The sequence below is a fragment of the Thermobia domestica genome, chromosome 7 (genome assembly GCF_964235325.1).
Source record: "Thermobia domestica chromosome 7, izTheDome1.hap1.1, whole genome shotgun sequence".
NCBI classification, from domain to species: Eukaryota; Metazoa; Arthropoda; class Insecta; order Zygentoma; family Lepismatidae; genus Thermobia; species Thermobia domestica.
Genome location: NC_137460.1, coordinates 199,653,042 through 199,725,130, shown reverse-complemented (window position 1 = coordinate 199,725,130; position 72,089 = coordinate 199,653,042). Strand labels below are relative to the sequence as shown.

General features: G+C 34.9%; 1 protein-coding gene across 3 annotated transcripts; it reads left to right on the top strand.

Annotated features, from left to right (window-relative positions):
• The first annotated feature begins 18,511 nt into the window (after nt 1–18,511).
• Nucleotides 18,512–68,060, top strand: LOC145690639 (uncharacterized). Of its 3 annotated transcripts, XM_081765724.1 has the most exons (4): nt 18,522–18,663; nt 24,996–25,127; nt 47,499–48,066; nt 63,499–68,060. In XM_081765724.1, exons 3-4 carry the CDS (start codon nt 47,522–47,524, stop codon nt 64,721–64,723), a joined length of 1,770 nt encoding a protein of 589 aa, XP_081621850.1. In that variant the 5' UTR covers nt 18,522–18,663; nt 24,996–25,127; nt 47,499–47,521; the 3' UTR covers nt 64,724–68,060. The 3 variants fall into 3 exon arrangements, with proteins under 3 accessions (XP_081621849.1, XP_081621850.1, XP_081621851.1); XM_081765723.1 differs by lacking the exon at nt 24,996–25,127 and having other exon boundaries at nt 18,512–18,663; XM_081765725.1 differs by lacking the exon at nt 24,996–25,127 and having other exon boundaries at nt 18,574–18,722.
• Nucleotides 68,061–72,089: the final 4,029 nt, after the last annotated feature.

The following is a 72,089-nucleotide window of genomic DNA, read 5'->3' as shown; positions in this document are numbered from 1 at the left end:
ATACCCACGGCAAGTCACAACATACTTATTTTTCTAATAATTATTCAAGGAGGATTGTACACGATTTCTATGAACACTTATGTTGCATTTTTCCCACGTAAGAATTCTGTGAAAGAATAACATTTCTTTAAAAACTAAAAACAATAAATGTAACAGAATCTGTAAGATAATCGTCGCTTCCTTGTAGACGATTAGGACTATTTGGCTTTGTTCCAGACATTCTCTTCTTCCATCTTTCTCCAAGTCACCTGCATCCAAAATTTTATGTCAAAATTTTGACATAAGATTTTTTAAATTCTTTCAAAAGGATAACCAATATCTAGTTATGACTCATCACGCCTTATATACTTGTTGCTACGACTTCTTAACCTTATTAGATAGTAAACTATATTTGACTCATCAGGCCTTATATAAATGTTAATACGACCTGTTAACCTTAACACTTGATATTACTATGACTCATCAAGCCTGGTATAAATTTTTGTCATAAATTTGAACATGTAATTGAAGCACGTGTGTGTATTGAGAAAGGTCCTCCTTGATAACCTATCATTTCCTGAGTATTATATGTGAGTCCTGAGTCTTATTGCATTTGAATCATCAAAGTTAATATGCATTCCTACTGCATTATCTGCCATCATATGATGTCATTAGAAGCCAATCAAATTTCACCAAGTATCCAAATGTTGCACTGAACTCGAAAAGTAATTCTACCCCCAGCAGTTTTCAATTCCTTTAAAACCTCGAGTTTTTGATCTCTCGAGGGCCTTCGTGATGCAGTAGGACGTCGTTCACGTCCGAATGCCTCTGCACTCTTGAAGCTGGACTTTGATTTTTTCACACTCTCTCTCTTCGAAGTGTTGTTAGACTTAATTTTTTTCGCCCCCTACGACGTATCAATCTTTACTTTTCTTGTGGACGTAAGTGCATTGTGGTTGAATTGTTTGTTCTGGACACTACGTTATAGAAGTAATTTATTTTGTGAGATAGATCCGCTCAACCTTTCGTGGTTGTATGATTAGTGTGAAAGTGCACCAACAGTTTCCACGTCAATTCTTGTCTAGCTTAAGTTCTCGTTGTTCTGTAAGGACTACTCTACTACACTGCCCACTCTGCCAAACTCAGTGGATCTGTCGCCCACCCTATCGATTGACTTATATGAGCATAGGTGGAGTTAGGAATTGTCTGCTGGGGTGGCATGGTGAATATAAATGAGAAAGGATCTTATAAGTGGCATTTTTATTTTTTGTCAAAAAGTTGGGGGGCAATGCTCCCCCATAACTCCGCCCATGTACGTAAGTCACTCTTTTTCATTCTAACTCTGCATTGTCTTCAATTTTCATATAACCTTCGGTTGATCATCATTGAATTCCTACAGATGCATCTCCCATATCTCAATTATTTCCTTGGACCTAAAGTTGAGTAGACCTGTCGCTAGAACTGGTCAACAATAGCCCAGCAGTTGGTCTAATTAAACTGGTACTCTAACCACTTTCTTGTCAGTGGGTGCAGGTGTGGTCGGACAAGTCATTAGGAGGGGAAAGATTTATTACCCTGACCGTTAGGTCGTCAGACGGGTTACTGGAAAAGGTTGACTGTTAGGAGGGATGGTGTAGTTTCTAGAATAGGTTGAGTGACTTGTATCACGTGATTTTTATAGGGCTCGTTTCTATAGGAATCTCAAAGGAATTCCGGAAATTAAGAACGGATAAAACAGCTACGCTGTGATCAAATTAATTATTTTATTTAATTACATAATATTTTATTTCATTCGATTGTATGTTATACATACTTTATAGAACAGCTATGCTGTGATCATATTAATTATTTTATTTGGTTCGTATTATTTTATTGTACTGCATCATTTGCATAGCAATTTCAGAACAATCTCTAAGTGTGATCATATTAAAAATGGTGGAAAGAATACTTTATTCATGCGGGACTTTCTAATTCGAGGGATCGTATACTTAATCCTTCATAATGATTACTCAAATACCGTGTGATCGTACTAAAAAGCTCATGTACGGAATACGTATGCTCCGGCACGATACACTATGCTGGTACATATACATAGCGTTGTTCTCGTACGTCTTTCGCTGGTAAACTGAAGACAAGAACTGAACTTTTCGCGCGCTTTTTGGAAACAGGTTGAGCGAGAGTGAAAGATATCGTTGCTGGGCAATGACTTTACAGGTACGTGTTAAGACGAAGACAAATACAAAAGAAAAGTGATGCCATGTCGGGTAGACAACACAGAGTGCCGACAGTAATAAAAACAAGTTTGGTGCCGCAGTAGGTGAACACAAAACATTGTCGTTGAATACAAAAGATGAAGGTTGCGGTAGATAAACATCACAGAATGCCGACAGAGTAATAAAAACAAGTTTGACGGCATGGATGAAAATAAGAGAATGTCAGCGGAGAATACAAAAGAAGTTTGGCACTACGAATAGTGGAATATGACGTGACACAGTACGCGAATACAAAAGAATTTGATCGTGTTGAAACATGAAGCGGTACTGAATGCGAATCCAAAAGATTGGTAGTATGAAGGGTATTGATAATAGAATATTAGCTGTAATCCTTTTATTTTCCGAAGACGATACATGATTGCTTGGTAGATGTGTTTACGCGAATAACAACAATAATGAATAACGTAGATTTTTCTTTTAAAAACGTAAACTATTTATTTGCTCATGGACCATGTGAATCTTTTCTTTGTACGTAGATGATAGGTGATTGATTAGTACGCGATATGAATAACATTATTGAAGGAATACCGTTGTAAGATGTGAATGATCGTGGCACAATGTAAATAATAATCATGTTATTTCAAAAGAATGTTTTGATAAAATGAATGATATATGAAAAAAATGAAATGTAAGTACATGTTTTCTACGCCCCTATACCTATGAAAATTGTATGGAGAAGTGAGAAAGTACAGTGAAACTATTTTAATTGATGTAGGGGGTGTTTGAAAATTGTTTTATAATACCACGTGATATGACGTCGTAGATAGTTTTCCTTATATATGGAATAAGAAGAGAAGACTGGCATAGTATCATGGAGTCGTTTGACAGTCAAGTACATCGAGAAATAGAGCTCTGCAACGAAGTAGACAGAATCTTCGTTTGTTGAATCTCCCAAGAAAAGTTTAAATCCATAAGAGAATTTCCGGACTTGTTTATTGAGGAGGAAACTTGCTATTTTTCTACGGCTTCTCGAGATGTTAAGGATGAAGAAATTATTGATTTCAGAGATGACCCGATAATATTTCCCAATTCACCTGTTGGGCCAAGAACAGCTTCACCAGTACCAGGACCGCGTTCAGCATTTGTAGCAGCACCAGCAGCAGGGACATCGGAACAAAGGATTCAAGTTCCGAGAAACTGAACCCTTGTTAAAGATGAAAGACCCACTTCTCTTGATGTATTTAATGTAGAAGAGGAGGAAGAAATTTGAAAAATATTCGATGAGATAGATGAATGTAAACTAGACACCATCCCAAGTGCTTCACCATTGAATTTTCCAATTTCACCCCAAAAGGTTCCACTGGATTTGCGTGTCCAAACGAAACAGTGCCAGTGTTGTAATGACTTTGCGAGTGAAATTTCTGTTAAAGACAATATTCTTAAGTGGGAACTGAAGAGTATTACTTTGTGAGACGTGTATCCTAAATTATTTTAATCAGTTTGGCCATAGGTGTCTCCACAAACATACATTAGAGGCAGAAGCCTGGAAAAATATGGCCAGCAAAAATGTCAGACGAGCTGTATGCTAATTATGTGAGATCACATTTTAATAGTAAAACAAACGAACAGTGGTTTGATGAAAAATATGACCACTTATTAAGAAATCCAAAATATATTGAAATATTAGTGAACATTTTATTAGAAAAGGACACAAATAATACAATGTGATTTCTTTTTGTATATATTTGTATATATTATTTTACTATAGTTGTGTATGTGTCTATATATTATTGTTTGTATATATATGTATATATTGCTTTTCTATAGTTATGCGACAGTTATATGTATTATGTTTGTAGGCTTGTATATATATCTGTTCAAATCAATATATACAAATATCATTCTTCATTTTTATTTAATAAAAACTTTTCCTAAATAAAAGGTATCATTCTTGATTTACAAGGTCATACCTATCTATGTATTCTATCGTTTCCTTTTGGAAACTCGTTTAAAATTGGTATTTGATGAGTTTTATTTTTCTTGAATTTTTTAGTATCTTAACTATTTAAAAGTTTGATGGGTATTTTTTACTTTCCTGAAAATTTTACATTAAATTATTTACAAATTCTCAAATGAAATTTGCTTTCACAAGTTTCATAAATGAAAACGAATTTTTGCAAGTTCACACTAAGTGTTTTGATGAGTTTCCAACAGAAACCTACGAACTAAAATTAACAACGAATAAAATAACCACACAAGTGTTCTTATGACCTTCCAGAAGAATTTTCTTTCACAAATTAAATTTGCTCTTAGAATTTTACGTAGTAATTATTTAACAGTAGACAACATGTTGCTGTAAGAGTATTACTGTAAATAATACGAAATAACAAAATAAGAGGATTATTTTTAGGTTGACAATTGAAGATAGTTCATCGAGTAAATTTTTACGGGAATAAAATCTTCACAGTCAAGAACTTAACATCGACCTTCCATTGTTGAAACGAATTTTTTGTTCACACTAAGTGTCCTTAGCACTTCACGTAGTAATTATTTAACAGTACAGAATGACGTTACTGTAAGTGTATTACTGTAAATAATACGAAGTATTAAAATAAGCACACCAATAAAATTGAACCTGATCTAATAATTAATTTTAAAAAACTAATGTTATAGTGTGATTTTGTATACTTACAAAATGCAAAAATTTTTACATGTATGCAATATAAATGCTGGAAGTTTTTTCATATAAAATGAAAAAATGATTTTACGTGCGCGAATCATAAAACGCAGAAATTTTCTCACTTTTAAAAAATGCACAAACTATTTTACATACATGCATCATAACATGCAGAAAGTTTTTCACATACATGTAATACAAAATGCAGAAAAGTTTTTACATACGCGAATCATAACATGCAAAGAGTTTTCACATGCACGCATTGTAAGGTGCAGAAACTTTTTATATACACGCAACATAACATTCGAAATTTTTTTCACAAACATGTAATATAAAATGCACAAACTGATTTTACGTACGCGAATCACATGCAGAAAGTTTTTCATATGCACATGCTAAATTTTTTAATTGCAAGAAAAATATTTTCACAGAATCTTTTAAGTACAATAATGTAAAACGTGTTTACACATAAGAAAATTTTTAAAAAACATATTTGTAAGGAAATAATAAAAACAACTAATATACAGTGATAAAAATTTTATTTACAAATTTCAATATATATTTTACATACAAATACGTTTGTGATTTTAATATGTTAACATTCCTTGAAATATTGTTTAATAAAATCAATATTTTTATTAGTATGTGTACAATTACACGTTGGCCAATTTATTGTTCAAAGACTTATCATTTATTTTTGTTTATTTATACACTTCGTTTTTATTATTTAGTAATTGATTTACAGAAAAGTTTTTATTTTCCATTATTACTATTTTACAGGATTAATATTGCATATTACATTGTAAATCTTTTTGTAAGAATAACTAATTAACTGCATATTGTCTTTGTTTAAAAATATATAATGCATATCTAAATGTCCAATCATCAATTTCAATATCACTATGCACTGGTACAAATTCTTCATATAAGTCATCCAAAGTTTGCCCATTAACTTTAGCACGCCATGCATTATACCATATCATATCATATAGTCTAAAGTAATACATTCATGTTCATCTAAAATTCTGCGATTTTCAAAACAGCCGTAACACAAAAGTATATGCTGTGGTTTCCATCGTGCAATACACAGTAACACACATTGTTTATTCACAGAAAAGGAGAAACACTGATATTCGCAATGGTCGTACACATTTAGGGAAACACTGATACACTGATGATTGTTGAAACATGATTATCGTTTTCAAGATATGCTTCTCTTTAAATCAGAAATGTGATAATCATTAAATATAATCTGATATGTATAGTTAAATTTATTTATAAGATGTGGAATAATGCATGCATCTATATATTTCACATCAATTTTAGATACTGTTTTAACATTTCTTCACGTGTTGATTTCTTAATTAGAAAATTCCACACAATAGTATTTAATTCTTCACCATTTTCACTTACATATTTATGCACAGTTTTTCTCACTACGAATTGCACAACTTTCACAGAGTAATGGTTCAGAAAGTATATTTTTCTAGTAACTTTTGCACAAACTTCACTTACTTCGTTAGGAGTACAAACACAATTCACATCATTGAATATCAGAATGTCATTAGAAATTGTATTTTATCTACTAGTACTTCCTTTTCATAGGGTATTTCATTTGGATATCTGAAATCTCGTCTGTACACAGCATCACGTATTATATCTTGTATGGGAAAAATAATCTTATATGCTTCAGCTTCTTCAGGAACGTCAGGATCATTTGGGTGTAAAAATAATTTTCTTTTCTTTTTCAAGTTCAAATCGTTTTTCACGTGGTGAAATATATTTAGACTACGTGTTTACTTTACGATAAGAAAATATTGGTTTCAATTTCACCTTTCCTTTTCTTATTTTGAAAAGAATATGTTCTTACTTGTTTAACATTATGCAAGTCTATTTTTCGCTTTGCAACCGCTGAAACAGCTATCTTTTGATTGTACATCTTAATACCGTATCACACACTTTATTTGTGCTAGTACAAGGACACGGATGCGCCGCATTTATAGTGCAAGTATAGGGGTGCGCTAAACAAATGAGCAGAAAATAAGTATGAATATATTAAAAGTTTTTTCATTGCAATACTTGTTGACAGATTGAATTACATTCCATGTATTTAAAATAAAAATATTTATTTCGATATGTCAGAATTTTTTATTTTATATTCTGATTGAATATAATAATTTAAGGATCACATTAATTATATACATGATCATTTGAAAATATACTGTGAGAAAACATCAATTTTCATTTATACGAATGTAATTGCGTGACATTTTAGTATTTGTATGTTACAGCACTATATTCATGAGTAATGTTTCATAACACAATACATATACACAAAGTAAAGAAATATACATGTAACAGTAGGCATGTGCGTGTTATGTTGTGGATGAAAGTATTATTAACAAGTGAAGACATTGTGATACCATCACTAACACTGTATGCTAAAGCTTTCCGAGAACAAACGATATATTAAATAATTTGAGTTATCACACAAAACGAAAATGTCAAAGGTGGTAATTTGAACTCGTATGTTCTGAGGTTAGTCATTTGAATAGTATTTTCCATGACTACATGAATTCTTTTCAAATGAAGAAAGAATCTTTAGAATTTTCTGCGCGGTGCAAAAGTAAAGAAAACAGAAAAATACATAGCAATTATGCCCATGAAGGCGTACAAATAATATAGGATTACATTAGGACGAAATAACCCATACATGAAACATACAGCAAGAAACATTCTACAATTTAGTGTAGTGAAAATGGAAACAACGATCAGACTTACTGCAGACAAAAATTTTGACTTACTGTTAACGCAATACAACATGCAAACAGCAGTCCACCTTTGTTGATGAAAATTTTATTGTCACATACATGGACATCAAAAAGAAATAATTCTTTACAGTGTGGAAGGAATTGGTAGACATTGGTAATGCTAATGGTTTATAACGTATTGGCAACAGGGAACTTAATGCAATATTACGCGCGCAATATTATATTTCTGCAAAGTTTAAACTTACAATTGTGTTTTTACTTAGGAGAACTAACTAAGGTTAAGTTTAAGTTTGGTGATATGATATCGTTTCATCACAAAAACATAATTTCGTTATTACAATTGTCATGAATGGAATTGGTCAAACAAGCTGATGAGCTTATTGATTTGCTTTATCTATTTGGTTGATGCTCCAGAGGTGGTATATTATACCTGGAAACACCTGGTGTATACTTATCATTCCAAGGGGATACGTTTACCTAACGAAAAATATCAACCTTTGTTGATCGAGCTATAGAGATATTTTAAAGATGGACAGGATATTATTTTAGCAGAATGTAAATTACTATTTGATATCACTGATCTTTATTGTGGTATTAGTAAACTTGTAAAAAAGAAAACGTTGAATCCATTGATATTGCTAGGTAAAACCTATGAACTTAGCAAGATCAGGACACATCAAATACAATGTATGGAACCATAATTTAAAGTAGTCAGGACAACATTTTGTAATTATACGTACAGTGTGCTAAAGGAAAAAGAAATAAGTATTAAGTGTACAAGTGAAAATGATATAAAAAATTGAATCCTATATCCAGACACTATTTGATTTTTGTAATACGATATTCGTTCAAAAACATTGCTAAGAATACTGTTGTAAGAATAACAATTGAGAGCTTAACTTCATAGCTGAACAACCCTCTATATGTTTCATGGAAGCGTAAAAAGGAATTGAATCTCGATATATTGTTCAATATCATCGAAAATATCTTAAATGCTGATGAACATTTTTCCTTTTGGGAAGAAGGTGGAATTAAGATCCACATTGCTTATCCACGTAAGGAAAGTGGACGAACCCATGCATCGGTCAAGTATTTGGATTATATCACTCTTGGAAAAGTGTACCATCCCAATGGAAATAAATAGCTATTGTATTCCCAAGGCTATCATTATCGGTAAGGCTAGGAACGATCAAAATTATAGACAAGTATACAACTTGAAAAAATCACCCTGATCGATTGTTGAAGCAGGCCAAGGATTTATGAGAAAAAATGAGTCGGGAGTATAATATATCCAGGAATTAAAGCTGGTAAACAAAATTTACATCTTGTATGAGGACAGCTATTATCAATTGACAACTAGTGTCTGTAAACTTTTGGGAACCGATGGTTTTTGTGATCATTGTTGTGTAGGCGAACAATAAATCTGAAATTTATTATTATTATTAGCGAACATCTTAGTATCACTTATTTAGTAAGTGTTCATTCATTCTTACATTATGAAACTTTCAAGAGACGCTAACATCTCAAGACTTATAATAACATATTTGCTATAATAATAATTGTATCAAAGGAGTATCTTTCAATATTTTAAATTGGCTTGTACGTAGTTTTAATTTTGTAATGGTGTAAATCAGTTCTGCAACATTACCCGTTCCTTTGCCTTATTATCAAGATATGTTTAAAATTTTTGCACTGCACTGCACCACACTAACTATTTTTCAACTTTTTCAGAGAATTACAACAGGGAGATTCATTTGTTATAAGTTTTACGCCCACAGAAAAATCAAGTTATATCATTCCTTTTTTACACCTTGTATGTGTAATACAGCGACAAGATCATTCAATGAAAAACAGTTCTATCAATCACGAACACAATTCAAGTATTTTTCTATTCCCAAACAATGTTCTTAACTTAAAATCTTTTTGCAAGAATATTTCTATCAATTGTTTAAGAAATGTATTTGTTTCATGAAATTGGAATTTATTTTTACGGATAAAGTGTGGTATATCTCTTATTTATGTTTTCTCAAACATATGTTCTACATTCAAAGAAGAAGTACTTTTTCAAATTGCTTTACATGTAATAGGACACACATCTCTAATGTGGTTTCTGATTTGATCCTAAACACTCGTCTTCCGTCATTTTTTTCATCCACTTGTCTTAAGAGGAGTTCTTTATACTTGTTAGAAACAAATATTTCAGTTCAAGTATACTTTCTGACTTTAGGTTCTTGAGACCATTTATCTTGTTGATATTTAGTAGCTTTATCTGTATGATGTACAATGTAAATCAGGTTTAACTTTTGAAGTGCTTACTTATCACTTATTTAGTGTTCAAAACAGAAAAGATAGTCAAAATTTGGAATTGATGCTAATAGTTTTCAGAAAAATCGTTGAGAAATCTATAAACAGGTTAGCCATAGCTCCAATTGAATCTCAAGACCAGCATGTTGGGAAGAAATAAATGGTGTGAACTATCAAAATGTAGAGAAAGATGAGAATATATTTCGCAAAAACCATGGAGTTTACTGAATTTAAACTTTTTGTAATCTGCAATAGCTCAGTGGTAAAGTGTACAGCTCATGTGCATTTTGTTTTTTTCAATGGCATTCATTGTCAGCATTATCCATCTCTCTCAGCTTAGAAGAACATAAGCAGTAGATCGTTAAACTGAAACGAGCAATGTAAGTTAAATGGTAAAGCAGTCAGGATAATTCCAAACACTATCAGGGTTTGCCCATAGCTTTTGCGCACAGCGCAACTGCTTTTTAGCATGACAAACCTAGTCCAGTTCCTGGTAAAAGCTTAGATTTCACTTGAGGTCTACGTCTCATATAACTTCATTATTAAAGTAATAATAATAGTTTCTTTGTTCGCTCTTTAATGTCAAACTTGCCTATGGGACGAGACGACATGAAACAAAAGTTGTTATGATTAAGCGGCTAGCGCACAGGTTTTTGGCATTTAATTTTCATTTGTATAATACATTTTGCATTGACACTTTCCAATGTTCACAGTCATTGAGGGTTCGATTCCCAGTCGAAGCTTTTTTAAAAAACTTCAAAATCTATCAGTTTACTGACTAAGGACTACAAAAATAGCCTTGATGGTAAACTGGACGCTAAACTCCCAACAAATCCATCAATACCAATAACTATCTTACATGGTTTTCCTTAATCATACCACGCAAATGCAATGTCAAATACATATCTAGTATCTTAAATAAAATAGATCGTTTTCACCTTACGTGCAAGTGGTCACAAATTCAAAACGAAGCGTGATTTTCACCAATTAAATCTTAGAATGAGACTTAACATACAACTTACAGCGTACTTTTCTCCTCCGTTTTCGCGAATACATATTTCAAAGTAGTTGTTTAGCAACACTTCACCTTAGATGGTTGCGATCCCAGGTTCGATCCTTGATAAGATTATGGTTAACAATATCGGTTCGTAACTTTTCTTGGGGATTCTCCCACTTCCCCCTTCCAATTTCTTCATTTTACCATTTCCTTTAGCCTAACCGACATAATTGTGAAATTTCAGATTTCATTTGATTTTAATAAATAGTCAAGGGAAATCATTTCAATACATAGCCAGAGGAGATCGCTAATTATTTATTTAACTAATGAAGAATCTGACTTCAAATTTCAATATAGGGCAGCAGAGGTTCACTGGTAAAGTTTTCCCCGATGCTAGGGGTTCCACCAGTTAGACGTTGTGGTAAACAGCCTTGTGTCCGTGGACTTTCTTGGAGTTTCCTTCAACTTTTCATTTCATTCATTTCTCATAATCACTGTCTCCTTTAGCCTAACCACGTTTAAACTTTGATTAGTTTTCTACAAGGCAAAGAGAAATATTACAGCTGAAAAAATCAATTAAGCATTTAGCATTAAGAAAATACTACTTCAATTCTCATTTTTTCAATTGTTTTGAAAACATCAAAATTTGTACACTTAAGTGTGAGAGAATACATGGAATAGCCTTCGATTTTTAAAAATCATAGTTTGTTTTCTACTGCTGAGTCGTGTAAGACATGTAAAACAAGCAAAATAAAAAAAAAGGTTCTTTCATGGCTAAGTGGTTAGTGCTCATACCTTTGGCTAAGGTTAGTGCCCCAACCTTTGTCATCGGGAGACCGGGGGTTGAATTCCCGGTGAAAGGTCATGTGGCTCGGATTCCACATTAATCATTTAGGAGCATGTCTCATAGACTTCTTACTGAAAAAAGGGCAATAATCTCAAAATTCAACCAATCATCAAAAATAGAACTTGAAATAATTTCAAGTATATATAAAAGAAAAAACCTTATGTGTTTTGCACAGAATCAATTTTCATTACACAATATTTACTGATACTATTATCAAAATACCTCAGCATTGTTAAGAAAGTTAGGAAGGTTTTAAAAATTCAGAAGAAAAATCTTTTTCCCCAGTGCCCACAGAACAATATATTTACAGATATTTTATTTTTTTTAAAAAAAATTCTTTTAATTTTTTCACCCTCTCTAGTCTTTCGAACTTTTCCTCCACCCTTACTATAACCCAATCTTCCCCATTGTTCAAATATATGTCAAGTTCATTATTACTCCGCTCCGCCACAATTTCAACTGCAGGTTCAACATGCACTGGTCGCACTTCTTCCACAGGGTACAATTCCTGTTTTTGTTCATCCATTGGTACTGGCTCTGCTAGTTTTCCCACTGGTATCCGTTTTCGTACTTCTACATTTAATGGTGAGTACCTTTTCTTATTTTTCTTCTCTCTTCTCCCTCTCTTTCCTTCGGCTGCATTTAATAATGCAACCATTTTTATAAACCAATCCAGGGTATTGTTAGGCGTTGAGGTAGAAGGTTGCTGTTGGGACTCCATTTTTCTTCTGGAAAATAAAAAATAAAAATGTTATTTTCACCAAAATAGTACAAATTATAATTATTGTTTTTAATATACACAGTATATACTTGATAGAAATAGAAATAGAAATAAAACTTGTTATTCTAACCACGTACGAGAATCACTTTCTTAAGCGTACAAAACATATAAAAATATCTTTAGTTTGTAAAACCTATGCAGGATTCTGGATAGTACTTGATACATTATCGGATCATCAATAAATCCGCACAAACAAACTATCCGTGCTGTATGAGACTCGAGCCTAATTTTCAATAAAATTTCATATAACTCGATTTACCGATTACAAAGAATATTTTTCTGAAAATCTGCAAGAAATATTCCAGCTAAGCAAAACGTTAAACTCAACAGTAACTCTAGTGCTCCCGCATAGCGTAGTCGCTAACGCTCTCGCCTTTAGTGCGACCGGTCCCGGGTCCCATTTCCGGTAGGGGCAGCGGTGCAACCAGTCGCGGTTCGATTCCCTACACGAGGCTGCGGTGCTAACGGTTCCGGATTCGATTCCCGGTAGAGGAGTCGGTCAAAAAAAGTACTTTAGGATATCCTGAATGATGTTTTTCTTATTCACACCGGTCAAATGCCTTGCGTGATACTTATAGATTACAGATCGCTTCCCTTCCCCCATGATAGTGTGCTCGCCGATGGACGTCATCCCTCAGAACGTGATGGGTTCAATCTGAGAGCCCAGAAATATAAACTCAATCAATCTTTCACAGATATATAAAATGATAAATCTGATTCGCTCACAAAAAATCCTATATTTTAATCTTAGTGAAAACTCTTATCGTTTCCACCAACAAACAAAATTTTGGTGCTATAAAACAGAGTTCATACAAGTTATTTATTTAAAAACGGTAAAGTGTTCACTTCATATGTCTGGGGATCTGTAGTTCAATCCCGAGTCATGCCAACTGAACAAACACTATGTCTATGGTTTCCTTATACATTTATATTATTACTACCTATATCTTTCAAGCAAATTTTCAGGTACATCACACTAGCAATAGTAATTTAATACTATTTTAATGGAGCTAGCAGTGACACCTAGCGGCAGAATTCTAAGTTAGAGGTTAGTTGAGCGATGAATCTTCGGTAGTGCATACGCTTGTGTAACACTGTTTCGTATATTTCTATACATATATTTTAAGGTGAGTATAGTGTATTTGTATTACATATGTTTCAATTGTGTAATAAAGCCCTAGCACATATTCACTATTTCAATCTTAATGTCATACACTAGTTAATACTAACAGAAGCAAAACATGTCTTCCATGCGTTAAGTTTTCTCTCTCATCCATAAGATTCAAACATTTTCAATATTACCATACATATGCGTGTATGCTTTTGTGATATTAATACTCTGTAAAAGTATTGGTGCAGTACCGGTATGAGTAAACTTAACATTAGGTTAAACTATTGGGTTGAATAAGGGGACATAAAGAACAGTCTTTCAGTAATGCAATGAGTATTTAGTTAGGGGGACCCTATCCACTTCATTTACGGGGTATATCTTCCTCTACCAGAATTGATGTAAGCGTTCACTTTGAAATCCTAATACCAAAAAAAATGGATTGAATGGTCTTCGGTGAAGCAAAAGTCTAGGGGTACTACCTAACAAGAAATACGGGTAAAGTCCTACTCTCTGAGTGCAAACAAGAAGTTTTCGCTTTGGGGAGAACCATCTAGCAAAAACAAATAGCGTTCACTGATGGAAAAGTCTAGGGGAGAATCAGTCTTAACACAGGGGTAAAGTCCCCTCTCTCACAACAGTGCATGGATGCTCTTCTTACGGTTTCTTTCATATTCTAAAACCAAGCCTAACAAGATTTCACTTGCCTTATGCAGAGTTAATTTAAAGTCTTATTAACATCATACTACCGGTTGACTAACGGATGGTTATCAAAATTGTATTAATCTAATTCGATGTGACTAATTAATCTAGAGCAGAGGCTAATGTTATACCCATGGTTTAGCGTGCGACATAACATTTTGTTTTTCTTTTACAGAGTACGCATGCGATCATCTACTTTTCTGTAGTTCCGATATTTAAATTTTCTCACCCGATGCATCGGGGTTAATCATACTCAAATCATCTCTTTACTTGTACTCTAGTAGACTCCAAGCACCAAACAGCGCACCTTTCTTACTAAAGAGCTAGTATGTAACAAGTATGTGACTAAGCCGCGTTTAACATATTCTCTCTCAATATCTTCCCATATGTATAAAATACGCAAGTCCATATTTCTTACATTTTCAGAGGGTTTCTCGCCAATAGCTTATCCAAAGACAAACAATCCATAAAACAATATCTATCATCAATTTTTCTCACTAAATTACAAACCAATATTGCAGGCGTTATGGAACAGCTCAACGTATATTACCTTTCGCAAGATTTGCGATGGGTTACTATTTTAACGGAAATCCACAGGAGCCTACCGCAACGACCCACTCGGGAGAGTAATACTCCCGGAAGTACGTTTTTCGCGCGCTACTCTAGCCAGCTGTTTTACGCGCTATCCTAGTCAGTTGTTTTTTAGTTGGTCACAAAATCTATATCATTTAGTATAAGGGGAAGAAAACGAGCCTTATATTATGGAGTACAAGGGCAACAAAACGAGCCCTGCAGGGCTTCTAGCCCGTTCCTACTAGATCAATCACATTTTTGAGTATTATTTTCGTATTATTTTAATTTAGAAAGTGTTATAAAAATGTAAAAAAAAAAACTTTCCTCGGGCCGGGTTTGAACCCACGCGAAAAGAGACTTTTGTTACTAGTATATAGCGCTAGCCCACTCGGCCACGAACACCGACAACAACAATCGTCTGAATTCTGCTATTTGAAGCAACGCGGCAAGCCATAGATTACGCCAACCAATCAGAACTGTGTTTTTCGTTCCCACTTCCGGGAGCATTACTCTCCTGAGCTAGTCCTCTACCGCACACTTCTATGACCAAAAATAAACGCATGTGTTTCTTTCTTTCGAGTCTAACTGTGGGATAGTGCCACACATCTACAGGAAAGTCTACACATCTACGTATAAAATTTCAAACGCAAAAGCAATATTTAGAATAGTCAAATTTATCTCGGGAAACTGGCCCACTGTAACTGAAACCTCTTTATGTCTACATTTAAACACTATTTTAGTAAATCACAAATTAACAATTCCTCATTGAGTAAATACCAAAAAAAGTGAACCAAATAATTATCACCCAGAATAACAATGTTACCAAAATCCATTAAAAATTAAAAAAGTAAAATGTTAGACAGTACGCAATTCTGTTTAATCTCGCTTTCACTTATAAAAACTCAGACAAATTCTACACTTTGTTTCAGCTGTAAACTATAAACAGTACTAAATGAATAATCTGTGGCGGCTCTTAAGTCACATCACCAAGCATTTTCTAAAAAGACTAACGTCTTTTTGCAAGTAAAATGGATATTTCCATAAGTAATTTAATCTTCATTTGCTTCTGCAGTAAACTATAAACTATAAACAGTACTAAGTGAACCCCTTATCTGTGGCGGCACTTAGGTCACATCGCCAAGCATTTTTAAGAAGACCGGTAGTCCTTTTATTCAACCACTTATCTCTCACCGTGCGCGGTGTAAATTGTAATTGTTGCTTTTCGTTTATTTTTACCGTTTGATAATCGGTGAACAACGTCAATATCGTCTTCCGCTCATTTTATTCTGAATTTCTGAGCCATGTCGATTACAACTTCGTTTACATTTTCATCAGTACGCTCCTGAATATAATGTATTTCAATATTTTTATTATGTCCATACTGATAACATTTTTAGGTTTCGTAATTTTAATTGCTTTTTTAATTCTGTTTTCTGGTTTTAACTTGGCTATATCCTTATTCCGTTGAATATTACCCTTAATCTCTAGTTCAAGTTTCTTCAACATGTCATCTGTTGATTAGACATAAAGTGCACACTAGCCGTTAACTAAGCTATCTTACCACAGAGATTTTCAACCTTCGTTCCTATATTAAAATGATTCAAAGATTTGTCATCCAGTTTTAAGGACGTACTTTTGTTAATTAGTATCAGTTGCGTTCGGTAGTAGTTTTTGTAATTACTAAATAAAATATTCCCTTTGGCACCACTTACTGTACGTTATAACACGAGGCAGGGTCATTTTCAGTTGGTATAGAATTAAGTTCACAAAAAGTCTATTTATACAGTTATTACATCCATAACAGAAGGAAATATACAAGAAAGAAATATATTTATTTATTCCACACAGTACACTTTTAAATTGAAATAAAAAAAAGAATAGTGGAAATTCCCATTGTAACAAACTGTAGGAACTACTTATGCTGATTAACACTTTCAATACGGCTGTCAATAATGTATTGACAGGGTAATAACACTGGCGATACGATTGTCATGAACGCCTTGACACAAGTTGTCCGTTAAAATTTAAGTGTCCTGGCAAGAGCCATCCGTCAATCGTATGTACCAGATGATCGACGAAGGTCCAAGGATCAATAGAAAAAATTGGTAGTTGGAAACACTAGACAGTAGCTGCGTAATAACATAATGAAAACAACCAACTGCATTGAGTTGTATGCACGTGTTATATTATCGTCTTGTATTTTTGTTTCTCCTCCTCACTCTTATCACGTATAGAACTGCGTGTGTTTTATACAAACTCGAGTCAGTAAAAATGGAAGTGTTCGACGAAGACAAAATACGAAGTTTTCTGTGCCAAGACTCCGGGTCTGAATCTGACTCAGAAGATACAGATTTTGGAGAACTTCGCGCCGAAGCACAAAAACATATAACATGTATTATTGCTCTGCCATTTAATGAAACGCGAAGAGAGCGAACTGTGCATAGTAAATACTACAAAAACAAAATATTACAATAAAAAAAGAAATATGCTTCTATCGTTGATACTTGATTTTAACTTAGATCAGGAGTAGCATAAAAACGCCCGTTTTCTGGGGAACTCTCCAGATAAAAGTCCCGTAGTGAAAGTGTTAACGTATATCTTTCAAAGTACACTTTTCTACACTTTCCAAGATTCTGTGTTTGGGCATTTATTCCGAAGTTGGACGTCCGCTTTCACCACGTTTTTTCGCTGTCATCTCCTTTCCACATTTTCTGCAATTTGTTATTAGTTTTATTAATCCGTGCTCTTCACAAACTTTTAAAAGATTTTGCTCGTTATCAACGTATTGCTTCACAAATGTTAAAACTGTTAGTTCACATCCCTTGTACAACCGCCATGCTGATAACATATATGTTCGTTACTTTCCCACAATAAAACTGTTCCGTTACCTTGCGTCAAGTAGTTCCCTCCGCTCGCCGTATAGTCCCATGTTTACAACTGCTTGTATATAACAAATAAACACATTTTTCAAGATACTTATATATTATCAAGCACACAAACGATCAAATTATCCATATATTCCCTGTAAATTTATAAAATTTAGCTGGAAACGGACGTCCAACTTTAAAACTTAACCCTGGATTCGAGGCACCACAGGCTTTCCGTGGTATGTTAACAGAGGGCTTTCTAGTTTTATTCATTCCATTCTTACTATAATCACCTGTGGACAATTTCACAAGTGAATACAAAGATAAACTAACAAAACCATTTGCGTAAAATGAACAGAAACAGTTTGATAAAATTATAAAACATTGATTTCCAATTTATTTTTTAAATACATATTATATATGTTATTCACATATTACTACTGTTATAATCAGTGGCGTGTTTAGGGGGTTGCTATCAGGCTCAAGCCCCCCTCAAAATAAATTAGTAAATGCAAAACTTCATTAAAATTTGTCGGCACACAAAAGGAAAAATACAAGTGCTTATTCACGTAGTGTACATAACCCCCGCCGAAACGTCACTGGTTATAATGTAAATTACTAAGGGTATATTTAATTTATTTGCCATAAGTGTTGTATTACAACTGCTCATAAGTGTGAAGCAAATTTGGAGCAAATGGGATATCCAATTATAAGAAAGAACAGAAGAAGACGCGTTCGCGCTGATTATTTGTAAACAATTGTACGGTATTGATGAGCCTTGCACATTGTATAGAAAATCATACTGAGAAGTTTATAGAGTTAGGCCAGTTACTCTATTGGAAACGTAAGTTAAATTACGTGAAAGATAGGGATAGGGACACCAGTTAAAATAATGTTTAAAAGGTTATAATTCTTATACTAATATTGTACTCAAGTAGAGACGCAAAAAAGCCGGCTTTTTTGAATCGATGTTTTTTTTTCACATAAAAAGCCGGTTTTTTTAAAAAAAAAATCGAAAATTTTTGAAATTTTAGCGGGGTATGTTTAGTACAAGGGGTCCAGAAGCACGTAAAAAACAAAATTTACAGGAGAAATGAGTGATGCAAGTACTTAGACGTAACATAGCGTAACCAAATCTAAACTAACGTAATATTATTAGAAATAAGCGAAATTTTATCATTTTTTGGAAAATTATGCGGGACTCCTACACTAATAAAACTAAACTAATCTAACGTAACATAAACTAGCCTAACCTATCTTAAACTAACCAACCCTATCATAAACTAACCGAAAGTGAACAGAAATGACCAAAATTGTAACATTTTTTAGAGAAAAAAGCTGGACCCTTTCTGATAAACATAGGCCTTTTGGCGTTTTTCTATATATCCATCAAAGCGTACGTTTTTCAATATATCCGTCAAACCGTACTTCACATTTCTGTTATACTGTGGCTGTGCAATGATTTAGCAATAATTTTCCGGATACAATCTTGAATACCAATTTATACAAATAATCAGTAGCGGATTTAGAAAAGTACTTGGGGGGGTTTCTTTGATTGTTTCGTTTTGTAAAAAGTCCTAATTTTATTTGGGAGGTGCTTGAAGTTTATGAAATGAAATCTTTGAGTTTTACATCCCACGGTTATGCCGGTTAGGCTAAAGGAGACGGCGATGATGAGAAGTGAATGAAATGGTGGAATGAAGAAAGTGGGAGGAAACGGGAGAACCCCGAGAAAACCCACGCACACGGTGTTTGTCCACCACAAAGTTAACTTGGTGGGGGCTGGGATCGAACCCGGGACCCCAAGCACCACAGGTGAACGCTCTACCACTTAGCCACCGCGGCCCCCTTTGAAGTTTATGAGTACAGGCATAATATTTGGTTTCGTTTATATATTTAGCAATAATCTTCCGGATACAACCTTGAAGATCATTTTATACTGAGAATCAGTGGCGGATTTTGAGAAGTATTTTGGGAGGGGTTTTTCTTACTAATGTTTGGTTTTTGTAAACATTCGTAATTTTTATTTGACGGGAGCTTAAAATTTATGAGTAAAAGCATAACTAATAGATATTTCGTTTGTTTTAGACATTCCGTAACTTTGGGGAACAGGCCTCAGTCCAAAAGACTGCCCCCCTAACCTTCGCAAAACCGTCACTGCAGGTAATTAGTAATAATAATGATTTAAAAACAATAAGAAAGGAAGTCGGTCAACTCACAGTACACACACTATTTCTACATTCACAGATGGGATGAAGAAAAGCTTTTTCATAATGGTCGAATGCTGGGTTGAATCCCGGACTTCCTGATAGAAGCGCAAAAGCTAACCACTCAGTCATGTTTGTTGTGCAGTTGTATTTAGCTTAAATATATTCCGTAGTCCTTTTTTTTTATAGAGGGGGAGTTCCGTAATGATATGTTGAATCTCTCTTGTTAAAAATTCAGAAAACTTGAGAATTGGGTAAACCGTGATGGTGGTTATATAAAACTTAACTGTAGAATTTCAACAATATACAGAACCAAAAGCTCTGGATGTGCAGCCTTTAAGTATCATATAAATCTAAGTATTTCTCTTATGTTTTAATTTTATTTTGTTTCAAAAAGAGGGTATGGAATATTTTGAAGTATAAATACTACATACAATTTTGCTAGTTATTTGTGTATTTTTTTAAAAGAAGTATTTACGTTTAGGGTTGGCTGGTTTACACTAGTTTTTTTTATTTTCAATAACTGGTTTAAACTAAAAAATTAAAAAGAACGAAAAATGCGAATCGTATGAACTTCATGGTGACGTTTCCACATATCAAACCATCTGCATTAGTTTTATTTCCTTTTCACCTTTTAATCAAGGTGTCCCGTGTTCAATTTTCGGTCGAAACACAACCCTTCTTTCATGCGTAAACCAAGTAGCGGTTCGGATGTCACTTTAACCGAAAGTCTTCTTGATAACCTCGGTATTATGTAAGGATGTTAAGCCTAAACATACGAAACGAAACCAAATTGTATATTTCTGTATGCCTGAATGCCTGATGTTTTATAAAGAAGCCAAGGTTGCTTAAATATATTGATAGAAATTGGCAAATTTATCGATTGCCTACGTAGCTTTCAACATTAGCTTGGATTGGACTTTCAATGATATCTACATTCTAAATTTGTAATTTAATACCTCAGTTTTAGCTTACTGATTATGATACGTTGACCGTTAAATTTTCTATGCAAAGCAGTAACAGGATTTTCCCGTTATTGTTTTACATTTAAAGTAATGACGGGATTTTCCCGGTGGCTAGGGCGGGAGTTTCTCAACTTAAGAAATTTACTGACCGGACTTCTTTAAGCTTATGTCACCTCTTCCAGCATAACCCCGTTGTTGCATAATAACACCAAGGCGAAAAAAAAAACTTATTTCCGTGAATATGTAAAATAAATACATAAAGCAAAATATCTAAATCAAAAAAACCTGGTTTAAACAAAAAAAAAAAAAAAAAAAAAAAAAACCTGCTTTAAATTTCCTCCAAAAGCGAGTTTTTGACATTTTCAAACCCTGCTTATTTTGTATATAGGAGGTTAAAAAATTCTTATTATATACATTGGTTAATCTTTTGGAATTCATAACGTAAATATATTGAAGAGAAATGGTTTGAAATAGCTTTCCGAAATTCATGGTCTATTTTCAAGGTTTTATATTATTATCGGCATCAACCACTAATTAAATGACTTTTTGTGTTATAGAGAAGCGAAACAAAGTCTGCTTTTTCAATTTAAAGCAAAATTTTGAAAAAAAGCCCAAAATTTTCCAAGCAAAAAAGCGAAGCAGAAAAAACCGTTTTTTTTTTTTTGTTTTTTTGCGAGCCCTTGCATCTCTATACTCAAGAGATTTTCACTTTGCGACGTGACCCCATTTACCACAGATGAGGTTCATCGGGGCCACTAGAAATAATTGTTAAAATATTAGAATCATTTCATGATTTGCGTGTACTTTCGAACCAGTGTTTGTCCACATGACATCAAAACCACAGTGCAAAAAACATAACCCAACCTGTGCTAGGTGGCTTTAATTGTTACACATGTTAGCTAACCGAATCGAAGCACGGTGAGGTTTATGGGGATTGTGAGCTTGACGTGCCTTTAGGGACTGTGAGCCGGACGTTACACCATCAACTCAAGCTGGAAAAAGTCATGAAAGCTCGCGGCCATCTTTTCACGGATGCCCACCAAAATGAACGAAAGTATAACGCCCGGAAGCTGTACGAACGGCATCTGGCAAAAGAAAGGTGGATGTACGTCGTAACGCTCGATGAAGCATGGATTTACCTTTCCGACTGCGGCAAACCGAGAGCCATCATGTACCAAGAGAAAGACACCAAGAACTTCAGAAGGTGGGTTCGTGTTTGTAAAGAATCCTTCCCAAAAGGGTTCATGGTCGTTACTGGCTACTGTTACCGAGGTAAACTGAAGATTCGTAGGGTGGCGAAGAGCTGCAAAATAAATTCGCAGTATTTTCAGGAGCAGATCATGCGGACCCTACGGTTGCCTCTATTCGCAGAACAAGTGAGAAGTGAATAACATATTTCACTTTATGTAGTATTTATAAGAGTATCTTTACTTAAATAACATAAAATTGTGTGTAATCCAATTTTATGTATAGCCAAACGGCAAAGCAGAATAAAAAGATTTTCGGTTTATATTAAACCCCAATCCCAACTGAGGTGTTATCATATCAAATTGATTATAATAATCTAGCAAGGAGGAGTGGGAAGGAATCCGAATTTTTGCAAGTATCTCACCAGCCGCTCAACTTAGAAAGCTGAAATTCGGTATTTTTTAAAAATAAGCAGGCAGCCTAACAATTTTAGCGTTTTTGATGATTCCCTTCAGATTCTAGACCCTTCTGACATTCAGTTTTCTTACACACACTCCTGGATAGAAAAGGTATCCAATCCTATCAATTAGTATCATTTGCTTATTGCATAAATAGGTTTGCTGATTTATTTGTTTCCTTTCAAAATACGAAGTAAACACTACCACCTGGTTTTGTAAAAAAAAAAAAAAAAAAAAAAAAAAAAAAAAAAAAAAAAAAAAAAACGTGGTTTCATTGTTTCGATCAAGTCAATTAACCAAATAGACGCTTAATCCTTCTCTTCTAGGCGCCGCAATCCCTTCCGAGAAATAATTGCAGCGTGTATTTTTTATTTTATTTAGCAAATTGATACGTATAAATGAAGGTTGAGAGGGAGAAGTCCATTAAACCAGTTATTATCAATAATAGTTGAGTTACGGAATATTTCTTCGTCAATACACCCTTTTACTTTGAACATTCCCTTAAGTAAAAGTTCCTGGTGTACGCATTGATTCCGTTTATAGTGGGAGGGCGCACTCTTAGTATATGACGAGTTGGTAGTGGGTTGATATGTAAAAATAATCGAATACGATTAATATTAGTGTCGAATCCACAGTTTGGGGGTAACTGAGATGAATAGTAACTCCCCAAAGGTGTTCAAGTCTAAGCTTAGCTCCCATCCACATGGTGCGGATAAAAAATCTCCAAACTCACTAAGATTAGTGTAGAATTCGTAGTTTTCGGGGACGCTAGATGAATAGTGACAATCTCCAATCTGTCCAAATAATGTTGCTCACGGGACGAGAAATAAGGTTTTCTCGTCTTGTCTCGATTATGGAATTTATTTCTCGTCTCGATTATCGAAGGATTAGTTCTTGTCTCATCTCGGTTCGAAGGATTAGTTCTTGTCTCTTGTATTTACTCGGATTGTTTTGTAAATTTATTTATGCCCTGATTTTTCTTAATTTCATCTACAATTTATGAGATTCCCTCCTCATTACGAAAGGCGTAGTGTAACAAAAATTTAAACTATGTTAATTTTTGTAGCAATAGTGTGGCCAGGGAGAATCCGGGGCTATACACTCTCCCAAAGATTTTTTAAAAATTCCTTCATTATTATTTTTGTCAAAGTTATACCTAGCCAATCTTAAAGATGTCAAAGTTAATAGCCTATGTTATTCTTATTTTCAGTACACTGTATTTTTTGATGGATTTTATTATTATTTATGATGTTGAAACTGTTTAAATGCGCTTGCCCTTTCTCTATTGAAAGTCTTTAGGCAAAACAAAATTTGCTTGAATAAGTCATTGAAGCGGTGGAGGAATATAAAGGTTAAAATTTGTAAAAAATGAAGCCTAAAACTACGTTTACGGGGGAGAGTTCCCGGACCACTCACTATACCCTGTGTGGTATTCCATACTACTGGTGCGAAAAGAAATAACGGTTTTTCGTTTTTTTTAAAAGGACCGACAGAGATTTTTTTAAAATTAAAACAGGAAGATTATAAAAGAGTTCCGATTTTTAGAGAAAATTGTTCCGAATTTAAGAACTTGCATTTGTAACTGAAGCCGATTTTTAATAGAAATCCGAACCGTTTTTTAGTAGAAAAACGAGCCTGTTTAAAATCAAAAACGGTTTTGATGAATTCGTTTAGAGACAAAATTTAAAATGTTTTTGAAGATTGTGGTAAAAACAAATTAAACTTTGGAGTTGAGTAATGCGGCAGTTTATAATTGTTCGTGTATCCAGCGTAGCTGATACGTTCATCTAGCATATTAATATAAGTACCTGCGACCATCACTGTAGCCGATGACAAAAGGGAAAGCATTACACAAGTAACATTGTCAGATTTACTCTCACTCAAATATTAGTGTATCGAAAAACTTTTGTAGCTATTTTTGCAGTAGATACACAAAGAAAGTAAGATTGACTGTTACAATTACAATAAAGGTATGCAAACTCATTCTTTATCAGTTAAACTTCTTACGATAAGGTAAGTTTGGCAACATGAGCTTAGTTGTTGCCACGTGGGCGGAAGCGGGATGACAGTTTTGATTCATTGGGATCTATGATAGTTCAGTGAATTTTGTTGTGCGCGTTTCTTCTGTTTTGTTTTTTTTTTTGTTATTTTCTTGTTATAGTTATTCCGTGCGTTATTTGTGTGTTATTATCAGTGTTGTTGTTAGTTAATTTTGCGTTTAACTGCTATAGTGATATTTTTTAAGACAGTGGCTGAAAATTTCCACATTGTTATAAGAAGCAAGGAAAGAAAGGGAAATCTCTTTCTACTGGTGAAAAAGCCATATTATTGAACGTTTATTCATATTTTCGAAACCAGGCAATGAAGCAGGAGAGAGGGTTTGCCCTTACATGTCACCGTATCTCTGGAAAGGAGGGAGAGTAATAGTGATTCATACCATGACAATGGGTTAATTCCTGGAGCTGACCTCGTTTTCGCCGCACAAAACAGGTGATTATCACGGAGAATTAGGCAAAATATGAACTAATAAAGAATTGTAGTGGTTAAAAAATAAAGGTTCTGAATGTGATTCAAGCTGGAACAAATTTGAAGTAATAGAAATGTTAAATAAAGTTGTTTCTAACATAGAAGTCTTCTACAGAATAGACCGCATTGCAAAGGAAGGCGGACATTAAGTTCTTCGTCTCCCTTTTATCATTGCAAACTTTCTCCCACAGAACTAGTGTGAAGTAAAGATTTGGGTATTTCTTGTCTCCAGGAATAGACTACGTATGGTAAGTAATTACACTTCCTCTTCTTCTATTATTATTATTATTATTATTATTATTATTATTATTATTATTATTATTATTATTGTTGTTATTATTGAGTCACTTACCGCTGCGCTGTTTGATTTATGTTCTTTCTTTTTTTATTTTTTCAAATCGGCCGCTGCATACTCATAATAAGTGGCAACGTCGCGCTCTAAGACGTCTCGTTGAACGTCATTTTCGTTTTATAATCTTCCTAGGGTGGAACAGAGAGTAGTAGCACGACGTACATAGTGTGTTTCCAGTATCTGACTTTCCACTATTTTCATGGGCATATTCACCATCTCTGATGCGCCTGCTCCCTGTGGACACACCCCACTGGGTCCATCAGTTTTGCAGTGTTCTGACTTGGTTAGATCGGATTTGTGCACCTTCGTAACAGCTAGCTCAAGTTGGTTTGAGGTTTAAGCACAAATATTTTGGAAGGCAATAAGAAGGAAATTGTTGGAAGAATTATAAGTTTTCAAGAATTACTTCGAATGGTGTATCAAAATATGACTTCCCTTTCTAAATTTCTGTTAATGTAAGTTCTATTTAAGATCACATTGGTTAGGTATAATTTTATATATCTCTTTCTTACAGAAGTTAAAAATACACGAATATGTTTTATATAAAAGGGTCTTTTTTGGAAAGCAAATTGTATTTTCACACATGGTGCTATACATCTTTATGTAGGCTACTTCTCCAACGTTTGCTTTTCCAAAATTTAAATAAATTCTCACTTACGAGAGAGACTACCTAGAGTTTCGTAACTTGACTTTGATTTTAAAATTGTTTCAAAGCTGTTCATCAGTAAACTTAAGTTGGATTATTGGGGCGAGGCTCATGTTTACTCGACTTAGGCTTTCGTATGTCCAGGTGCTCTTGTAAGATGCCTTAACCGTTTTTAACCAAATTGGCGTGGTGATTCCAGAGCGCGAGCTGAGTGTCGTAAGGAGTCGCATACCCCCTTTGGACATATCGTGGAGGAATAATCACTGAAAAACGGGATATCCATAGACTTAACCTTGGAAAAGCATTTGAGTCACGAATTCTCATTGTAAACAACGGAAACTAGAATTTTCAGTATTAGGAATAGGGCGAATCCATTTTTGCTTTGTACTGCAAACACACTTTTTCAAAGCCATTAGCTTTTCCCATCGTATGACAAATTCAACTATTTGCATGTCATATTCGTTTACGAAAACAATTGATGCGCTAGAAAATTCTATGAATAATTAATGAAGATCGATCATTTCACCCTCAATTTGCAATTATTGCATACCTAGTTCTTACTTTTATTTTGTAAAAACAATGTTTGTTAATTTGTTTAGTTACTTGGATTTCCTTTGTTTGCCTCGAGAATAGGAAATAATTTAGTAGCTTGTTGTCGTGTGGTAGAGTGCGTCACGTTTTTCATCTCACCGTTTCGATGCGGATTGCGAATAGGTTTAAAGTTTACGTATATAGTTGTTCCGTATTCTCATTCGGCGATTCAATAATCATTCACTTTTATTGACCATCCGTCTTCCTTAGCCTAAAGTTCATGTCGGACGTTAAATATTTCAGTTTCACTTTTGATGGTTTAAAGTTTATTGTTCCTTTCAGCAACGAGGCTGTGTGAGATGTGGATCTACAGCGTAATGTGTGATCAAAACCACATGAGTTCTCCCTGGGAATCGAAGCGCGTACGCTAAGCTCTTTGCCACAAGAGATCTCAGTAAAGAAGTAGTTTTCACTATATACACACGTACTGACTTTAACTATTGCGTTCTTTGGTGCAATTTTACCGTAGGTTGGCAGAATAAATCACTGTATTCTGAGCAGAATTTGAGCCAAACCGATTAAGAAACCGGCATCAGTATTTCACTGGGATGTTTGCAGGAGGGGATATCCCAGGACCTAGCGAGAAATGTAAGATAATGAGGAGTGACAACAAGGGAAGGCAGGCAACTAACACAAGGTTTAAGGTTGAGAGGTCATTGAGGCCATAGCAGGGACAGTTAATTTTATTTAAAATACAGTAGTTCTTTTAACTTACATTGTTTTCCCGATACTGGCACAGTATCGTTCCTTAGAGACACCTCATGTGCTGTATTTCACACAAAATCATCAGTTTCTTCTTTATTCATTTAGTGCCATATTTTGATTATATTTGTCACATTTCACGCGATCCTGTGACTTATTCAAACTTTGGAAACTTAAAATTAAAAAATAATGTTGACCATAAAGAGCTAAAAGTTTTATCCTTGATTCCTCACAAAATTTTTCTTGTAGGGAATTTCATAGTACATAATGTGCATTTCTGAAGTCTGATTCCCTTACTAACCTTGGTGATATGTCGCTGATATGAATCATACTTAGACAAAAAGTTTCCCTTCCAATATCATTTTTTCACCTGTAAATTTTGCATATATTAACGAAATTATTCGTCGTTACTGCTGTTTCCTTGGAGTCACGAAAATGTGTTACAGAACAGAATACAGACCTTAGTATAGATTAAGTGAATTCTTGTATACTTACTTGAGTAGCTGTTATTACAAGAACAAATCTAACAGGATAACATGATTCAACAAATTTTGATAGAAGGTGTGTAAAATTCTTTAATTTTACGACTTTTACATTCATTTGAGCATGATATGACAAAGTTAGATTGCTTTATTTTGCAAAATTGTTCTTGTATGTACACACTGTTCCATAAAGGGTGACGGCATTCTTTATTGCTGTTTAGACGTAAACATTTTCAAAGTCCAGCTTCGCGTATCTTCGGAAAATAGTAAACCGAAACTCCAAGCCAACGTTAGGAATCAGGAAAGCTTGTGCAGATGTATTGATTTCTTCTTTTAAGTATAAGACTTGTTGGAATGGTATTAAGTGTAGAAAAAAATAACATTGTTGAAATACTTAATAATAGAATATTCCAAAAGTATGTATTTACATATTCGTTTTGCCATGTTCATTTTCATATGTAAAAGAACATCACAATATGTAAAAGAAGAATAAAAGGAACGAAAATAAATCGAACGGAATTCTCGCTTGCGTAGTAAAATAAAAGACAATGGAGAAAAAAAAAAGGTTTGCAATGGATATGAATGTCATTGTCTTGAAAAGCAAGTTATATTTCATTAGATAGAGCTAGCCTAGTGGCAAACTGTTGAAGTTCAAATCGTACGGTCGTGAGTTCGATTCCATTTTAAGTCTTTTTTTTTTTTTTGTATGAAATTCTACGAAGGTAACCAAGATAGTTCTGTCACTTTTTGTGGACGTCTATGCTCTTTTCACGCTCACACCATGAGGTGAATGCGAATGGAGATAAGGCGAAGGTCAGTTGTTGGTGTGGGTATATCCAATATACTACCTGTGGTTGTGGCAGTTCAGTTACACCGTGAACTTGCGTAACGACAGAGTGAACATGTGAACATACGGCCTCCATACAGCGTCATAAGGGCGTGCATGCTATATTATTTCAAACTGGAGTAAAACGCCGCTGCAGCGGTTCGAAAAATATGCCATGCCTTTGGTGAGGGTGTCGTGTCTACGCGGGCAGGGCAGCGGTGGTTTAAGATGATTAAGGGCGATGACGAAACACTCGAAGACGCACCACGTGCCGGAAGACCAACACATGTACAAAATATAGATCTTCAGCCAGCAATTGAGCCAGACATGTGAGAAAGTGGGACTACAGTTCAGAGTGAGTGGAGGAACCATTCGGCAGCATCTCCAACTTGGGAAGCACTACAAACGGGTCGATAGGTCCCACATGATTTGACTCCGGACCAGAAGGGGACGCAAAAAGACACCTGTGTTTCTTTGCCGTCTCGTCTGAGGAAGGAGCCATTTCTGGACGGGGTATTGACATGTGATGAGAAGTGGATCCTGTATGAAGCTCCACGGTACCATCATCATTTGTTAGCATGCCATGAACCAGTCCCAAAACAGCCGAAACCAGCACTGCACCAGAATAAGATCCTTCTGTGTGTTTGGTGGACTGCTCGAGGAGCCGTGTTGAAGAAGAACTCTGGAGCCAGCACTTCTGATTAGTGTCGAATTTATAATTTGGGTTCGTCAAGCTATTTGGTTACAAACGCAATATTGTTCCTAATGGTCGTTTTCCAGTTACAATTTTGAAAAATTTCCTATTTTCATTAATTCTGGCTACCTGACCAGCCAACCTTAGCCTCCTACACTTGATCACCTTAATAATGTTTGGTAAACGGTATAAATTATGCAGATCTTCAGTATGTAATTTTTTCCATTCCTTATTCTCGTTCCTCTAGTGTCCGAATATTCGCCTCAGGATTTTATTCTCAAATACTTTCAGTCTACGTTTTTTCTTCAAAGTAAGCGATCGTATTTCGCAACCATACAGCACAACAGGCATGATTATCGTTTTATATATTTTAAAAATCAGCCAAAGCCTCAATAAATCTTGCTGCACGTAAGAAAAGTTATTTTTCTTTGTTTTAGATTGGTCTCTTAAAATTATATATATATATATATATATATATATATATATATATATATATATATATATATGTGTGTGTGTGTGTGTTTTCTTTTCAGGAAAACAAATAAATAATTTCTGCGATTTATTTTCTGTAAGTCCGTCAGCAAGTTATTCTGTAATTAGTATTCAAAATAAGCATACAAACGATGAGTAGATCATGTAGAAGTTATGAATTTTTATAAATAATGTAATGATTTATTTCTTACATCTATGTCTGGTGCATGGAGTCCGTGGACATTGTGGTGGACAAACACCATAAGCGCTGGTGTTCTCCCCGTCCTCAGAAAGTACTATTTTAAGCTAAATTTCATGGTAATTCTTCGTTTTGCCAGGAAGATAAATTAAATTATTTCAAATGCAAGAATAATGCTGATGTTTCATTATGCGAATTCTTGAGGGGACACAGTAGCTCTGTGGTAGAACGTTTACCTCTGGTGTGTGTAGTCTATGGTTTGATCTCAGCTAGCGTTAAGTCGGCTTTGTGGTGGACAAACACCGTGTTCTGGGTTTTCTCGAGATTCTTCCGTTTCCTCCTGCTTTATTCGTTCCACAATTACATTCATATATCATCATCACCGGCCCCTTCACGTAGCCGGCATATTCGTGGGACGTAAAACTGAAATATTTTGTTTCATTTTCATTTCATGTGAACCCTTAAGCATTTTATATTATAGAAACCGACGACTGAAAGAGAGAGAAGATTCTTATAACAGTATTCTATATTAGAAGTTCAGTAGCTTATATTTATGTATATTTACGTCACTTCGCACTTAGTAACATTCCCACTTGCGCCAAAGAAAACAAATAAGGAATTTTGCTGTTTGCTTCTCGTTTTTTTTTTTTTTTTTTCTGAGGTAGATCAATATTAAAATCCATAGTCGCTTTCGTGTTTAACAACAACCTTTATCTAGTATCTAATTATCTACATCATATTTTATTTATATTGCTATTTAATCCAATACATATCCCTGTACGAATCAAAAAAATAACTTTCAAACCTGGAATCATCCAAACTTAACATTTTAACATTCTTTCATAAATGTTTTAACATTCTTTTTCTTCCATGAAATTATTTTATACACGTTGGTGCAGTATTGTAATAACAATATCATAACATGAAGTTTCGCATGCATATATATATATATATATATATATATATATATATATATATATATATAATATATATATATATATATATGAGTAAATCTTCGAAAATGGCTTTTAAAAAACGCGAAATGGATACTTCTCTTCCGTCGTTCGGCATGAATTAGCAAGAAAATTAAAACGCTCAGTATAAAATAGTCGAATGGTAAGCTGCGTGGAAAATATAAAAGAGACAAAACCCAAACCCAAGATCAGTGGTTCGAACCCTTCCTAAGACTTGTGGAAGGTTTTTGAGGAAGTTATGGTAAAGGAAGAGGGTATTAACGGTTGATGGTGTCAGAAAAAATAACAACATTTCATAAGGCTGTAATGTACACCAAGAAACACCTAGTTCATGCCAAAAGAATTGTCTACATCAGAAACTAACAAACTTGACTACTTTCTGGATTTGATTCCTCTAATTTGTAATGAGTGAAGAGATTTCAAGGTGTTGTAGATAGAATTGTTGTTAACTGGCGAATAAAGAAACAAGCTAAATCACAAAGAATGTCTGAAAAAAAAGATGGAAATTTTTTTTTGACTACTTTCTATTGTTAAACCTTGTATTGTTTAACAAGATTACAAACAATACAAGGTTTAACACTTACCTACTGAACTTACATAAAAAAAAAAGATATTTTATTTGTCTGAAAATGTATTATATAAAACTTACAAGTGGAAAACGTATTTAAATAAAATAATAATGTTTTTCAAAAAGAATAAAGGTGAAAATAAGCTCTTGAATGATTGAGATGTATTTGAGTTTAACCGTTTAAATTTTTGATTTATTTGATTTATTGACATATAACACAACAGGCACAGGCCTAATTACAGTGTTACATAGTATATATGTTATATAGATTATATAGGTTAATAAAACTTGTTGATAATTACATTTGTCTTACAGAATTAATAGACTTCTTAAAACTACTTACATCCATTGCCAGTACATTAAAATTGAAATTTTCTTTAACTAACCTGTTGTAGGTTGCACTAATTCTCCATATAGGAGATCTGCTTATCATGTTTGTTTTCGCTGTCATACAAAAAAAAAAAAAAAAAAAGTATTTTTCTAAGCAGTGCGCAATTTAGTGGATGGTACTTGGATACATATTTGTTCGTTCAGATCAGGACAGTGTATTTTGTCATCAAAGAGTTTGTATAAAAATAATAAATCAATATTTCTTCTCCTGAGTTCTAATGTTTCAAATTTAAAATTTGCAACAAGGTTAATGTAGCTTTCAAATTTTGGGTAGAATTTTGTTTTCTTAAGTGTAAGAAACCTTAAAAACTTATTTTGAGTACGCTCAATCAAGAATGAGTATTTCTGTATATTAGGGTTCCATATATTACTACAATATTCTAATTTCGACCTGACGTATGCATAATACAGCACAATTAAAGTTTGGTCATTTTGGAAATCTTTACTGACTCGATAAATATATCCAATATTTTTGTAGGCTTCTTTGCAAATAGTTTCAATATGTTGAATACAGGATAATATTGAGCAAAAATAACTCCCAAATCCCGTATAAAATCAAGCTTTTTCAGTTTTTACCGTAATATTGAATAATTATATTGAATATATTTTTCTTTTCTAGTGAATGTTAAATATCTGCATTTACGAACATTTAACTTAAATTTATTGTTTTTACACCAAATTTCAAGATTTTGTAAGTCAGCCTGAAGTTCTAAACAGTCCTGAATGGTTTTAATTCTGTTGAATATTTTAAGGTCATCAACGAAGAGTAGATTTCTAGAAAATTCAAAGCACTCAGGAAGATCATTTACCGCTAAAATGGAAAGTAGAGGTCTCAGATTCGAGCCTTGAGGGACTCCAGATGTTGCATGAAAAATTTGAGATTTATGATTACGATACAGTACAGTTTGTTTACGATTTTGAAGGTAGGAAGGAAATTATTGCAGAGTTGATTTCGAGAAGTTAATGATGCCAGTTTGTTTAAGAGAATGGCCAATGACGTCAAATGCTTTAGAAAAATCAGTATATATGACATCTACTTGTTCTTGCTTGTCAAGTTCCTTCGAAATTTAGTCTGCTATTAGTGCTAGATTTGATACAGTAGATTTGCCCTTCAGAAATCCATGTTGACTGACAGATAATGCAGGTTTAACATGATCCATTATTCGCTTATGCAGTATATATTCATACACCTAGACAAACGCAGATAAGATAGAAATTGGTCGGAACTGTTCAATGTTACTAGCTGAGTTCGTTTTGGATATTGGACACACAACTGACTCCTTCCATTTTTCAGGAAAGATACATGTTTTTATAGACAAATTAAATATAATATTCAGAGGTTGTAAGAATATATCTGAACAGCCTTTCATAATGTGCGGTGGGCAACTTGCTGTTTTCGATTTCAACTTCCTTATTGCTTCTTTTATCTCTTTTTCGGATATGAGAGGCAGTGAAAATATATCAAGAAGAGCACTAGAACGATCATTTAGAGACATGCTCGATACGTCATAGTCCGCTCTTAAGGAGCCATAGACTGAACTAAAATGTTGCCCGAATACTTTAGCTATGGCCTTATCATCAGTAAGGTCGTGACCATTGTACTGTATGCGATCAGAAAACAAGTGACGCGATTTATTTTTAATGAAGGACCATAATAATTTCGGATCATTCTTTAATGTATCTTCTGTGCTGCTTAAAAACTCTTTATAAACAGCAGTTATTTCTGCTTTAATTTCCCTACGCAGTTGACGGAATTGCTCTTCATGTACTTAGTGTTGCCTACACTGAGACGACTTTTCTTTACGATGATATGTTTTACGTTTTATTTTATTAATAATATTCGGGGTAAACCATGTAGGGTAGATTTTATTAGTTGCTCTTTTACGGGGAATGCAATCATCAAATATTTGATACAATACTTCATAAAATAGATCCACAGCTTGATTGACATCCTTAATATTCTGCAGCATCCCCCAATCCACAGCTAATAGGTTTCGGTAAAGTTTTTCAAAATCTGCTTTCCAAATTTTTCAAAATCTGCTTTCCAAAAATTATAACTTACTGTGTTAGGCACTGTTTTAAGTTTGGTTGAATACAATACTGTAAACTGAATAAGAAGGGGAGGATGATGTTTATCTTCTATTACCAGTGGATCGCATTCTCTTTGAACTGTTACTTTTGAGAGATTTGTCACAACAAGATCTAAAGTTCGGCCATTGCTATTAGGCATATTATTAATTGAAATCAAATTAAAGAGGGACATAAAATTGTCAAGACTCTTACATTTAGCTGATGACGTCATTAAACCGAAATTTGAACTAGTTATTTGTCGTAGATTCAGATCCCCTGTACAAAGAATTGTGCAACCCACAGGACATTTTGATTTTACAAATTCAAAAAACGACTCATATATATGAAGTGGTGAATCAGCCTCTATGTAAACAGTACAAATATATACGGTAATTGAGTTCAAAACCAGTTTGACAATTACACTTTCGAAGTTAGTTTCCCAGCTGTTTACTTTTTGAATATTATACTTTTTAAGCGCAGCAAACAATACGCCCCCACCCTTTGTCTTTTTTTGTAGTTCAATATTTCTATCTTGCCTCCAGACTACATGCCTATCATCAAAGAATTCTGAGTCAGAATAATTTGTCGTTAAAGAAGTTTCTGCCAAATAAAGTCATAAGAGTTAGATAAAACAGCATTATGAAAATAACTGGCTTTAGTACGCATGCCATTGACATTTTGAAAGCACAAAGAAAATGTTTGGTTTTGATGTTTTGCTTTTGATGGGTGACTGATTCTACCAAAAGAATAGTTACTTACTGGAAATGTTGGCTTCTGTTGTCTCTGATGGCAGTTTTCCCGGTTATGTATTTTGGCGCTTGAGCTGCATCCCTAGTGCGAGGGTCCTGTTGTTTCCCTGCCCCGCCTTACACTGCCTTCCTTTTGTACCCGAGGTGCCATCCACCTTCCGTGTTTTCCGCCTTTGGATTTCTCTTGAAAGCTGTTTTCAGTGTTGCTAACCCCACGCACTTTTTCTCTATCCACACTCTCACCTTTATCTTCGTTACTGGTACACACCACAGAATTATTACAAGCACTAGCACTAGCACTAAATTCACTTCTCTTATTATTTTCATCACTGCTACGACTTTCGCGGAAAATTTTAAACACTTTGTTACTTGTTGTGTCAGCACGATAGATATCCCCTTCAATCTTCAGTTTATTAAACACTAACACAGCGTACCTTCCTTTCTTCCTTGCCTCTTGTAGTTTTTCAGACAATAATCGTCTTTCAGCAAGCACTTTTTCTGAAAACTGTTCATGGATATACACATGGGATCCCAGCAACTTGGATTTCGCCTCCAAATTTCTGCTTTCTTTTTGTACCGCAGAAATTTCACGACTATATCCGACTGCTTACGCCCCCTACCTAAGAAATGTGCACGTTCTATGTCATCATGTTCTATGTTAATCCCCAACTTTTTTTTTATAATATATTTCACAGACGCCTCACAGTCTTTCCATGATGGTCGCAGGCCTTCACTTTTGACCTGCACATTTCGGAAGATAAGATTTTGATTTTCGTTATAGTCACACTTCATTTCAAGTTTATCAATTTTCTGTCGCAAATCACTGTTCTCGTCCTGCAAATGAGCCACTTTTGCTTCTAGATCTTTCACTTCCTTTGAAAGGTCATCAAACTTCGACTGTAATTTGTCTATTTTTGCATCAATTAATCCAATCTTGTTCACGTTCAGTTCCATGCTATTTAACTTTTGAAGGATGTCTTCTATTTTTTGTTCAAGAGCTTTGTTCACTGGCCCTGGATTTGTTTCAATGTTACCTATCAACAGCGCTATCAGCACAATTGCTAGGCAGATCGCCTTCCCACTTCTATATTTCTCCGTTGTTACAAGTTCTCCCTTCGAAACTTTCATTTCGAATGCTGCACTGAACCTGCCTATAGCAGCGCGCCACTGTTGAGTTGTAATGCCCATTGGGATGGAAACACTGATCACTCAGAGCTAATCCAAGACACGTCTGTTCTCTTCGACGACTCCACTTCTGATTTCAAACCTTTGATTTACGGTTATTTGTAGTTTCACGTTTAACAAAGACAAATATTTTAAAGTATGTGTACTTTAAATAAACCTTTTCCAAAAATCAATGCAAATGAACTGTGCTGCCATCTTTGGAGTTCTTTTAGACTATATGTTTGTGGCCAATCCTTTCGACAATGAGATCTCGGAAACTACAGGCTCTAGAAAGATGACGTTTTCACTGAACGATTGCAAATTTTATGTAGATTGTCCAGTTCTAATTGAATATTTAAAAAACATGGCCATTATTTCTTTATTACATTTTTACGCGTACACTGGAAGTGTTCAAATTAAAAGAGAAAAAAACTAAAGCATCATATCCTACACACTATACGTTCCAACACCACATAATTGTATATAGGGGTTGCATACCTCTCAGGTGTTTGTTTCATGGCCAAATGATAATGAAAAACGAAGGATATCCATGTTAAATATTTAACCAACTACAGTGGTATCATCTTCAAAGTAATACACGTGTGTCTGCACGCCCTCAATCCATCGGCATTTCTATTGTTAGTAACATCTCTGGAACTCACGGAACAATATCGGGGTGAATAAGGAGGTTGTTGTAGCACTGCAATGGAATATTCAATGTTGAAAACTGCCCAACAGATAATGCAGTATGAGATGGTGCATTATTGTGATGCAGGATCCAGTTATCGGTAATGTCTGGATGAACCTGTTTTCAAGGTCTTTTCCTTTTTTGGTAGTAATGTCGGTTTACTGTCTGGCCTTAAGGTAACCACTTTTTGTGCACAATACCAATGGAGTTGAACAAGCACACACGCATACATTTCACATTTGTTTCGACATGCACGCTTACTTTGGTCTTGGCGCTACATTACAAATTTTGGCGTTTCGTATCGGGATCGTACCGAAAAAACTAACATTCATTACCAGTGATATCTCGGTTCAGTAATTCTCTGTTCAGTTCCATTTGTTCCAACAGATCAGCAGTTACAGTTCTCCGTTGATCTTTTTTAGCTGTGTGAGATTTTTGGGAACTATTTTGGCACGAACTTATCCCTTTCCCAGATTTTCAGTCAATATCAGGGGAACAGTTTCCCGATTAATGTTCAGTTCATTCGCAATCATTTTCACGATTAATCTTCAATCAGCTCTCACAAGTTCACTCACCCTGATTGTGTTGCCGTCTGTTCGTGCTGTTGATTGCCCACTGCGATATTTATTTTCAACATTTTGTGCCAACGAAACACTTTCGCTCTTGATAATACGTTCGTTTCCAGAAGCCTTCTGAGGTTTCCCGTGCAATACCACGGCATTCTCACCTAGTTTAATACAGAAAGCGCTTCGCAGTATTTCGTGATTTCATTGTTGTGACGAGGAATAAACACACAACTTCACTCTTGAAGCTGCTACTTCTGATGGAAACATTGTAGGTGCCCGTCATTTGCGATTGTGGTGAGGAAAGACCAAGGATATACACTGCCTGCGGTAGCAGGCTGCAGGATTTCTACCTTAGGCAGGAAAAAACTAGTCTCATTACTGTATTGTCGAACCTCGTATACTGTATTTCATATCTTCAACTTAAACAAACCTACATATTGAACACTTTCCAAAAAAAAAAAAAAAAAAAAAAAAAAAAATCTTGTATAATCGACTTAAGTTTTCCCTTTAGGATCGTAATTTTCCAAAACTCTCAAACGTATGTTCTCGGTTTTATATAAGAGTTTGTAAACCGAGTTTTTCATCACTAACTTAAGCAACTCCCCACATTCGGCACCTTCTAAATAAGTAAAGGGAAACTTCAGTATCATAGAAGTTGGTCCTCCCCTCTCAGGAGTAAAATTTTCGAAAACACTGAAACACGTATTCCCTTATTCTTATTTAAGAATTTATAAACCGAATTTCGTTTTTCAAACTTAAAGCTATTCCCCATATTCAGCATACTAGGTGAATAAATAAAGAGAAATTTCAATATAAAAGAAATTATCCACTTTTCCCAATCTAGAAACGAAATTTTCAAAAATGCTGAATCACATGTTCTCTTATTTTTACTTAAGAGTTCATATACCGAATTTCACATCTTCAGTTTAAGTGAATCCTCATATTGGACACTTCCTGAATAACAAATGAAATGAAATCTTTGAGTTTTACGTCCCACGGTTATGCCGGTTAAGCTAAAGAAGACGGTGATGATGAGTAATGAATGAAATGGTGGAATGTAGAAAGTGGGAAGAAACGGGAGAACCTCGAGAAAACCCACGCACACGGTGTTCGTCCACCACAAAGTTCACTTGGCGAGGGCTGGGATCGAACCCAGGACCCCAAACACCAGAGGCGAACGCTCTACCACTGAGCCACCGTGGCCCCCTTCCTGAATAAAGAACAGTTACTTGGGATGTTATAGAAATGACACAGCTTTTCGAAAACGCTGAAACATGTATTCCCTTATTTTTAATGAAGGTTTTATATGTCGAGTTCCATATCTCTAACGCCAGTGATTTGTGAGACGCACTATTCTTGGGGGTATTTTGAACCTCTCTTTACCCCCTTTGGATGGCTCCCCTCCCCGGTTGGCCAGTGAACACTAGTTACTATTCATATCAAAATATTTACCATCATCTTAGGTATTGACAAACATCAATATCAACTCTCTATGACTTACCGTTTCCGAGATATTGACCAAAAAAGTTCCGATTTCGGGAGATTTAAAGTAGCCATAACTCGTTAACCGTAAGTCATAGAGAAATTATATTTTGCTAATTTTTCAGTTTTGAGCCCTCCATTATGACCATGTGTTTTCGTAAAACAAAACAATATGGTCGTAGAACGTTTTAACAGAACTCTTAAACAAAAATGTGGAAAAAATTTAGTACTCAAGGAAATTATAAATTAATATATATTTTATAAGGATTGTTTAATGGAGGTATAATAATAAAGTACATAGAACATTTAGAATAAAACCTGTAAAAGTTAATGAAAAAATTTAATTCTTTTTAAGTTCGTTCTGGCAATGCACTTGAAGCATTTTCAACTAGTTTAATTTTACTCTTTATTAATTGTCAAGTGCTTGTGCAAAGGTGTTAAGTCACAGAATTCCATATTTAAATATCACTGGAAAGAGAAAAAAAATCTCTGCAAGTGTATATAGGGGTTAAGTTCAGTGCTGTAGTCTTAAAATTTTCACGCTGTTTTGTAAAGATCTTTGATAGGCATAAAATTTATATATGACAAGAGAATAGGCATTAAAAAGTATTAGTAATTCCGTTAAAAGACAAATGCTACGATACTGTTTTGTAGCCTAAAAGTATTTATGCTGTGTTTTTGTTGATGCCGCTTAGATAAATTACTATTAATAACATAAATAGGGGAGACCGGGGTAATAAGAGACACGGCCAAAAAATACCCTAAATATCAAATCAAAATTATAAAAAAAAGTAAGTAATGGCAACGTCAATACCTTTACTTTCCTATCCCAATAGCACTTAGAAACTAATATGAGTTTTTATATTGTTGTCACGCTATGGAAAAATACCTTCACTTTGAAGTTACCACAGAAGTTTGTAACTGTTTTAAAATAAAATTTTATTGTGAAAAGTGAGCTACAAATGTGGAAATGATTACTTTGTAACTTTGTGACTAAGATTATGAAGACTGATGTGAAATTTTGAAAAATGCTGAAACATTGCATTTCAGGTCAATTGAGGGCATGTCTCTTGTTACCCCTTTTAGAAATTTTGAAGGGGTATAGCTTCATGAATACCCGGGCATCGACCCCATCCCCCCCTTGAATATTTTCGATTTCTTTTCTCAGTTTTCAAACTAGATAGTGATGGAAATTAATCGATGCCTCAGAATTTAGCGCATTCTGCGAAGGGGAGCTATCGGTGAAGTTTGGCAATAGGAATCACCGATCCAAAATTCAGTTTATTTAATTTTTTTTTTATTTTGGCAAAGTATCATTAGGGATATCTTAGCTATTACTTTACTCTAGTTTCTATACTGTCCTTGAACCTTCTTAGTTCTTCTGAGGGGGTCGAATATTTTTTTTTTACTTACTTAGAGATTTCAAAATTGGGGACGCAGTTACCTGGTCCCTTCCCCCTTTCCTTTTATCCTGCTGGTTTGGGCCGGATATAGGGCTCAGATTTCAATCTTACAAGCAAATTCTTGTGGGATTGGGATCTGATGGACACAGACTTGCATCCTTGGCAGCAGGGCGCCCCCTAGGTTACGTAATTGAGTAAGCCGAACCCCTTTTGGCATAAAAGAGAATATTTGGTTATAATATGTTGTATACGCAAATTCGACCACTTATCTTTCGTAGTTGTAGTGTTCTGTCTTCTCTCTCTTTACCTATTCTTCTTCTACTTCTCCTCTAGAGTTATTTTTTAATTTTTCAACCTCCCCCCCCGGTTTCTGAAACTCATGAAAACATACAATATTCATATAACTTATTTCGATCGTATGTACTAACTGAGACATCGAGGGATGCAATTCGTGGAGGTATTGCAGCACAACTCAGACCATTTTCGCGATATTCAATCCACCACGGGAGAAACTGACGAGAAGGTACACTATGCTTTCAGATTCTTAGAAACTTACTTGTTATTCATTGATCGTACAAATTATACCCATTGACGACTGATTTCTGGTTTTCTTTCTATTGATTGGTCATATAGTGTGTATGTATTAGTAGTTTGGGCCCACTAGTTTCAAATAACCTTGATTTTTTTTGTTCTCTGTATATACATCTATATATATGTACTTACATAGTTTGAAAAGTTACGTGCCTGCTCTATTTGTTGTATTTCCACCTCTTATGTCAAATTATTAAATAACACCAACTATTTTTTTATACGCGGATCTTTAGTAAATTGAGAATGATTATTGATTATCGGGTTTACATATAAAGTACAATGTTGCAACCTTATGAGAAAGAAAAAGATAATTTTGTATAGTCAGGGTTTTTGTTTTGTCGTTGAGCCAATAAAATATGAATACTTATTGAATATAAACGGTTATGTAGAATTTAAATGTCGACGAAATACTACGATGGATATTAAAGTGAAATTTATTATATTGAGTAATATGAATATATATATATATGCGAGTATGTATGTAAAGGGCTCGGTATTTACCCTGGTTGTTTTAGGTTGCCATAGATTTTTGACACCCGATATTAACCAACTATTTGTGATATATAGTATTACCGCGTAAATTGTAATAAATTACATTTTGTTGAGTTGTTATTGATGTTTGTGACTATTAAAGTTGAATATCATGTTAAATACTGCATGTAAATAAAACAAGTAGCAGGTCGTAAGAAAAGTAAAAATAACCCTAATCCTTATCCAAATTTATTTTGCGAGATCATAGTGAAATTAGTAAGCTACGAAACAGTGTGCCTCACCAACGAATCTTTTATCAGTAAACTATGAAACAAATCCTTCCCCTACGATCGGAAACCTAACTATTCAGTGACTAGAATCTTTGACTACACGATCTATACTAGGACAAAAAAAAAAAAAAAAAAAAAAAAAAATTAGTGATATTCAATGAACTGAAATTTGGTTGATAATTTAATGTGAATACAGGAATATGGAAATATGTTCCCAATGTCTGTGACTGGATTCGATAATTTTCCTTTAAACTGAATAAACTTTGAATATGCATACCAAGTGCGTCAAGTGACGAAATGAGAAATTTATATATATATATATAATATGAAGCAACTATTTGTCTATAGTTAAAACAAAAACAATTAAATACTCTCATGGACACAAATCATAGTGAAAAAAGAGAGTTGAAAAAGGAGTTATTATCGACGTGAGAACAAAGACTCATAAAATTGTCGAAATGTCTCCTCTTGGAACAGAGACTTAATAAAATGCTACTAAAGTGTTTTTTTTTTAAAGAATGATTAACCAATTATATTTTTTCTTTCTTTTTTTCCGCAATGATATGTATTCATTGCACTGAATCTTAAATATATTGACATTTGAATATTCTTTTTTTTTCTTTATTTTTGTCTTTCGTCTTTTGTCGAATTTTTTTTTTTTTTTTTTTTTATGTAATCCAACTTGTAATATATCTAGAAAGAGAAATGTGTTATTTGATCTTGTCGAAAGTAGCAGATTTCTGTGCATGCTTATGAAACATTCTTGTCATGTATTAAACTTTTCCTGTTATGTCAAACTAAGTTTTCTTTTATCGAAATGTAATAAATGTCTATAGAAATGTAGTTAGGTTAGTTTAATTCAACTAAATACAACCTGAAGTATACATTGTCCTGTATGAATGTGTGTGTGAGTGAAATGTAGGTTTAGTATTAAGTGCACCAATTATTTTGACATATATGTGTGACTTATTATAATTAATGGTAGTTAGCAATTAAAGTCATTGAATGTCAATACTAACTTAATTTAAGTTGGCTCTATGAAAGAAGTAAAAAGGATGGAAATAGCCCGCACGAATGATCATCATGGGAGAACTGTGAAAGTCAAAATCTTCGACAAATATGTGATACTCTGATTTTTTTTTCTTTCTTCTGTGGTCGATTCTAACATGCCATCAACTTCGTTGTTTGTTTTTCAAATATTGGATATTAGTCTAGAACTCCTGAAAATATTGAATAAACGGTTAAATTAAACTTTCTCATCTATCTCAGAGCTAGATTGGGATAATTCGGTAGTTGGGGTTAAATGGATCTAGATCTGGGATGTATGGGTTAACATGTGTCTACCTTTGATCACCTTAATACCAAACATTCACCCAATAGCTATTGGAAATGATCCCAATTCGATAATTATTCACTTTTTCTTTATCATATCTCTCAAAATATCCAGTAACAGTTTCCTCTTTATCACCTTCTTACTTTACCTCTTTCCTCTTCTATCTTCCTTTTCCTTTCTTCATCTTCTTCTTCTTCTATTTTTAATAAAACTGAAAAGGGGGTCGTGACTGGGAATTCTATATGTAATAAACACGGTCATGTATTCATTTGATTTTTATTTTCTTTAGAAGTCCGATAAAAAGTTTTCTCATTTCGATCGAACCTAGTATGTTCGAAATTAAGAAATGGATATTATATTCCAATATGATTAGACATAAGCTGATAGCTTCATGAACATCCCCACCAGGGGTGAAGGGTTCCCACTCACGACTTATTCCATGCATCACATTTGTTACAGAGTTTTCTTTCTTTTCTTCTTTCATGCCCTTTATCAGTTTTAGATTGACGAGCGGTGACAGGATTCGTTGTTATGGAAACGGTGGTTTCTATGGCAACGGCCCCTTTTTCAGTTTTACAGCTGTCTCTTATTACCCCAGTTCAACTTTATGTTTATTTAGCGCATGTGCCGAGTATAACCTGCTATTTTTTGTATATAGAAAGTAAATAGAAAAAATTCCTACTCTGGAAATTCAGTCAGAGTCTGTGCATAGATAGTGACAGTGGAGAATATGCTTTGGATCAACTACTTTCATCATCAACTGGTGAAAGTTTGCCAAGAGAAATTGATCCAACCAGAGCAGAATCTTGCTTAGAAATGTATTACTCCATGTACTACAGTCTTGACTAGTTTATTGGGAGGGTTATTGCTTTTCCAGATGAAGGACCGTGCAAGGTTAAATTGTTGAAAAAAGTGCTAAGTGGTTTCAATTGGCCTGCCTATGGTAACATTCAGAGTGACTTCCAAATTTGTGTTTTATGGACCTATCAAACTGGATGGAAATCGAAATGGACCATTCCAGATTTCCAGAGGATAGCTCCAAAAAAAATCTTTGTGTTTATAGCAAAGTGAAGGTCTTTTGAAACCAGAACAGAAAGATTAAATATGACTCCTCTTCTTTTGGTAGGCCTAGGTGTTTGTAGGACTATTCTTAATATTTGTTAAACTCATGTCTATATGCCAGCAGTTTTTTTTGGCCTATACATCTTTTCTATGTTTGTTTAAGTGGTCCAGCCTAAGATAATTAATAAGGCCTACCTGCTACAATTATGTTACACTAAAGTTTAAATTACATTTATGAGGTTTTTAACTGTTAACTTGGAGTTTACATAGGCTAGCATAACATTTCCGAACTCTTTTGTACATTTTTCATGTGATCGTTCGACTGTACATCGTAAAAGATTTAATATTCATCTTACATATTTTTCGAAAATGTAGTTTTACATGGGCTACATTTTACATAAAATTTGGTCAACAATAGGTTTATAACATTTTTCAATGTTCTCTTCTTGTATGATTACAATTTAATAGCTTTTTCAATCCATTTAAGTCAGCTAAAACTATTTTTCAAATGCAGTGTTTTTCTTCATTGAGAATTTAGGCACTTTTTAAGTTCATTTTCGACATTCGCCAGAAAATTTCTTGTCAGAATTCTTTTTTATTTGGTAGTGTTTTATCCATGATGTATCAAAATTCCTTAAAACGCAACTATACTTTGTTTCAATGGTTTTTGATATTTAATACTCAGGTAAATAAATTTTCCGAACGAACTATTGAATTTCATTTTTTAAATCTCGATATTTCGGGAACATATGGACATATTTCAGATCTGAAAAAAGTAAATTATTCAGAATTGTCTGAAGGCTTTTCCTTAAACCACTACTCATTTTCTATTCTATGTATATGAGTACTGAGAGCCCTGTCTCTTATTACCCCTTAGGGGGTAATAAGAGACACTGGCTTTAACAAAATTTTTTGGTGAATTTTTTGGATGTGAGAAAGCAATTGGAAAAATGTGTTAATACATCAGCAGGTTTCCTTTTTTTTAGTACAATCACATATATTTTTTTCTAGTTTCTCAAGAAATCAATGCAAGTGCAAGAATATTTTTTGTCTCTTATTATCCCGGCCTCCCTTAGCTCTAGGTACACAGAAGGAACCATCTAGTGCGAAAAGAAAAACAAAAACTCGGCCTGACCTACCAGAAGGAATTACGAAAACTGTGGTGAGGAGTAGAGTGGTCATACGAATATCACAGTTAAGCAAAGCTTTCATGCTGATATTCTCTGATCAATACAACACGAACATAGACAGGCCTCACATAAATTTTTCATTTTTCTTTTTCTGTCTCTCTTTGTGATCCTCACTTGTGGTTACCTGATCAGCATATGCGTCTTCGGCGCGAGAGAACCCGGTTTGATTCCCTCCGGGAGCTCATGTGGTCCTGTGTTAAGTTACAGGTCCGTATATCATGTAACCTCGATGATAAAAGAGACACTAAACTCTAATCTTATGTACATAGTATAAGAGTACTGGGGTTCGATTCTGTTGGCTATGGTTTGAGTAAACAGATTTAATGGTATCGGGTTTAATCCGTGAACATCCTTGTACTGATTCATGAAAGAAAACAGACTTTTGGACTACAAGATACCAACCCACAAGTAAATATTAACCAACTAAGAACTAAACTGATGAAACTTAGGATTCGAACCATGGACTTTTAATATGTACCGTGTTCGTGATTACTCCCTGCGTCCACCTCAGCTGGATCAGCTGATTGTTACGTTCGTGGTTACCCAGTATGCGGTCAGTGTTCGGGAAACGTTGGGTGCGACGTATATTTCCTTTGTATTTCATGCAAGACAATATGAACGTGTTGCACTCCTGAAACTGCAAACATAATAAATAAAATACATGCACAATACTTATCTTCTAACACAAAATATTATATAGCATGCACCTTTTACGTCACTTGTATGTTCATTAATTCACACAAAATATATTTAATACGTGTATTTTAAACTTTTCACATATGGTGGCACTTTACATTTTATAGGCACTAAGATACTTTTCAAATTGTAATGATGTGGCCCCGTATTACGCGACGACCGAATATTGATATTTCCGCGCGCGTATTTACGGTTACGAAAGTTAGTTGACCGGCAAACACAAACATTGATCACAAAAATGAGAAATCCATCCACAGGTTGTTGGGTTCCTTTTGCTTCTCCCACATGCTGGTTCCATTCTAACTAGCACAGACAATTCCGTTGCATTATTTTATTGGTGATGATAACTTAGATAACTTTGACATATTTTCATGTGTAAACGTTACTGGTGAGCTTAGTACGAAAAATTGTATTGAAACCTTTAGCACTTGTATTATTCACTAAAAGTGAGATTTGCTTATTGAGTGCTCCATCCTCTTCCGATGTTTTAGTTGCACTGTCCGCGCCAAGTCCTGGCTGCTCTCTTCGTTGGCACAATGGTGGCTCATTAATACCTTATTGAAGTTAAAAAAAAAATATATATATATATATATAGTTCGCACAAAACATTTAGTTTTTATATAATTGTTTTGATAATAAGAAATAATTGATTATCACTTGATTAAGAGTACATTAATTATATTGAGTACATAATAGTGTAAGTAATTAATATTTATTATCAAGAATACACATTATGACTTATGATCCACTGCCGTTACTTGGGAATTCAGCTTTACGTGGGTGTGAGTGAGGAGACAAGCAAATACCTTCCCAAATACGGTTCAGCGAGAGGTGCTAAAATGTCTTTAGGAAAGAGGCGCCTTCTGGGTAGAAAAATTCCACTGTTTCGCTCTTCTGCGAATATCGGCTGGCTAGGTGTTAGTTCCAAGAATTGGGATTGGAAATATGAGGGCTGGTTAAAAAGTATATATAACGATATCGTTATAATAGTCTCTTTTGTGACCGCAGAGTAGCGAGGAAAAAGCGGGTTCCCCCCTCCCCCATCATAATTGATATACTTGAACAGCGGCTAAGAATGGATAGAAAAGAAAGTAATATAGTCACTTTATCACTGGAGTCGTGATCCGTTTAAATAAATAAGTGAAGAAATATAAACGTAACAAAAGTACTGTATACCTTGAAGCGGAACAAGTTATGAACTTGTATATTCCAAAATGTCTCAAGAAATTACCAATATGCTTAAACTTACAATTGAAATTTCTGAAAAACTTTTTTTTTTTTTTTTAAATACTCTTTGCACAAGGCTCGAGAATTATCAATTTTGTTTCAGTTTGTACCTTTCCGTAATAATGAAGTAATTTTTCCGAAGTATCTATTATTTTTTTACATTGTGTATCACAGCTCAAGAAAATTCTCTGCGTAATAGTGAATATTTTCATTTTTAACTTTAATAAATTAATTTTTAAGGTAATTTTAATGTTCTATTACTTTTTCTGACATCAATTTTTAGTTTAATCACTTATATTTTCATATGTTAGTTTTGTAATTTTAATCCGTTAAAATGGTTATCAATTTTTACATATATATATATATATATATATATGTGTGTGTGTGAGTGTGTGTGTGGGAATAGTTTGATTTTTGTTCTCTGCTTTTCTAATTCTTCTTTTTGTTCATATTTTCAGGAAGTATAATGGTTTAAGCCGAAATGATAATGGAAAACTCTGACAGAGATCATAATGGTATCTCTGAGTTAGAGGTTATTACTCTCACATATTCATCTACTGACACGAAGTTTGATGATGATCATGATTGTGATTCTTCAACATCTGATTACATATCAACGTCATTTTTGGTGGAAGATGTTGAAGTCATTTCCATTCAGAATAAAATATCTAACCCTAGTGTTAATGAATCTCTTCGAGTAATTAATAGTAGATATCCAGACGACAAAATAGTAATTGCCAGCGATGTTGTATTTGGTGAGGGAAAAAGTTCTGCGATTGAAGTGGTTGAATCTGTAGACGTAAAAGTGGACAGTGATTTGGCGTGTATGTCATCGGGATATGAAGAGAATGAGCAGATAGACAACGTACAAGATCATATGCAAACATCAAATGAAGTGGTGGAGTATGTAGACTTGAAAGTAGAAAATGGTTTGGTGTATGTGTCATCAACACGTGAAGAGAACGGGGAGGTAGATAATGTACAAGAGTGTATGCAAACGTCAAATGAACCGGCTGAGTCAGAAAGGTTAGTTTTCAAATCAGTGCATTCTCTAATCTTAGTATTCAAATTTACGAACGTTATGAACATTTTTAAACAGATAATTTGATAACGTTACAAATGAAACTTGAGTAACTCGAAGTACTTTCTACAACTCTAAATGTTTTGAGGGATATAAAACGTAAGATCTGGGAAATAATTATTAGTTGAATTGAAGTTTAGCATCCCTTTCAGCACCAAGGCTATACGAAAAGTACACCTACAACTTAACATGGGGTCCGAGCCACATGAGCTCTCACACTTACATCGAACCCAAATCTTCTGTATCAACGGTGCGTGCTCTAAGCATATAACCCCAAGGGAGCTCTATATTTATTTTGGAGAAAATGAAAACCTAATGTATGGGACGTTTAGGTAAACATTGAAATAACATTCGAAACACCTAAGATTCGTAACATTCGAAACTGTGGTATTTTCTTACTTTATTTCAAATACTGTATTGTGACTATGTAATTTTAAAGTCAATTTAAATTTCACTGGAGTCTTCTGATAGATTGATATAATGAAATCTTAACGAGAAGCACTTTGATTAAGTTCAGAGGTGAACGTATTGAAGTAAATTAATATGTGTGGTGTTCACTCTAGAAGATGTAAAGTGTACAAGGTCTAAACTGTATAGACACACGCACAACTTTTAAAGTTCAGAAGGCCTAACACTAATCAACATACAAAGGTTTTAAAATTTATTCACCATCACCAAATAATAATAATAATAATAATAATAATAATAATAATAATAATAATAATAATAATAATAATAATAAGTTAGAGCGTCATATCTTGTGAAGAACTGTTCTGCGATAATTGACTATGTATAGACCTTCTAAAGCCAAATGCGTATATTTGTAACCCCCTCCCCCCAAAAAAAATCAAATCGGTCGAGCCGCTTTGATGGTATTTTGGTGAAGTTTACTTATGGAATGCATTTGCTTCAACGGGACAAATATCTCATTTCATTTGCAATCAGTTGAAAGAAGTTACACTGGTAAAACTAAAATTTTATCCTTACAGGCAGAAGAACATTTACCTAGTGTACTAATTGGTGCAGTAAAATTTGAATTTTTGACCAATGTGACTTCCTGCAATTGTCGCCACTCTTTGCAATTCAACAGACTTTCAAGCGTGTGTATCTGTTTGCCAGTATCATGTAATTATCTGGAAATACAGTCAAATATTCATACCATGCACTGAAGCTAAAGGAGGCGGTGATGATAATGAAAAAATTGGTTCAATGAAAAGTGTGGAAGGAATCGGGAGAATGCCGAGAAATATCGTACACAGAGTATTTGTCTGCCACAAGGCCCACTCGGCGCGAACTGAAATCGAACCAGGAATCCCAGAAATAAGCGGTCCCTGAAATTATATTGAATATTGTAGTTTCACCAGGAGAAACTATAAAGGAAATCCGTGAAAATTTCGTGAAACTAAGTTTTGTATTCTCTTTTAAGCGTGGTGAAGCCTTTCGTACTTAAGACAAAGGCATGTCTTTTTTTTTTTTTTTTTCATCGTCTTGATTAGACCATAAACAAACAAAAAACGATTATTATTGGTTCATTAAGTCACAAGAAAACATACATATTGCGATATCAACAGAAATATTAATGCGCATCTAAGCCTGACATTTAAATAAGATCATAACTCCGTTGTTCGCTACGAAATGGAGATTTAAAATGGAAGTAAAAACAGAATGTATTAAAAGATTCCCCCCCTTTCCCCTCTTCCTAAAAGTTTGATTTTCAAGAAATAAAGATGAATTTCTTTTCTTTTCTTTTCTTTTTTTTTTTTTAAATTTATAAGTGACACGAAATAAGTGAAATGTGTTGAGACACCTTCTTTCCAGATTGAATAATATATCGATAGCACCTGACTTTTTTGTTGTCAAATCTGCGGCCAGTCGTTAGTGTAGTTCGCAGTATATTAGTTTGTGTTGTGAAGGACCTAAAAGATACCTGAAGCAGCAGTACTGAATTTTCGAGAAGAAATTCTTTTTGAACTTTAACTGTTCGTGAATTCAAAAGAGGATATTTTAGTGTCATGAAGGAAAGACAATGTAAAATTCTGATGCGATGAAAGGATGTTAGTGTATTGATTACAACCTTTCAGAGATATAAAAGAAAAATAAATACTTCAGCGTTATAGTAGATACAAGTGGGGTATAAAAAAGTTGGTGCAATCACCCAGGTGACCAGCTACCAACTCCCTCGGACATACTTTTTCTATTCTAAATTAAGGATATAAAATATTGACTCATAGAGATACTTTTTCTTTCTTTATTTATTTTACAGATACAGCACTCAAGGTGCACTCGATTGACAAACTTGAGGCACGATACGTTATCAGGTTCCTGCATCTCCAGGGAAGATCAGCGTAATAAATTCACGAAAAGATGAAAATAGTTTATGGTAACAAAAATCTATCCTATGAGAGGTATCCAGGTGGAAACGGCGATTTCAAACTAAACACATAACCACTTGGGATACTTCTAGATCTATGAGACCATCTCTCATACTATGTATGCTGTCGTAATGAAGAAAGTGAAGATCATATTGTAAAACAAGGGAATAATAATGGAAAGTGTTGTGGCTAAAATGGATATTATTATGGATCCGTCTGAATATAATTCACAACCAACTGCATTCTTAGAAAATGTCAGCAGAGTGGGTGCTACGGCTGCTTACCCCTTTGTAAAAGACAATTCAAGAAAGAACGTCAAGAAAAATGTCGAATCACTGTAAGCGTTATGAAGAGGATTTTTTTGACTCACAGTAGATGGAAATTGGGTATACCTTTACGGCCAAGAAACGAAGAAAAGAAAATGAGCAAGCTGTGGAAACACCGCTTTCCGCCCGCCCCTGAAAAAAGAAAAATTTGTAAAAGTCTGCCTCCAAAGTGATACTGTCCATGTTTTGGGGCTGTAAGGCTATGATCGTGACAGACTACCTATCAAGAGTCAAACTATCACTAGTTAATATTACTGTGATCGCTTAGCTAGGATACAAGAGGAACTGAAGACCAAACGTCGAGGAATGCTTAGCAAAATGGTGCTGCTGTTGACTATCAATGCATCCATAGCAAAGGCAGTGCAGTTAGCATATATATCTTACCTTGCTGCCCGCGTTCACTGGACCTACCACCAATTTTTTTTTTCCTCCAGAAATGAAGCGTTCACACAAAGGACGCGATTTTGACAGCAAGGATGTCATTATTTCTGAAGAAGTGCAAAGTTATACAAAAACGGCGCATGCAAGGTGAATGCTCGCTGGCAAAACGGTGTCATGAACCACAGCGATTACGTTGAGAAGTACTAATGCCATGATGGTCTGATAGATATGGACAGTTGGTTTCTTTCAGGTGATTGCAGGAACTTTTTGATATCTCTCGCAAGTATACATTTTATGCAATAGAAATATACCTTATATGGTTTTGAGAAACCTCATTAAAATGGTGATCAATTATTTAAATCATATCTAATTGTGTTTATAATTACGAGTGCGGCGAGTATCTCGGGTTTAGGGATAAAGGCTATTTTGTTCTTTTCTTCTTAAAATAACATTCAAAATAATAATAATAATAATAATAATAATAATAATAATAATAATAATAATAATAATAATAATAATAATAATAATAATAATAATAAAACAAAATAAGAAATAAAATAGCTTTACGCAGTCTTAAGAGCAAAATGACGTATTTTTGTGGTAGCATTTTTTATTTTATTTACATTTTTATTAATTTATTTATTTTGTACGTATTTAAGATATTTGTTTCTCAGCTGCTTCATTATTTAATATTTCGTAGTATCGTCTTCTTGAAGTCAATACTTAGAAAAGAAACTGAATTCCGTTGTTTTGTTATGTTCTTTAGATATTGGCAGTTAGATATGGTTCGAGTTGAGTTACGAGTATCTCACCGCTCCGGAACGCAAGTACATGGAGCAAGAAGGTAGACGATATTGAGTTCAGGAAACTGTAGAACTATGAAAAAAATAAATATTATATATATAGAGGTCACCTATATGGTTGACCCAAATCGTGTTAACGTTGGAAGTTTCGAAATTACCACAAAACAAACGGTCATTCGTTTGTCTTTCGTAAGCAAAATAGAATATAATTGATTTCGAAAATACATGGGGGAAACGTATCTTAATACAGTCTACCTCTACATTGACATGGTGATCAGAAGTGATCAAAATGTAACAAATTCAATAAATATTATGAAGAGAAAAGATCACCATCTCTGGCGTTTCCTTGTACAGTCACGAACATTAATAAATGAAGGTTGGAGCCATATGAAATAATGGCTTCAGCCTCCATTTATTAATGTTCGTGACTAATTCGCGTTCGTACTAATTTGACACATCCAAAATTATCGTACATAAGTAATAACAAAATAATGAATTACCGTTAACAATTGTCCCGGGAGATACAAACTCACGGTGGACAATCCCCCTGATATCAAGAAACACAGTAAGCATGGTCTTGATCCTTGGTTTGCTCATTTGAGCCTTCTTTGTGCGAGGGGATGCCGAGGTGTGCTACTTGGTACTTTGTCTCTTCGTTTCGGGGTTGTACTGAAATATCCGCGTTTCATTACCCGTGATAGCACCGCCCAAAAGCTGAGCATCATTTTCACACATTTCCAGCACGCCTTGACAAATTTCCACTCAGTGAAATTTTTGGTCGTCGGTCAAAATTCTTGGGACAAGCTTGACGCAAATCAAAATATTCTCGATTCCCATGTACAAATCCTTGGTCACAATCTCGTGGACGATAGTTTTTGGAATATTTAACATGTCTGCTATTAAACGAACACTCATTCTATGGTCTGTTTGTGAAAGTTGTTTTACACAAGTCAGATTTTGTCGTTTGAGAAAGTTGCGGGGATCCAGTACGGACTTCATCATCTGTCTCTTCAGGGCCTTCCAGAAACGCCTTGTGTTAACTGCAGACTTGCCTTTTTAATAAACACTCATCACCGAAGGCCTGTTGAACCATTGGAAAAGTTTCTGCTGCAGACTTGCCGAGTTTCACACATAACTTGATCGCGTATTTTTTCCAGTGAGCTCTGCATCGCGACTTGTACAAGAGACGAAACAGAAATTTACGAAATTGCCCATCGTTTACCTACGAGAGCTCAAACAAACTGAACAAGCACTAACTCGGTTGTTGACTTACACCGCCATCGATCCCGGCGGATATAGCATGCTTCAACGTACAGTCGCTTCGCAATAAAATGAATGACATTACTTCCCGGACAGACCTTGTACGTATAAGTGAAATGAATTACCAACTCCAGATTCTTTACTTGATTATACAGTAGAGGCATTCTATTTCAAATAAACCAATGATGAAAAATTCATATCTCAGATTTTGATAATTTTTTGTACATTGAAAGACGTGTTTGCAAATAGTTACTTCCCAAAATAAAACTTGTCCAGCCCTCATTGTTGATTAGTAATTAATTACGCAATCAGCGTAAAGATCACAACTCAGAAACGGCTGGTTTTGCATTTTATTGTTTATTTTAATAAACATAAAACTACGAAACTAAAAATTTGCATCTGCGTGTAGATTTTAAATGTGCACTCAAAACTAATGAATATTGTATAGGTATAGAATTACAGCAGCATTTATGGTCGAAAGTTCAGGCCCTGGAATGAGCATGTGGTGAAAGTTGTACATGTGTGAAATTTTAGCATCAAATTAAGAAATATCTATATTTCGTGCGAACCAAATTTTGTTTTGGGTATTTGAACCTAAGGCTCTCAAAAAATCTGAATGTATCTTTTGCCTCATAACAAGTTTCTGAAGTAATGATATAGGCTATTTGAAACTGTATTACCTTTATAGCAACTGTTCCACACAATAGCCTACAATTATAGCAGAAAGGCTATTTGTAACTGTATAACCTTTATAGCAACTGTTCCACACAATAGTCTACAATTATAGCAGAAGTAACAATTGAGTTATCTACTAACCATCAGCATTGTACAGTGTATCAATGTTTACTGAAAGTCTTGAATAACTGGTTAATTTTATTAATAGTCTCATGTAAGACACTATGTGGTCTTTCTTTAGCTGTGATAGAAATGTTATCTGTTGCGTCAATAAGAATCTGATCGGCTGGCACCCATACGATATCGTCGGTTGCAGGCCAGTGAAAAGTGGAAGCGGGTCCTGCAGGGTGTAAGAACTTTGTGTTGTAGTCCTGATATCTCTCAGAATATTCCAGCACCATCCCAACCCAAAATTTGCAGCCATAAACACACGCTACAAATTTTCCTGGATCCAAGACCTTTACTTCAGATGTCTTCTGTTTGTATTGTTTATCTACCTAAACTCTATGTAGGTTTCCGATTGGTGCAGGAGGAATTAGTCAAATTTTTAAACTTATTTCACAATGAGGAATGAAAGTATTATTTCTTGTTTCAGGTATTGTTTTCACAGGGATAAACCTATTTTCTTGAGTCGTGTGATGCTGTTGAACATCTTCAGTTGATACAAAAAGTATCTAATGGATGTGATATTGTCCAGAGCCCATTTATAAAACTGCTGTGCATTTAATATTTGGTTCGCAGTTGTATTTGTAAGCTCACACATATTAGAAGTTTTATTTTGGCTCTTAGGTTCAAATACTCAAAACAAAAGTTGGTTCACACGAAATATAGGTACTTCATAACCTTGTGCTAAAATTTCACACACGTACGACTTTCACTACATGCTCATTCCAGGGCCCGAACTTGAGACTATAAATGCTGGTATAACTCTATACGTATACAATATTCATTTGTTTTGCTTGCAGATTTAAAATCTACAGGCAAAATTACGTGCGGATCCAAATTTTTTAGTTTCATAGCTCTTATGTTTATTAAAATAAACAATAAAATGCAAAACCAGTCATTTTTGAGTTGTGATCTTCACGCTGATTTCGTAATTAATTACTAATCAACCATGAGGGCTGGAAAAGTTTTATTTTGGGAAATAACTATTCGCAAACATGTCTTTCAATGTACAAAAAAATATCAAAATCTGAGATGAATTTTTCATCATTGGTAAATTTGAAATAGAATGACTCTATATTGAAATAATTACGATTTCGAAGCTGTGTAACACTTTTAACTTTAATAAACTAGTTTGGCGTCAAGCGTTTGTGTTACAGTCAGTGTAGTTATACAACGTAGAATCAAATGAAACAAGCATTTGATGTGTTACTGAGGATTCGCCTGCCACACTGATTTTGTGGTAGTCCACAAGACACTAACATTATCTGTTGGGTAACAGTGATGGAAGAGTGTCATTTAACATGTTCAATGGGCAACATGTCAGGCGACTCTGCAGAAAATCAGCGGTTCCTATAGTTTATCGAAGATTTTCCAGAATAAATGTACCCCTTCATTCTCTTCCTGGTATATGTATCGGGAGCTGTCTAAAGAATAGATATGTACCTTAACCTCTAGAACATGAGTCAGTTGTAAGATTACCCTCAATACTTTGCCCTCGAAATCACCCGTATTGTATGCAGTGGTATTCCGCATTATCATACCTTTCGTGCGGGCGTTAAAGTTGTCATCAATAAACACTGATAGGTTGATTCACTGCGATATTGACTATGTGGCTATCATTGCAAGACTGTTTGAGGCGTGAGTGTCATCCATGCATTGCAGTTCGAGGCGTTTGTGGTTTTAGGTTATTTGAAACCACTGCAAAAAACATGTGTTCCGTCAATGAAGCGTTCAGCTTCTTCGACGCGCTTCAATGTTAAGCAAACACTGCAAACGACGGTGTACAGTTTGTGGTAATGCCTGCCACTCCGTTGTGTAACAATTGCGTGATTCTTTCCCGATGGTCTCTGCATAAATTAAAACCTTGTGTTCATTTCTACCACACACGCAGTCTGTTGTGAGAGCATACTGTATACGGACACCAGTTTCGCGGTGCGAGACTGCTCTCTTCCGTAGATGGACCATGCAGCCTCGTTCAAACGCAGTCATGTATTTATTTTGAGCATTCTGATCTTGCATATGACGGGGCGTAGTGACGGTTCTCCACATTACCACGCTTTACCGTTTTATCACAGTACTTTTCTGACACGAGGCTGAAGCTAAACTGAAGCATTTGTCATTTGCAGTACAAATCTTGTGGGTTTAGGTGCAGTTCTGTTGTCACTTTCATACACAGCAGTGTAACTTTCTTCTTTCCGTTCATTCGACATACTTTTAAGAACTGTGATTGCCAGTGTCAGAGTTACTTTTTCCCTCCGCTAGCAATACACACATTGCTGAATGAAGTGGCCTTATTAATTCTAAGTGAACTACTTATCGAGCATGTGGAACAGATTTTAATACTTCAGATTACTCACCTAGTAATGCTCGTCAGTCGATCTTTCCTGCAATAAACACTCGGGACACTCTTTCTACAGTGACTTAACCCATCAATGCCGGAATTATTTTTTGTTTCCAATTTTGGTGAAATTTGTAATTTGAGTTATTTAGGTGTAAATACCACTTACGAGAAATTTTGAGTTCGTGACGTAAGCGGTTTCGTTGGGGTACCCCGTGACTATATAAACACGCTAGGCGTTTAAGTAAGTACTTTCGGATACCATGATTAGATGGATGCTCTGTTAAATTATTAACACGTATGTAAAAGAAAAACAAATTTTGTCTTCAGAACTGTACACTCTACAAGAAATAGCTGGACGTCCTGCATCTGATGGAATGGTTTTATATTTCTGCAAATAAGTTTGTGCAATGTGCCTTCGAATTTCTAAATGTGAAATGTGTATTCCAGTTTTTCTCAACAGAAGGCACGCATTTTGAACAGATTCATAAACTTTTAGACCTGATTCCAATGCGATAATATGATATATTCCGGTCCATTTGATCAGTATATCCCATGTGCTCGTTGTATTCACCGAATACAAATGAAAGTGTTACACGTACTTTCTTCTTTTCGCTGTGGGAATATCTCTCGATATTAAAAGCAGACATGTAGATGCAGTTATGACAACAGAGTTGGCCACCTAACGTACAACACAAATTTCATTATGATTAGTGGTTACCTGAAACGTGCCGCGGATTCATTTATCCATTTCCTTGGAATTCGTAATAGTCCTTGGGCAGTCAATTTTCTCGAATAATACCAGTAGCACTGCAACCACTATTCTTGTTGTGCACTAGAAGAGGGATTCTTGTGAGCAGGTTGTCGTAGTAAATGTGGTGTTTCATGGAAAATGATAACTCGTCAATCATGGTGTGCATAGGAGCAGCGCACTTACTAAACTGTTTTTCATATTCACTCTGTCCTCTTGGATTTTTTCCTAATATGCAACAAAATTGATAAGATATCCAGATGAAGTGTTTAGACACTAGACTTTATACCCCAAACGGATAGGTTTTCCACGGATAAACTGCTTACAACCATGCTTACCAAAATATTGCACCATGCATTCATCAACGTCAATATTTTGTTCTGGCTGAAGCAAGGAAATAAAACATTTTGAAGCAACATCATGAGTGGGGGCAACTTTCACATTTTATCATCTTCAGTAGGTCGAGTATTATCAGTACAGTGAACAAAGCGATATATGCCCAAAATACGGTCTTGTCTTATAGCATTTACCACCAATTCATTTCTTACATTTCCTGTCCCTTCCCAATATGATCTTTTTGAAAGAATTGTATTGTACCCAGAAAGCAAAAGTAAATAAATAAAAATTAAAAATAAAAAAATAAAAATAAAATTAAATTAAAAAAATAAAAAACTCCCATTTCGTCTTAAGTAATTCCAGGGGAATTACAGTTTTTGAAAACAGCATATCAGTTAGATTTCGAAACAAGCAAATCTAAAATTTCATAATCGAAAATCATTTCGAAGCATTCTGTAGGAGATTTCCCACGAAATGTTCAGAAATCTGCTTCAAAGAACACAGTTGCGGCCCTTTTATGTCATCATGTGTCCACATATCGGCCTTTGTCTTCCTTCTTTGAAAACCTTTCGTCTGGTGCGGAGATATTATTTTTGACTCATCTTGCGAATCATCCTCACCAAGTCGAGTATTATCTGCAGAAACACTTCAGCGTGACTGGCAAGTTGGCGCCTTGTAAGGTTGTTGATGAGTCGACTTCCATTCTCTTCTCCCGAATCTTCATCCGAAAACACGTTAGGTTCCGGAGGTTCAAGATATACGTATATCGTGTACGTCTTGCACATCTTCCGATTCCAAATTATCAAGAATTTGTTGAAATGAAAGACCTCTGTAATGAAAGAAAGAAAGAAAAAAAAACATAATTACCAGTAACAGTAGTGGAAAAAGTCATCTTTAATAAAATAATAATAATAATACAGTTGTACGAATAAATCAAATCAAATCAAATGTACAAATTGTTCTAAATTGATATATCTGCAAAATTTTTCTGTACTATCGACATTTTTACGTACGTACGTAAGAGAGAGAAAGCTTTTTAACACTAGAACGCCCGGACGGGATAAATTGTCCCCGCGCGATTTTAATTTTGTGAGTATTTCATTTATATGGGAGCTATGACTTTTTGCCTTGGTGACTTTTAATCAATTTATCACTTTTTTTTTTTCATTTTTCAAAAAATTCGATCATTTTCTCAAATGGCATAAGTTTAGTGGGTATTTATACCTAGAACACCCAGAGAGGACAATTTACTGTAGTATTAAGGCCATTATCTTGTTTTATAAGTTACTACTTTTTTGCCTTACAACAGTTTGTGTTAGTATTGTGATTGAACAGACCTTTCCAAACTGAAAGACTGATTGTTTTCGAAAATTTGTTCTAACAACGCTGAACTATCTTAGAACTGCGAAGAAGATTTTGCAGTAATAGTATGGCAACATTGAGCGGCAATCTCAAGCTACCTGGCAATAGTGAGTAACAGCGTATTGTCACTTTAGAACTATCATTTCACGAACATGCATCGAAGACGCAATTTGCGAAAGGAAGAGATTGTAGCTGAATTATGTAGCATCCAAGAAGATGAATCAGATGGAGGCGAGTTCTCATTCAGTGATGAATTAGATGAGGATGTTCATGCAGATTATTATAGTACAGATTCTGATTATGAAGTAGGTACATTTTGTGAACAAACTGAAGAAAGTGAAGGCAGTGATGCATAAAGAGATTTTACAGCTTCTAGTTTTAATGACGGAAATAGTGTAAATCAAAATAATGTGTATGTAGCACCTGATGGTACACAATGGGTACCAATAGATATGAACACTCATGTATAAGGGCGCCGTGCACAACAAAATGTGATGAAGGAAATGCCCAGCCCAACTTCTTACGCAAAAAGAAATGTTTGTGAAGGAAGTGTGGCATCTTCTTGGAGGCTTTTCATTGACAGAACAATTCTTGAGCACATAAGAAAATGTACTGAAGCTGAAGCGCAGAGAGTACTTCAGACAGACAGTTGGTCATGCAGTATTGAAGAAATTGATTCCTTTATTGCTATCATATATGCGCGCGGTGTAAGCGGAAAGAGAAACACAGACCTTCACTCTCTTTGGAGTAAATCTTGGGGTTTACCATTCTGTGGAAAAACAATGTCTCGAAATCGATTTTTTGAAATAATGAGCTTTTTACGCTTTGACTTGAAGGCTACTAGATCTGTTCGTTTGCAAACTGACAAATTCGCATTGATTTCTTTTGTGTAGAACAAATTCATTGAAAATTGTGCAGTGTGCTATAAACCAGGTCCTAATATTACCATAGATGAGCAACTGTTTCCAAGTAAGACCAGGTGCCCCTTCACACAGTACATGCCTTCAAAACTTGACAAATACGGCCAAAAGGTCTGGCTTGCAGCCGATGTTGATACCAAATAGTTGCTGAAAGGAATGCCTTACCTCGGAAAGGATAATACCCGTCCTGGCAGTAAGTCATTGTCTGAATATATAGTAATGCAACTAATGGAACCGTTAATAAACAAAGGACTCAACGTCACAAGAGACAATTATTTCACGTCTGTGCAATTGGCCAGAATGCTCGAACAAAAAGGTACAAGTATAATCGGAACTGTGAAGAAATCTAGGAGGGAAATTCCCAAAGATGTGAGAGACAATCGAGCAGAGCTTTACTCAATACAGGTTTTGAAGAATGAGAATATGACACTAACAGTATATCAAGGGAAACGTTCTAAGAATGTGTTGCTTATAAGTTCAATTCACAATGCAGTATCAGTAGAAACCACATTGAAAATTCCAGAAACTCTATCCTATTACAATAAAACAAAGTTTGGTGTGGATATTTTTGAAACATTGCGAGGCAATATTCTGTGAAAGCAAGTTCACGAAGGTGGCCCGTCCATACATTTTACATCTTAGACTTAGCTACAATAAATTCGTGGATTATCTACAGGAGTGTAACAAATATAAACATGTCAAGAAGAGAATTTATCCAAAAGCTTGCTGAAGAATTGCGGAAGGATTATCTAGAAGTTAGACCCAAGAAACGTGAGGCTGTAAAAAATTTTGAGGGCGATACTTCTGCTTCAGAGCCACTTGGACCACTGCCCAAACGAAGGAAGTGTCAGATTCTGAAGAGCTGCAAGCAGAACAAAACTACAGTGGGCGTTTCAGTGTTAAACGCCTTGCGTGTTCATACGATCACACTGATGAAAAACTTCAATAAGCATGCTCCAAATACTTTCAGATGAGTGAAATATAACGTGTTACAATTTTTGAGATATCTAAAATATAATCCAGCACAAAATATAAAGGTAACCAAGAAAATTCTGTCGCTTTTACACCCACCACCTTCCAACATCAATATGTCACCTAAGACGCACGTGGAAGATCAAAAATAGTCCCCATCAGCATCGACGACCTTCTGCCAACGTTCTGAAAGGCCATGAATTCCATCGCGGTAGAACTTGGTGGGCCGTAAAGCGAAGAAGGTATCAAGTGCATTTGCACCTCTACTAGGGATTTAAACTGGCGTCCTCTAAGGTGATTGTCCAAGGAATGGAACAGGTGATAATCGGACGGTGCAATGTCTTGGGAGTATGGCAGATGCAATAGTGTTTCCCATTCAAGGCGGAGAATAGTGTCCCGGGTCATCCTAGCCAAGTTAGGCTTAGCATTGTCCTGTAACAGGAGGTCGCCTTTACGATTCAGAAGTGCTGGCTCCAGAGTTTTGAGTTTTCGTGAACACGGCTCAACTACTGACAGTACACAGTTGCATTGATGCTCTGACCAGCTGGTAGCAATTCCCGATGCACGATGCTGCGAGCAGTCCACCAAACACACAGGTGTACCTTCTTCTAGTGCAGTGCTGGTTTCGGCTCTTTTGAAACCGGTTCATGATATGCTAACCAATGATGACGTGAAGCTTCGTACAGGACCTACTTCTCATTACATGCCAATACCCTGTCCAGAAATGGCTCCATCTTCAGACGAGACAGCAAGGAAACACAAGTGGCTGCTCGCATTGCCTTTTGGCCCGGAGTCAAATCATGTTGGACCCATCGACCCAACTTGTAGTGCTTCCCAAGTTGGTGGAGATGCTGCCGAATAGTTTCTCCCCCACACTGATTTGTAGTCCCCCATTCCTCACATATCTGGTCACTGTTCGTTTCAATTGCTGCCTGAAGATCTTCATTTTGTACATGTGTTGGTCTTCCGGCACGTGGTGCGTCTTCAAATGTTTCATCTCCACCCTTAAGCTTGTTAAACTACCGCTGCACTGTCCAGATAGTCATGACGTCCTCACCAAAGGCCTGGTATATCTTCCGTCCCGCTGCAGCAGCGTTTGACCCGTTTTAACTCGTACAACATACACTCTGTTATGATGCTCTGTGGAGGTCCCATGTTCACTCTGTCCTTACTCAAGTTCACGGTGTAACTGAACTGCCATAACCAACTAGTATGTTGGATATACCCACACCAACAACTGACCTTCGCCTTATCTGCACTCTCCTTCGCCATTTTGTTGTCCTTCTAGCTTTTACTGCAACGATTAGCAATCTATGAAACTTCTCTGTGTTTTGTTTTCTTTTGTTATTCGTGCTATGTACTAGTTCTAATGGTTTCACCTTCCTAACAAAATTATTTTTAGTCCAATCATCTGGGACGCCAATGATATGTCTGTTGAAGGTATTGGTATATTGCCTAACAAGTGTTTGCTTTATTCAGATTTTATCTTTAAGTATTTTCGTTATAATTATATTTAAGTATTTTCGTTTTAAGTTCAAGTTACAATTTTAAGAGCTGAAAGTAAATCTTTTACTTAATTAAAATATAGATGCAGGTTACGATTATTGAATAATTTGTGAGAAAAATACTTTTCACAAATCTAGCAACACAGATTCCCACTTGATCTTAGCACACTACCGATAAGGTCATATAGGTCCCTAAATATTCTATTTATTAAGATATATGAGCAATTACATACATGAAGTCCCCAACAGAAGAATCTTTTATAAATCTGGGCAATATGATACTTACTAAATATCTTGAGCCATCAGTATAAAATTTACATAATATCCATTTCCTTGGCAGAAAAAAAGAATCTAACTTTACTAAATTGCTAACAACATCTTAACAACGATTGTTGTATAAATTGATTCATTTATCTCTCCTTTTACGGAGAATTTATTTTTCTTGTACACTGGATATATATTTTATTCTGATTAATAAATTATTAAACTATTTCTGTTAATATGATAGATTTTCACTATCATATTGTTTCGAGAGAAAGAAAGTTTTACATTTATGAGTATTTTAGTAGAATACAGCATTCCAGTTGATATTCTTCTGTTATCAATTGGCATGATCAAGCGGTGTAAGGTATTAAGCATGCGATCGCAAGGTGAGTCCGTCAAGAGTTAATCCTTCTCAAAACAAACCCTTATGTTTGTCCTTTCTTTGTTATTTTTCATTTCTCATCTCATTTGGCATTCTAGAGCTGAACTGTGAAGCGTAAATCTTACAAATGAAATAAACTCGTACTTATGTCTGTAGAAGATAACATGTTAAATAAAATCAACTTTTGCATATTTCCATAATCAATTAAAGGGAAGAGCATCTAAAATAATTGATATTTTACCACAATAGATATTAAATATAAGGATTTGTTTTGATTCGGCGGAGGGCCCGAAAGGGTCTGTTGCCGTTACTCTATGCCTAAGCAAAAAGTATGAACATTAATATATTTATGAAAATAAATCTAAAATTCTAACAATAGCCATCTCATTACATATTTACGTAATTTTTGTGTATACTTTTCAGTACTGCATCAAACACGTAATTCAACAGTGTGAAACTTATTTTACTGACTATATCTACAACTTAAAATGTTAAATTTCAGAATTCATGTGAGAACTCACTTTAAAATTCTTGCTTCTAAAACATACGTTTTCTCTTCTTTCAGATCTTCGTCACTTTTGAGTCACATGCAACTAACCGCAGAATTTAGTTTTGAAAGAAATATGAGAAACATGGGAGAGCATAAGTGTGAAAATCGACGCAAAATGTACTCCAATGGCGAAAAGAATAACGAAATAATTTCTGGATTACTAAATGGAAATGAAACTAAAACAGAGTTTATGTGTAATGTTTGTAACAAATTTTACAAGACTGCTAACAATTTAAAAATACATGAAAGTATTTTTCATAGAAGAGAACAAATATTTAAGTGTGATTATTGTTACAAAGAATTCTACTATAAAAATGTATTAGAGGCTCACATTCGGAGGCACACTGGTGAGAAAATAAAATGTTCACATTGCGATAGATCGTATTACGAATATTCACATTTGAAGACTCACTTGAAACGTGTTTTTGGAGTTAAAAGATTCAAGTGTCCGCAATGCGGTAAATCATTTGTTAACAGATATGATTTCGGTATTCATTTGGCTTCAGAGACAGGCGAATCAAAATCAAGATTTTTATGCGATTATTGTGGAAAATATTTTTCTAATAAAGCGAATCTAAAATTTCATATTAAACGACATATTGGTGATACACCATTTAAATGCAATTTTTGCCAGAAAAGGTATTCAGATCCAGGGAGTCTAGGTAAACACATGAAACAATCTCACAAGAGATGTGAATGTAAACAATGTGGTAAGATAATTATGAATAAAATTGAATATAAGAAACATATAGGATCTCATATGACTAATCCATGGTTTGTTTGTGATTATTGTGGCATGACTTTCACCGATAGTGATGTATATGTGGTACATGTATCCGGACACACGAGGAGACGTTTTATGTGTAAACCTTGCTCGAAAACATTTTCGGAAAAAAAAAGCTTCAAGAACCATTGGAGATTAAAACATCCCGGTGAGGTGATGCCGGAGTTTGATGTAGAAATTTGTGAACGCTGTGGAAAAACTTTCACAGATTCGGTTTGCTTCCAAGAACATGTTGTTTCTCATATAGGAGGTGGGAAAAGAAAATCTTACGAATGTTCTGTGTGTGGACGTTCGTATCGGCATAGTGGTAGCCGAGGTAGACATATGAGGAAATCGCATAATACAAACAAGGATGCGAATTCTGTTCTTGTGTCATGTAAATATTGCGGAGAGAAATTCACAGATAAAACTGCATTACGGCAACATTTTCATACTCATGAAGAAGGACGTAGTTAAGTCTGTCATATATGTGGTAAGAGTTACATTGAAACAAGTGTTTATAAAAACATGAAGAAAGTTCACGACAAGGAATAATCTAAAGTAGAGTAAACAACAGCGAGCAAAAGTGAAATGAAAATATCGGAACGAATCTATATCACAAGAACCAAAAGAAGTTTTAAAAAATCAAAGTGTTTTCCTTGTAACTGGAAATTTCTATAGTGATAAAATTGAGTTGGTTTCATATACAAAGAACACGAAATGTCTGCTGCTTCAATTCTAAACAAGTTACCAAAAGTTCGGTTACAATCGAATAAAATAAAGAAAATTTAAAATTACATTTTCGGTGATCCTACCACACTTCGCTTCTATACATGTGAATAGTTTATTAAATTTTACACTTGAAACTTGAGTTGTTGAATTTATTCCGTCGATTGTAGCGCAGATCCTTTTATAACGATGATTTCCGTTGTTATTTCTTAGTAACTTTATTCATTCGAGATATTCCTTGTTATTCATTACGCAATACTTTCATTTCCTCTACGTTTATGGGATGAACGACGATAGCCTTTTTATGCTGCAACATATGTTACATTCCTCTGATTCACCTTTACTAATGTTTGAAGCAACCACCACTTCATTTTGTCTATTCAGAGGTATTGTGAATTTTATCAATGGTTCTCGTTCATTTTGAAGGAAGAATCCTAAAGAGTAAGCGAGTTTACCTTAGATAATGCTAATTTATTTTATAAATGCTAGTTTTAGTTTCAAACAAGTGTTCTCGGGCTACCAGCCAGATAAAATGATTAGCTTACATTTCAAATGCAGATATTGTGTTCATCTTCAAGGATTATTATAAAGAGATCAAACATATATAGCAGCTATAAAGTGACGTGGCTGTGAATGGAAGTCAGTAATTTTTCCAAGAGAAACGCTCGTTTGAGTTGGATGTTATTGTCAAAAAGAGCCTTTGTTGAACACTTGTTTCTTATTTCGATCAGATAAGACTAAGTTGAACCCATTGTCTCTATTGAGATTTTTCTTTCACGTGAGATGAGTGTGGCTTCCTTGTTATTTTGTCCTAGAAATTGCTGCATTTGGCTAGTAAAATTTACCCCATGTCTCAGCCCTAACCTGTGCTTCGCTAATTCCGATTGTTGAAGTCTGATGTAGCTGTTGTGTTCTTTGCATCGTTTTTCTATGGTGCGTTCAGCTTGTTTTATGTATGAACTTCCACATCCAAAAGGAATGCATTATATTCCTGAAGTGTACACATACAGGTTCTCCTTCTCTAGTTTGAGTTACGATCTGATGTTGGCTGGTTGTTTTAGATCAACTTTCATACGACGTGTGACAAATATTCTTCTGAGTTCACCAGAGGTATGACTAATTGAAAAGAATACGGTGGTGGGGAAATGGCCCTTCTCACTCATTGACTTTTCTGGGCATTTTATACTGGGAAGTGACGACCTCTTTTTAGAATCATATTGTACAAATATTTTCTTGTAGCGGTAAACGAAGGTGATTAAATTTTTTTTGTAAACTTTCCTAGTCACGTATAGAAATGCTTTGTGGGCCAATGTATTTAACACTGTAAGACAAATATACTTATGACTTGTGATGACAGCTATTGGCGATGAAGTAAAGATCTGTATGGGTCAGCTTCCTATTTAGGCTTTGTCCTAATGTTCCGTCAGGATTATGGCGAACAAGAATATGAAGAAAACGGAGGCACTCATTTCGCTCCAATTTCATGGAGAATTTGATCTGTGGGTAGCAACCATTCCAAAAAAATCACGTAGTGTTTCTAGAGTTGGATTTTTTAAAAATCAAACATTACATTTTTTAGAATTTCTCTCTATAATTCCGAAATCAGTTCCATATTCAGTTGGGCCCTCTCTACATTTCTAGTGGTGGTGTGCACACATTTTGTGCACAGATTCCTGGTGGGAGAGGCATTATGGTTGTTCGTATTGCACCTTAAAACGTAGAGTAACGTCTTATATTGCGTCAATGCCGAAAAGATTCGAACAACTAATCTCTTGAGCAGTTGAAATTTCAAGACCAAAATGTCAAATTAAACGTGAGATTTTTTAAAATGTGAATCGCCTTGAAAATAGAAGCTTAAAGTCCTGAAGAAGAAATAAGATCAGATTACTTCAAGGGTGACAAAAAGACCTGGTAAATAAGAACATAGAAACTCCTCGAAATAGGACAGAAGAAGCTAATGTCTACAAAGAATATAATTTAAGATTTTCATTCCTCTCAATTATGAACAAACTAAAGGCTTCTACGGATGTTGCGGAGAAAGTCCTATTTCCGATTGCGCCATACAGAGATCACCTTGGTGACGAATGATCCATTTTCAAAGCTACGTTATGTATGTATGTAGAAAGAAGATTGTGACAAGTTGTCCTCTCTTCCATTTCCCTGGAAGATGTTGCTTTAAAGAAAATTGGTTTATGTCTACCCAAATATGTACACCGCACTTGAGATTTACAAGTGCACTTTAGCAACAAATTGTTCTATTGAAATGTTACACTTATTTACAAAACTGCTTAAAAACTGTGTGCGGGTAGCAGAGAATAAAGAATTGGTGTTCAATCTTGAAATGCTCTCCATAGAATTAGGCACCGCAGTCAGACTCAATTTCGAGAAAGTGATAAATACGCAACATCGAGAAGAAAGTCCTTTCTCTAATTTCTGTATGTTTCGCAAATAATTACACTGGTATACAAAAAAAAAAAAAAATAAATAAATAAATAAATAAATAAAATAAAATAAAAAAAAATAAATAAAATAATAAAAGAAAAGTTTCTGTCACAAGAACAAAACAAACTGTTTCTGGAAGATTATTTGGTTCTGAATTCAGATCAAATTGCAGAATTTTTCCGTCGGCCTGAGTTTTCATGTGAAAGTGGTTTCCGTGCATGCCTATGGCAGCTTACGTATTATATGTATTTGCCATAAAGACATAGTCTCGCAACAATAGTTTCTTACATAAAGTTTTTAAAAATCGATATTCGTACACAAAGGAATCACAGGAATGAGCAGTATAGAAGTAAGTAAAAATTAAGAAACCTACAAATGTTTTCTACTTGATTTCCTGCGTAACTTTACCTCACAAAAGTCCCGTCGTAAGGTCCAGCAAGTCAGACAACATTGCTGCACTCCACTTCCCTTGATCGTTTTCCCATTTGAGAAATATCCTAGTGGAAGCGTTCACCATGTTCGTCACTAATAGCACCATGGTTATCCGGGAAGAAGTCTAAATGGTCGTTCAGGAAATGCAGTTTAAGTGACATATTACATCCCATACTGTGATATGATCTCACTAGTTAATGTATTATCTGTCAGGAAAGTAAATGTACACCTGTTTTTCGAGTCTGGCATTCCTGCTCTCCATCCGTGGAGAGTATGAGAATTAAATCAATCAAATGTTTACTGAGGGGCAAAAAGAAAAGTTTAATCTCAATAAGACATTGCAGAGGGACACAAGCTGTGAATACGAATAGTGCATAGTTAAAATAAAGTACGACACCCAAAGAGAAAGCCACAAACAGCTGTTAAACTTAGGAAAAAGAGTAAAATTTGTTGAAGTGGGAACATAAAACAAAAACACAACAAATACGCCGAAAACTAAATGTTCACCATGCCATGATCTTAGTGTAGTGGTTAAGGTGCTGACTTACAAATGCAAAGGTCGCCAGTTCGAATCTTCGATGAGGACATTTTTAAAAATTTTTTGTTTATAATGCATGCAGCTCATGAGAGATGGCAAAAGAGGTCGTATTTAGTCTTTCGTAGCAATTATTATTGGTAAGGTTTAGTACTGATAATACTTTTTGTCTTTGCGTATTGCTTTTATTCTTTTCTTCGTTTCAAAAGAGAAAAATATCCGAACAAATGTCACCAAAATTCCTCATATTTTGAATGTAAACGCCATTTGCAATTAGTAAAGAATAAAAATTGAACGTTCCGATGTAGCTGCAAAAAGTAAAAAGAAAAACATGGAAGTAGACCATACTCATGGTTATTAAAAATATAATTTCTACATGCCTTACACCTCCCGACCACATTTCTACGTTAGCAAGTAAGAGGTTTGTGTTTAGGTTAGGCTGGTCAATACGTTTTGCAAAGGGGCCCGGTTTAGCTCTGACGCACCACAGGTGCGAGAAGGGAGCAAAACACTTTTTCTCTCTCCCTCTGTGTGTCTGTTTATCTATCTATCTGTATATATATATATAACACTATTTGTGAATGCCATAACCACCCTAATTTTCAGCGGATTGAGATGAAACTTGGCACAAACATTAATTGTTGAAATATCTTCAGTTCGTTAACCAGAATAATCAGACGAAAGTGTTCAAAATGGCTGTCCTTTATACTCTTAAAAACTTCCAAGGGAACCAAATTTCGCCCATAAATGGGTATTCAGAAAGTTTGAATAACTTTCTCTCTTTTACTGAAATATTTGCGTGCAGAGGCTTATTGAAATATTGGACCCGATAAATCACATAAAGAATGTTCACGCCCTTTTCGCTACGGTCAGGCTTTTTTTTCTTTTTGCAGGAGGGGGTTATTTTCGTATCGGAACAAGATGATTGTGATGATTGTTAGTGATGATATGAAATTACACATTGAAAGTGAAGTAACTTGTGAAACGTGTTATTTGAAAGAATAATATAATAAATGTGCTTTCCTCTAACACAGAGAACTGTAAATCATGTAATTCGAGTTCGGGAGCCTGAATGGCGAGGAGTGTTATTTGATTTGCTTTTTAGTAACACATTGCATTGCAAATAAAGGTAGGCAACATTAGTGGTAAGTAAAGCAATAATAATAATAATAATAATAATAATAATAATAATAATAATAATAATAGGTGTTGTTTGTGGCAAGGCAATATCTTCCTCAATTCTTCTTCAAACGTAATAATTGTAACGCCATATCTCCCTTACAAACAAAATATTAGCAATTTATACCGAGAGAACGGGAAACTGTTGAGTGATGGGAGCAACGTTGGACAGTATGCACTCATAGTACTCAGAAAAATAAGCGATTTCAATGAAAAATGAACGAAGAGTCATTGCCGTGGGTAGTCATGGAGCCAAGCAGAGCCCTCTTTAGGCAAAATGTCGATAACTTATATCGAGAGAACAGGAGGTGATAGTGAGATGGGACCAACGTTGGACACCGTGGACCCATAAAGCGTATCGAAAAAATTAGCGGAGGGGCGGGCACCAGCCAGCCTTACTTATTTCCACATAATAATATAAAATTATATTGTCGAAATACACACACGAGTTAGCTAGTAATATTTCATATTATTATTATTATTATTATTATTATTATTATTATTATTATTATTATTATTATTATTATTATTATTATTATTATCGACAGCGTCTTTTCATTACGTGTGCATGTTTGACATGAAGCCAAAGAGAAGATCCATCATTCGTAGAAAGAATAAGAATAGCCAGTTCTTTAATTGTGAACGACGGCGAAAAATACGAAAAGAGTGACCTTAGCGAAAAGAAACAATACTTTCTCGCAATTGGATAAAAGATCAAGCCGAGATAGATTCGAACTCGCATGGAAGGTGCGAACAGCCTGTTCATTGTCCACTTTTTTTTTTTTAAACTGACTCACCGAACGTGTTTCAGTAACTTACTTATTGCTAATTTTACTGGCTTCACTCGTTTAACTTGCTTTTTCTAATAACTTATAACGACAGGGACACGAACACAGAAACATCGAGGACAGTTAAAAATCATAGATGCCCTCCCGCCGGGAATCGAACCTGGGACACCATACACCAAAGGCGCACGTGCTAGCCACTAGAGCAGCGGGCAGGGCACTGTTAACTCTCTGTGTCGTTAGGGATTACGACCACTGTATTGCAAGCTATCACTTCTGTGGGTTGTATACTATGATCACATGTTTCTTCTTTGCTGGAAGAGTTAAACCTACATTCTATGTAATACATGAGGTATTTAGACCTACATCATCTTCATATAATGTAATAAAAGTGTCATGCTGGGAATAAGAAAAAGAACATTCCTTGGACAAAACGGAAACTATTGGCATTAGAAATATTTATCTACCAGGCATGCGCAGTAGTACATTTCAGAATAGTTACTGTTTAGTTCAGTAAACAAAGAAAGGGGTATAAAAAAGCAAATATGTCGAGTCAACGAGATCGACCAGAGTTGACAGAGGCGAAAGCAGATGTGTAGTAATACAACAACTTCGTTAAACTGATTATTGGTTCTTTATTCTGTAGTAGATCGTATCACAACTTTACGGGAGAGCAGAGAAAGACTTACTAACGGTGTCATATAGTAAGCTTTAGTATCACGATCATACAGACACAAATGGATGTAACTTTGAGTACTACAACTTGGATTTAACGAAAGCCGTTTAGATTTTCAGTGGTTTGCATGGTTGTATAAGACACAAAAAGTTAAGACACAATACAATTCTTCATACCTCAGCTTCCAGTAACTAGATACATGCAATTTCTGGATAGATACTGAAACTGCTGTCGGATTTTAATACATGACGTATTGCAGGATACAAAATGCTTTGCATTACTTGTTTGTTTGTAGACAGCTACTAGCTTAGTTTTCTGAAAGGTTGTGTATAAACTAGAGATAGCCAATTCCGGAATTATTACTTTCCGGACTCCCAAAGTTAAAACCGGACAAATTCCGGAATTCGGAAAATTCCGATTTTGGAATAATTCCGGAATTCGGAAAAATCCGGAATTTAGAAATTTCTGATTTCGTTAAAATTCCGGAATTCGGAACAATCCGGATTTTTTTCGAAATCCGGAGTTTTTCTCAATTCCGGAATTTTCTAAATTCCGGATACTTCCCGAGTTCCGGAATTCTTCTGAATTATGGAGTTTAACTAAATTCCATAATTTTCCGAAATCCGGAAAGTGAAAGTTCCGCTTCCAAAAAATGAATTTATTTTGGTTAATATGAATCGTAGTGGAAATGTCTTTGACCAGGTAATGGCGACTCCTTTGAAAGAAATAGAGTATGAGAATTCAATCTGTCATATTTGAAGTTTCGTGTGGAGAAAATATAAACTTGTGAACCAACGGTTTAAGGAAAACTCAAGTTATTAATGTAAACTTTTCGGACATCATAAAAGAAATACGAAAGACATTTTGAATCGAAAAAATATAAAATACAAGTTTGCAAGCGGAGACAAAGAAACCTAACGTAACCAGACTAAAGACAAATCGTTTACCGCGTAGCGATCAAGGTCAAGCTGTTTTCCAGGGCGAGTTTCGCGTTGAGTCGAGTTTGATAATGGCTCGCTCACTCGTTCAGCTCGGTTTAACTCTTTTTTAAATAATGGCCTGATT

Bases quoted from the DNA above. Each gene is read 5' to 3' on its own strand.
- LOC145690639 (XM_081765723.1), top strand. From the start codon at position 47,522: ATGATAATGGAAAACTCTGACAGAGATCATAATGGTATCTCTGAGTTA. The intron at 48,067-63,498 runs GTTAGTTTTCAA...CTCTTCTTTCAG, and splicing joins GAACCGGCTGAGTCAGAAAG to ATCTTCGTCACTTTTGAGTC.